Below are 71,833 nucleotides of genomic sequence, written 5' to 3'. Positions count from 1 at the left end.
CTAATGGAGCGTTTGTGCCATGTCATACTGTAAATTCAGGAAAGACTGTTACGCACACAAGTGGTACGTGTGCCACGTCAACCACTCATGTAAGAAGCTTTCCCACTTATAAACAGACCCCTTGGGTCATTCATTTGACACATTCAATCTTTGTAAACTTACTCTGTCAAAATTACATCTCAAACATCATAGTTTACTCAATTCCGATTGAATTCCGGTCATCGCTAGAGTTCATTCGTCTCGGATATTAAGTACTCAATCCTATTAATACTATTGAATAAATTAATACACCATCATGGATCCAAATCCCAATCAGTTTGCACCTTTATCGGAATTAAAATAATCGATAAATCCTATTTTCTCAAATTAAGCACTCGAACCTGTTACAAGTAGGTTTGATCACGAGGTATGAGACACGAGCCAATTGTGGCTTAATCCTCGACGAAAACCTGACCAATCAATGAAATCCTTCACCATAATACGAACCTGCAACCGAACTGAATCACATCTACCTATGTGTATATCATCATTGGCCTTCAGTTCCACGCCTAAACTATATAGTCGACTTTGTCGGAGCCTTAAATTTGCTTTGAAGTTACGTCTTTCTTACTGAAACGAAATTAATTGGCTTTCGTCACTACTGAAATATCAATTAACATCCACCTGCCGCCATCCTTGCCCTACCGACATCTCGTACGTATTAGTTGGGTATTATATATCTTTATAAATGGTTCTTCGAGTTTTATACTGTTTTACTTATTCTATGAAACTAGCTATTGTCTTTTGTAAAGCATAAATGGAACAAACTTAGAGGAATGAAGAGTTTGGGATAATACCGAAAAATTACTTTCGGTAGCCAACACCAAGGGCAAGCACACAAACCACCCCAACACCATCAACACACAACAAAGTCGCACACAACACCACCTCGACATAAGTGACAGCTGATATGATATCACCACGGCTACTACATCTTAATCCACGATGATAATGAATCATGGACAATGACTTCCCAACAACATTTGACAAAGGCCTTAGTATCATCATTTGCGAATTCTCAATATCAAATAACGACGATTCAATCAGATCTATTATAAGTTACATTTATATAATAATAATTGCTACTGGTAGATTGCTAGATTCACTACAACCCTTAATCATATCCAATTAATATCCAACAAGCACAACATCAAATTGAAATATCTAATAATAATAATAATCACAATCTTCTTCTCTAGATCGCTTGAGTGCAGTTAGGATTGGTGAGGTTTCCTTTTGGGATAGCATCCTCCAGGCTAAAACCGAGTTCACCTTTATACCATGGTGACAAGACAAAAGTTGCAAATGCAAAAATGGCACCTATTCCAAGCACAATAAGTAATGTTAAGAAACATTTAGTGGGAGCTCATGAGCTGGCTTTAAAGATGAAATAGAAAAACCCTATGATAGCCACGACAGCTAGATAGAAGGATAAGAGCTGTTTGATTTTAGCAATTTCATTGTTCCTCACAAATTTTTAGAACGTACACAGAAATGTCACGCACCCAAAAAACATGGCCATAGCTCTTTCCATAGCAATGAAATACAGTATAAATAATAAATTCAAGTAAATATTATTAATTATATTATATTATATTATATTATATTATATTATATTATATTATATTATATTATATTATATTATATATATTAAAAAAGTAAAAGTAAAAAAAGTTATACTCATCTATCTATATTAAAAAGGTAAAAAAAGTTTTTACTTTATTTATCTACTACAGTAATAGACAAGTATAACAATTTTTACTTTTACCTTTTTAAATATATATAATATAATTAATAATATTTACTGTAATATATTATTTATACTGTATTTCAGTGCTATGGAAAGAGCTATGACCATGTTTTTTGGGTGCGTGACATTTCTGTGTACGTTCCAAAAATTTGTGAGGAACAATGAAATTGCTAAAATCAAACAGCTCTTATCCTTCTATCTAGCTGTCGTGGCTATCATAGGGTTTTTCTATTTCATCTTTAAAGCCAGCTCACGAGCTCTCACTAAATGTTTCTTAACATTTCTTATTGTGCTTAGAATGGGTGCAATTTTGAATTTGCAACTGTTGTCTTGTCACCATGGTATAAAGATGATCTCGGTTTTAGCCTGGAGGATGTTATCCCAAAAGGAAACCTCACCAATCCTAACTGCACTCCAGCAATCTAGAGAAGAAGATTGTGATTATTAATAATATAACATTATTACTATTATTATTATTAGATATTTCGATTTGATGTTGTGCTTGTTGGATATTAATTGGATATGATTAAGGGTTGTAGTTAATCTGGTAGATGGATATGATTAAGGGTTGTAGTTAATCTAGCAATCTACCGGTAGCAATTATTATTATATAAATGTAACTATTAAGAGATCTGATTGAATCGTCGTTATCTATCTTTTTATATTTAAATATATATATTCCACTCTTTTTATAATGTTATTACTGTTTTGCTTTTTTTTTTTTACTTAATATACTTTAACAATGAGTACCTTTTAATATTTTCTTGCCTTTCCTATTTAACCCTTCCCATAGTTTAACTTGTTCCATTCTTTCAATTACTACTCTTATTATCTCTAAAAATACCATACTCATGAGCTAATAAGATTGGTTAATGTGGCGGTAGATAACATACACATTAGATTATATATATATATATATATATATATATATATATATATATATATATATATATATATATATATATATATATATATATATATATATAGGGGCAAGATCAATGGGGAAGTAACCAATCGGGGGGAAGCAAAATTTTTTTTTTTCGTTTTTTTTAAAATTTTTTTTCCCGACATCAAGATCACACGAAAATATGAACATTTAGAAGAGACACTTGGTGATGAATGTTATTATTTAGGCGTGAAAACGATCGACAAAAATAACATTCAAGATAATATTGTTCGTGAAGAATATGAACTTTTTTTTTCCATGTTTTGTGAAGTAAAATTTAGCCCGATTTAGAGTTTAGGGTTTAGGGTTTGGTGTTTTGGGTTTATGGACCGTTCGTGTTAAAAACTCAATCTAAATCCTAAATCTAAACCCTAAATCTAAACTCTAAACCCTAAATTTCTAAACCCTAATATCTAAACCCTATAAACCCTAATATCTAAACCCTAATATCTAAACCCCAATAGCTAAAACCTCAAAATACGCTCGAAAAACACGATAATTGTTATATATTACTTCTTCGAGCGTTTTCCCGCCAAAATAAAAACATTTATCACAAAGTGTCTCTACTAAATGTTCATATTTTCATCTCATCTATAATGTTCGTGAACAAAGTTTTTTCAAAAAACGAAAAAAAATAAAAATTTTTGCTTCCCCCCGCTTCCCCCCGAATGGTTACTTCCCTCTTGATCCTACCACTATATATATATATATATATATATATATATATATATATATATATATATATATATATATATATATATATATATATAATAAAATATTACACGAGTATTGTATGTGGGAATGCTTCATAACCGTTATCATGCCTTTTTGCTTGAAAAGAAAAATAAAAGACCAAAATTTCTTAAATCAAAACTTCATAACCATTATCATGCCTTTTTACTTGAAAAGTTACAGCAAGATCTCCGATAACACAAGTAGCTTGTGGAATGCTTCCTTTCCAAGTTGGAAAATAAAAGTATCTATTTAATTGAATTACCAAACTTTTAAATTCATGAATTGTAGAAAAATCATTAAGATTGAAAGTCACATGATAATATACCAGCCTTTGCAAAAGCATTATTTTCGCGTAATACAACTTTCTTAAGGCTCATTATAATTCCACAACAATGATGCCAATCTAATAATTGAACCAAGCACAAGATTGAAAAAAAGAAAAGAAAACAAAACAAAACTCATTGGCGTGCAAAATGATAAGCACTTGTCACATAATTTGATTGTTAAATAAAACTTTTGTTAAATAGGTGAAGAACTAAATTCTAAAACTTGATTATTGGATCATTTTTATATCAAAATGAAGCTAACAGTGCTTTTTTGCAGAAGTGACGATTCAAATTTTGAAAAAGATGACAATAATGGAGGAAATAAGAATGGAAGAGATGACACAAAGGTTACGGACACCACTACCAAGTGAGTAGATATAACTAACTTTCTTATACTCAATAATTTTCCTATCTTACTATATTTAACTGCATAGCGATGTACTAATTAGCACTTGCATATTGTTCTAAATATATGAACCTTTACTTTTTCTTTGATACTTTCTGGTAGATCTTCTAATAAACACTTAAGAATATGGAAATTTTACTTTTCTTTGGTACTTAAAACTTTGTAATAGTTTTTATTTTGAAAATATGAGATATAAATAGAAAACTCACCAATTAAGTGGATTTGATTAACTGACATTTAAAATTTAAATAAATTTAATTGGGGATAAAAGATCACCTAAATTATTATATTAGCCGTAGAAGTAGATTTATCTGTTGATATGCACATCTTTTTATTTGTAGAATTAGTTTTTAAAATATATCCTTGATCACTGCTATTCTACATAAAGATTAGCCCCGTACATCCTATTAACCATGACCACATATCTAATTTGACCAATCTGTTTTGCAATCTCTAAAAGGTAAATTATATTTTTTAAGATGTAAAGAAACACCTTAAGATTTGAAGATAAAAATAGGTTTAACAATCATTGTAATTACTCTGAAATCTACTTTAGTAAATGTTGCACCTTTCTTATTCACAGGAACAACGCTGCTACGCTTATGTTGTTGTTGACATTTATGGCAATATTATTAGCGTGTGCGTCAGTCACACTGCAGGTCGTAACTAGTTCCTCGGACAAGGTCCTTATTCATAGATACTTGGTATTCACCGTGTACTTTATAGTCACATCATCTTATGATGTCTATTTACAATGGGGCACCTTGCTTAAAATCAAGGTCAACAAACATGGGTTGCTTGGAGCATAGAGGTTGTTGCCTTCCTTGCTAGCGTATCTGTTATCATAATCGTGTTCCTCCCTTACAAGTCCACTTACATTCTTTACCATCTTTTAGGATTCTTTGGTTATTAGCTTTTACTTTTAAAAAATTGAACTCTTGTACAACGGAAGTTGCGTTTCGTTGTGATGGCTTTTAGCTTTCTAATTTGTTTGAATGGTTGAAAGAACATTTAGAGAATGATGAATCTTTATTAACTCAAATTTACTTCAAATACTTTGACCACTCTACAATCTAATATGTTAAGTACACTTTCTTGTAATTCTATCTAATTGTATATATATTGACGCTAACCGTCACAATAAAGACAAAAATAGTATTAAGTTGTACTAATTTTTAAGGCTAGATGACAAACACACAATGACAATTTATGTGAAAGTGCACCTAAGAGATCTATGATATTATTTCTACATCTATATAAAATGCACGTTGCAGATGATTTATTATGGACAACACTCTACTAGAAGAAAAAAGACATAACGGACAAAAAATGCAGGTAAAGAATGATAGGAAGTAATAACTTACCTTAAACAAACTACTATTGCAAGTACTTTGCTCAACCGCTTCATATCTATATTTGCTTTTCGATAAGTCATAACCTCACATTAAAGGACAAAGATTACAGCCCACTACTACTCCTTTACTTGAGATGTAACCTGTTACACAAAAACATTTATGATAAAAGCAAATATACATAAATCAGACCTTATTACAAAGAAAAAATGAACATGTTTCAATATTGAAGTAACTCTCTAAAACAAATATTGTCCACTTCAAAAATATAGAAAAATTTGTGGTAACCAAATCTAAAACTATTGTCCCCAAGGAAACCACTTGTGTTCCTAGGAGCAACTGGAATTGCAGTGTTTGTTAGCAAAATCTGAGTTCATCTTTTCGGAAGAAAAAAAATGTGTTTCGATTTAGAGTATTTTCTTTTCTTTAGGGGAACAACCGTGCAACAACGAACCAAATCATCAGCAAAGACGGGCCACCGAGAGATCAAGTCTATATTCGCCAAATTTTCTGTATTTTCTAAAACAACAAAAGTCCCGACGCCAATCAGACCCAAACAATCGTCAACGGTCATTAGCCACAACAGCAGCCTCTAGCCGCTACCGGCCGCCACCAACAACAACCATGGCCTGTTAGTAGCTGCCAGCAACAGCCGTATGGCCACACAAATAGCCAACAACCATGAACAAACTGTCTAACCTAACCACAACTTCCAACAGCTGCCATCAGCCACAATTGGCCGCAGCCGCCGCTAGCAACCGCCAGCAGCCACCAGCAACCACCAGTAGCCGTCAGCAGCCATCAAAAAGCTTAGGCATCAGCACATATGTATACACACCTCAGACCCAAAAATCGTCAACCTCCAAAAATGAAAGACAATCCGGCACCCATCAACGGTGGTCATAGATTTCCGACAGGAAATCGCCGCCTATAACCACCTAGGAAAGGTACTAGTATGAGAATCAACAGAACATTTAACCCAGGTCATAACCTTCCCTAAACGGAACACCCAACGAAAAATCACCCTGTAAACCTACCCGAATCACAGATCCAATGAATATTCATCGGATCGCCGCCTGCTTTCCGGCAAATAGGACGAAGGAGATGATGAAGGAACGTACACAGTCGGGAAGCGAAGAAGAGGCAGTACACTTATTCACGAAGCAAAGGAACACACAAAGGACGGACCACCGGCGAGATGCCGATGGCCGGAAAAGGGAACGATACTGAGGTCTACAAACCAGGTGAACAGGGAAGACAATAGAAGAAAGATGAAAAATAGAAGATGTAGGCGGCTGAAAAGATAGGGAAAAACCCTAGATCTTGAAGATGGAAGGTGAACGTATTTGAGAGAGAAAAAAAAACTTCTTGTTGACTACTATACTATGTGTATCTATATCTATCTATATGATTATTATTACTGACTACTACTATTATTTATTATTATTTATTTATTTATAATAAAATTATAATATATATAGATATAGATATAAATATAAATATTAAATATTAAATTTAAATATAAGTACATAAAAGAAAGATAGAGTTACCCACTTACCCTACTACCCTAGGATTACGACCATATTAATCCCCACCTGATATTTCGGTCATGAACCTATAAAAATACATCATCGTCACCCCCTATTCGGTTTAACTTAATTCGATAACAAAAAGGTTTGTTACTGCAAGTTCTGTTCAGATTACAAAGATTTATTACGCTTTTTAATTTCTTCTTTATTTTGTTTTGTATGAAGATGTCCAAGAGAGTAGAAGGAACTGCAATTGGTATCGATCTCAGAACAACATATTCGTGTGTAGCCGCATGGTTTAATAAGCACAATCGTGTTGAGATAATTCCTAATGAACAAGGTAATAAAATTACACCATCGTGCGTTGCATGGGATGGCACAGACCTCTTGGTAGGAGAGGCTGCAAAAAATCAAATCACCAGAAATCCTAAAAACACAATTTTCGGTATGTTTGTTTTCGTTTAAACCGCTACTTCAGTGTTTAATATGTGTACATGACATAGAATCCTAGTGTTAACCTTGATTTGTTATGCTTTAGGTTGATGTGTACTTTCCTAATTTTTGTTCCCTATAACTCTTAGATGTTAAACGTTTAATGGGCACCAGATTCAATGATCATTAAGTCGTTGCCTTTTAAAGTAATTGAAAGGTGTGGGGAGAAGCCAATGATGGTATTTGAACACGAGTCGATAGGTAACTTAAAGATAACCTTATTATTATTAACTTAAAATTAAAATTAAAATTTAAATTCTATGTACTAAAAACTAGAGCATCGAGAAATGAGAAAGAAAAAGAGCGCGTCGAAAAACGTTGAAAAATAAACAGTCGAAAAATAAAAATAAGAAAATAAAGCGTCGAAACTTAGAATTCTAAAAACTTAAGTCTAAAAGTTGCGTCTAAAGGTATTAAAGCTTAAAAGGAATTCTATATCCAAAACGGTAATAACTTAAAAAGGTACTAAAATCTTGAAAAGGCGTCGCAAAATTCTAAAGCACCTAAATCTTAGTCTAAAGAAAAAGCACTTAAGGGATTTTACGGCAAAGCCTAAAAATATAGAAATATAAAATAACTACGGCAAAATACTAAGTTACGAACTAATTACGAACGAAAAATTATAAAATTACGCTTTAACGATTAAAAAATATACAAAATATAAAAATAGGCTTAAAGTTATAAAAATACAATTTATTTATAGAAATATTATTTTTATATTATTATTTTATTATAAAAGTATTAATTTATTATATTAATAAAACTAAATATAACTTAAAAATACAAAATAAATAAAACTAAAATTAATTAATATAATAATTAACCTTAATTAGGGTTTAATAATAATAATAATTAAAATTATTAACCCTAATCCGTACCAGCAGAGGGATCAGACCTGTCAGACAGGCTCATGCGATCGCATGAGTTCTACGTTTATGGGCCATGCGATCGCATGGATTCGGATACCAGGCCAAATTTGGGCTGCTACAGTACGGCCCGAATTCTATTATTTTTTTTTTCTGTTTTTATATTTATATAAAATATTTATATATTAAATAAAACTTATATTTAAAAACTAAAATAGAAATAAAATACTTTATAATTTTATGTATTTTGAACAACTCTTAAAAATATATATATTTTGTTTTTCTTTTTATATTTTTGATTATATTATATAAAACGTATTTTTATAAAAATGAATTAAAGCTTAAATTTTTTTTTAATAGCGTTTCGCTTCGGCGTTCCCCGGCAGCGGCGCCAAAAACTTGATGTGTGCAGCGGTGTATACGAAATAGTTATATTTTTACTACGAAATACGATACAATTTACACAAGTTTTATTTATTTATATAGATGTGATATACTTAAACCTTGTTACAACACTTATAGGCAGTGTACCTAATCGTAGAGTAGTGTAATTTTTAGTAAGTCTGGTTCGTTCCACAGGGAGCTAGCTGAGTTTAACGCTATATTTTTAACAACTATATTTATATAAAATATATATAATTATATATAGTAATATTATTATAAAGGGGATTTTTACCGTTTAATGACCGGTTTGTCGATTTTATATTTTAAGCGTAAAGATAAATGACGATAATATAAATGATAGAATTTAAATTGCGATAAAGTAAATTGCAGGAATTAAAATGACAGTAAATAAAGGTACGATGAAATATGAAATAAAAGTATTATGCTTATTTAAACTTCCGTAATCATGATGTTTGACGTTTTGATTTTAATTAATTGTTACCCGGGTTAATTATCCTTTGTCCTAGATTATTTGATACCTATTTGGATTTTGTCCATAATAGTCCATCGGTCATAATTATAAAATGCTCGTCAAATAACCTTATTTCCGAAGTCAAATATTCCAACTAATTAGGGATTCGAACTGTAATAAGGTTTTAATACTTTGTTAATAATTACACCAGGTTATCGACTGCGCGTAATTCAAGGTTTTAATACTTTGTTAACAATTACACCAATTATCCTTGTATGTAATCCACCCCTGTTTTAATGAGATATGAATATTAATTTACCCACTTGATCAGAATGAATAATCAATTACCCAACCCGAATAATTAATTAAATGATCGTAAAAGATGTCGTATAAACGTCACTAAAAATAGGACATACATAATCATTTTAATAATTATTAAATTAACTAATTTGAAGATAGGTTCGACAGGTTCCAATGAGTTGTCGCTCAATTAGACAATACCCCCTATCTATTAATAGTCATAGTCCAATGTCCACAAGTGTCGGTCTTTTGTCCAAACCTTAATTATGGTACAAAATCTAATAACCCCGTCTTAATATTTAGTCTAACATCACGATTACTTTGGCTCAAATAAGCATAATAATAACTTAGTTACGAGACATTAATTTAAAAAGCAAGAACATAGCTTACAGTGGTGATTAATCGCGTAGCGTTACACGGACAAGTTACTTTTAATTAATAACTTTAAAATGGCGATTGCTATAAATTGGTCGCGAGTTAAGATTAAGTGTTTACACTGAAATTACTTTACCCAAGGGTGAGGCGAGAATTTTGTTATCGTTATTTTATCCTTATTAATTTAAAGTATACCAAAAATAAATTTAATTCTTTTGTGCGGTTTTATTTTCTATGTATCGACTTGAAATGATAATTATAACAATTTGTCGCGGGTAAGAATAGGTGAGAAAACCGAAATTACCCTACCCAAGGACGGGGCGCAAATTTTATTATTATTGCAAGTTATTAATTTTAAAGTATAAAAAAAAATCATAATAAAAAAATGTGTGTCTTTGTGTGCATGTTTGGTTGTTTTGTTTGTTGTGTGAAAATAGGTAAAACAAGGCATGTTCATAGACTGACAGTAAGTTCAGCAAAAGTAACTAATTTTTGACGAAACAAGTGAACAAGAGAAGATATTGGTAATAAAGAACAATTCAACTCCAAAAAGCGCAAGTTAGGGCTTTCTAGCTCTAAGAGGTTTTAACACCCTTTCTATACTATTTGCCCTCGTGAATTCTAATTTTTGTCTGATTTTATTGCAAATGAGGGCATTGCATGATCTCAAGTGTGGGGAGGGGTTATAATTCTCTCGGTTTATACACTTGGTTTATTCTTTAAATTTTGTGAAAAATTTAAAAATTTCTAGCTAAATAAATTCAAATCATGTTTATATATATTTATGAACGGTAAAATTAAGTAAAATTTACTGAAACTATCGTCACCTAAAATGGACATAAATTGAGAAACAACACAAATGTTGAATTTATTTAATAGAATAAAGGAGAATAAAAAGGCAAAGAAAAAGCTAAGTGTGGGGAGATTAACCAATCTATTTGTTTAAAACTGCATATCACATGTTTGTGCGAAGTTTTGCAGGTACTTTTGTTGTAATCCATAAAGAACAGTGATTGAAACCAAGACATGGGCCAATTGGAGAACTAAAAGGGCGATCTACACTATAAGGGATAGTGTTGCACCCAACTGACCCTTCGTACAAAATGTTTTTAAAAGATCAAAATGTGTTCATAAAATCTTATTTTCCTTAAGAAAAACATTAATCTTTTAATACACGAGGTCTTCAGGATGAATCAATTCCATCCTTAGAGGAAGTAAAGTCTTCCGAAAAAGAAACGCGCTTCTTGATTTAGGTCAAGAAGTTGTCGTCCAGACCGGCTGTAGAGTCTACAAAAAACCTTGTAAAGTTTTCTCAAAAATCAGCTGGAAATCTACGGACCTCAGCATCAAACATGGTCGCCAAGTGGTCAGACTTATCCTATCCATGAGAGGATCTGTCTCGTAAAATGGGGAGGACGCCTTGCAAATCAGCTGAATAAGACTGATGAACCAGATCCCCAGAAAGGATAATCTCCTTAAAGATTAAAAATCAGCATTTAAGCCTGATATTACTCAATCCTTGAGATTGACTTTAAAGATTGAGAATTACAAACTCATGGAATTCGATGATATCTATACGCGAACTTGATCGAGAAAATGTTTTGAAAAAAAATATAAAACCGATTTGTTTACAAAGAACTTATTTTCAGTACGTTCATTACTGTTGAACGTAAAATTCTAGGAATTTACCGAAATTCATTAGGTCACCTGAACCAAATCGGGTGTCAACCGTGAGAACGGTGGTTGCATAGCATGGTCGGAGACAGGACCTTGTGCCAGACCAAAAACTTCTAGGGTGATCTTTACTATTTCTCCTACCAAGGATAGTAATTGCATCCGACACGATGTTGACCATGATTTTATGCATGTTCATGTAACATAGCCTTAACAGTTTCTTGTTCATCGCTCTCCTTTGCAACCGGACGGTAGTTTGCCAAAAGGTAATATACGGAACAAGTAAACTGGATGTGTGCTTTCCAAACACAGGGATTGCAAGTGGGTACACAAAACCGAAAGTTTTTAGCTTAAAATCAAAAGAAAATATGAAACCCACAACCCACAAAAATGTTTATGAAAACTTACACCGGTGATGGGTTAATCCGGATAATAGCGCTACCATCTTACCAATGGCCAATGACGTTCGCATTGATTATTCTAAATATGATTGCGTTTCATGAATGCTCATGACCACCAATTACCACTTTACTTTTATGACCAAGCAACTCTATTTCGTCTTCAAATTGATCAATTACAGCAGGTATACAAATACCACATCGTCTATCACGTGAACCATGAGAACATACAAACTGTGGATAGTAAAAAGAAGTAAGGTTTTAAAAAAATACATCATTATAAATACTTTCTACAAACAGATACACTATCACAAAACCACAATCGGAGACCACGAAAAACAGAACAAATTCATGAAAAATATTAGTCTTTTAAAAGAATTTATCCATATAAAGGATCAAACTTTGCAAGTGAGTCACTTTTTAAAGCAAAATATATTAGTTAAACAATTTGTAGAAGCTAGAATAGGACACACCATACAACACATTTATTTCATCTGCATCTTTCTAACCTATAGCCCGTAGTTGACCTTAAACGTAAGTTGGTTAATTATATCCATTGCTTCTAATGATAACCTTGTTTCTCCAGGAAACTTCAAATGAATTTTTCAGTCTACTGTATGCAAGTGTTCTAGTGTTAGCACCCATAAAAGGAATGGTGATCAAACATTGAATTTTCAGAAAATTAAAATGACTACCTTTAGAATGTACCTTGAATATGATAACTAACTTGAATAAGGATGTTTACAAAAATGGAAAAGAAAATTTGACCAAAATACCACAAGAGTGTAAGTAAAACACTACAGATTTAAGCTCAAAACTATCAATTAGCAGGAACAATATCTATAAATTCCTCATAATCCTTTATCGGAAATTAGCAGGAACGTCATTGCGTCAAACGGAAAACGGAATTCCATACAAAATGGTCGTCGGAACCCTAACTGCTTGCAATGCTATTAGCAGCTTCAATTTAAAGTTCCTACAAAATGAAAAGCACGGGACACATGGACGATACGAAGCTAGTCTCATCATGAATCCAGAATCATTTGAAGTCGGTAGGCTAATCAGAAGCTATGGTTTCATGAGCGTCACTAGGTAAACCTTAATTAGTGTGCTTACTGTATTGAATAAACAAACTTGTTTGTGTAGTTATTCAGGTCTTCAATCACAATTAGAAGACGTTGGGAGATTGAGATTTCAAGATGTTAGAGAATAATGGTTATCAGATGTATGAACTGAGATATGAATTGAAAACAGACACACGATTTGAGAACTTTTCTCACTATTATTTGCTTTCAAATAGAACTAGTTACAGTGAAAACTCTCTTGAAATAAAAATACGAAAAGCTAAACATTTTAAACTTGCAAATAAATGAAAATAACTACTACGCGATATTATAGGACCACTCCTATGAAGCTGCACGTCTTCTTTCACATGAGATACACTCATCCCACATTCCTTTTTACTTATTCAACACTTGACCAAAGCCAAAATTGTTCCAACGGAGAAGACAATGTGCAAATCAGGTCTGTTTTATTCTTAATGGAAATGAGACTTTAGCTGATGATATTAGATTTTTCATCTGCCTATTGATATCTCATGTGACAGTTATTTTGCAGGCTTTACGAGGGACATACAGTGTTATTATTAGGGCACTCCAATCCTTAAGGTTATCTTCATCATCTAAACTTCAAATAATACAGACTTAATTTACATGATAAAGGATTGGAGATTTCTGGTGCTCCCATTATGTGGACTAAATTATCCAGTATACTTGTACTCATTATGTGACTAAATTATTTAAATGGACGAATTTGCCCTCACATGCATGGCACATGCATGTGAGGGGTTAACATTAAAAATATAACGGAAGTTAGGTTGGTGTACCAACCACGAAAGTTAGGCAAAGCTTAGGTACCAACTGTTCAAAAAATTAAGCTTAGTTGTTGTCAAGAAAGTGTAAACAAACCACAGGTGTGTAATTTTTTCTTAATATTATGTGCATAAAAAAAGAGTTGCCCTAGGATTACGACCATATTAACCCCACGGACCCCACCGGCCAGATCTTTCGGTCATGAACCTATAAAAATATACGGAGTATCATCGTCACCCCCTTATTTAGTTTAATTGAATTGGATGATTAAATCGTTCGTTCTGCAATTTCTGGTCAGGTTACCAAGATTTATTAGGTTTTTTTTTTTTTTTTTTTTTTTTTTTTTTACGTATATGAAGATGTCCAAAAGAGTTGAAGGAACTGCAATTGGTATTGATCTTGGAACAACATATTCGTGCGTAGCTGCGTGGTTTAATAAGCACAATCGTGTCGAGATAATTCCTAATGAACAAGGTAACAAGATTACACCATCGTGCGTTGCATGGGATGGCACAGACCTCTTAGTAGGCGAGGCTGCTAAAAATCAAATCGCCAAAAATCCTAAAAACACAATGTTTGGTAAGTTAATTTGTTTTCCTTTGATCCGCTGCTTTCATGTTTACTATAAATATAATTATTATTATTACTTGTAAGATAAGATACAGAACGGAACCCTAGTATAGTCGTATTACCCTTAATTTAGCACCCCATCTTTTGATTTTCAGATGCTAAACGTTTGATAGGAAGCAGATTCCGTGATAGTAGAGTGCATGCATACATTAAGTCGCTGCCTTTTAAGGTAATTGAAGGTTTTGGGGATAAGCCAATGATGGTATTTGAACACGAGTGGATAGATTATATATTTTCACCTGAAGAAATATCTTCAAAGATTATAGAAAATCTGAAAGAAGCTGCTGAAGCGTATATAGGAACCAAAGTTACAGATGTTGGAAGCTTTGACGAGCCCAACACACCCACTATAGAGAATCTAGACTATACTAGACTCACTACACCAACACTTTGATGTTGATTAGCCTTTAATTTTATAAATCCTTAGTGCACAATAATACTTAGGCGACAGTGTCGACCATATATCGTTCAGGCGGTATAACCGACCATATATCACTTAGGCGGCAGAGCCGACCATATAATAAAAATAACATAAGTGCACTAAGAACTTAAACACAAACTAAGGCTTAATCGGGAAACTTAACAAAGAACACTTTTATTAATACAAAATGTAATTACAATATTACTCACTCACCACACTTTCTTTCTACTCGCTACTTGTAAGCGTTCTTTCTCTAACTCACTCTTTTCTCACTTCTTCACAACTCTCACAACTTACTTCACAACACAAATGAAATCTCCTCCCATATTTATACTACTCCATGGAACATTCTAGAACCTAGATATTTCCATGGATATATAAATATCTAGATATTTCTACAACCTACAAATATCTAGATTTTTCTTTTACATTTCAAATTCTAGATTTTTCTCTCATATTCTAATATCTAGATATTTTCTTATACATATTAATATCTAGATATTTTACCCATATACATTTACTAATTCCATATTATTCTAAATTTGCATTGTATTTTAACACTCCCCCTCAATGCAAATTTTCTTCCAACGATGTCTTGCAGACCATTCCAAGTGCTTCTCTGAATTTTTCAAACTTTGATTTACTTAGGCTCTTGGTGAATATATCTGCAACCTGTTCATCTGTCTTTGTTGGCACCATCTTAATTTTTCCTTCAAGGACCTTCTCACGAACATAGTGATAGTGCACTTCTATATGTTTTGTTCTTGCATGAAAGACTGGATTTTCTGCTAGTCGTATAGCTGATAGGTTATCGCAAAGAAGATTTACTTGATAATCTGTTGATTGATGAAGATCTTCCATTAGTTGTTTCAACCATGTAATTTCTTGTGTTGCTGATGATGCCGATCGATATTCTGCTTCAGTGCTTGATAAGGATACAGTTGGTTGTCTCTTGCTGCACCATGATATTACTCCCGATCCAAGACTAAACATGTATCCAGTTGTTGACCGTCGTGTATCATAGTCTCCAGCGTAATCGGCGTCACAATATCCAGTCACGTGACATTCTTTTGTTTTCTTGTATAAAATACCAAAGTTGATAGTGCCTTTAACATACCTTAAGATGCGTCGTACAACATCAATGTGAGGCTTCTTCGGATTGCTCATGTATCGACTAACCACTCCAACTGCATAAGATATGTCTGGCCGGCTTAGTGTGAGATAAATAAGACTTCCGACCATCTTTCGATACATGGTAACATCTTGAAGACTTTTTCCTTCATCTGCTCGTAGTTTTGTATTCGGATCCATCGGAGTGGAGATAGGTTTGCAATTAAGCATTCCGTACTTTTGTAAAAGATCTCGCGCATATTTCTGTTGTCCCAGAAATAATCCTTCTCTTTTCTGCTCTATTTCGAGTCCAAGAAAATGTTTGAGTTCTCTAAGCTCCTTCATATGAAATCTGATAGACAGATTCTCTCTTGTCCTTTGGATCTCCTCATAGTGATCTCCCGTGATGATTAAGTCATCCACATATACTAGCACTATGGCTAGTTTTCCTCGATCTTGTTTCACAAATAAACTAGAATCTGAAGGAGCAACTGTGAAACCACTTTGTACTAAGAACTCACCAATTTTTCCGTACCAAGCTCTTGGAGCCTGCTTCAAGCCGTATAGTGCTTTCTTTAATTTGCAGACATGGTCAGGATGGGACTTGTTCTCAAAGCCTCTTGGTTGATCCATATAAATTTCTTTGTCAAGTTCTCCATGTAAGAAAGCGTTCTTGACATCCATCTGCCACAACTTCCAAGATTTGCTAGCGGCTAAAGCTAGTAGAGCTCGAATTGTTGTGATCTTCGCCACTGGACTAAATGTTTCTTCATAATCCAGCCCATATTGTTGAGAAAAACCTCTAGCAACAAGTCGAGCTTTATACCTTTCAATGGAGCCATCTGATCGAGTCTTCACCTTGTAAACCCATTTATAAGATATTGGTTTTACATCTTTTGGCTTTGGAACTAAACTCCATGTCTGGTTTTCTTTTAGTGCATTAATTTCTTCTTCCATCACTTTCTGCCATTCTTGACTTTGTGCTGCTTCTTCATAAGTGGAAGGCTCAATAGGTATTGATTCATCCACATGAGCAGCATTGGCATACCTCGGATTAGGTTGCCTAGGCCTTGTTGATCTCCGTAATTCTTGCACATGCTCCTCGGCATCCATTTGGCTTGGACGAACCTTTTCGGATGTAGATTGATGTACCCCAGTTTTCCATGGACTCGTTTCCTTAGAGTACGATCCATCTCCTTCTTTAATTGGATCCGATATGTGCTCTTTATGTTCTTCTTTCTCTTCTGGACCTTCTTCTAATCCATGAGATTCTGGAAGCTCTATCTTTTGAGGTGACCACCATGAAGAAGCTTCATCAAATACCACATTTCTTGTAGTATGGCACTTTCCAGTATTTGGATCACAACATCTCCATCCTTTTCTTGATTCATCATAACCGACAAAAATGCATCGAATTGCCTTCTTATCAAATTTGCTTCGTAGATGATCTGGTCCGAAGACGTAACATACACATCCAAAAACCTTGAGATGGTTGACGGTTGGCTTGATCTTCCATAATTTTTCATAAGGTGAAATATACCCCAACTTTGTTTGTGGGAGTCTGTTAATCACGTATGACGCCGTCCTCATACATTCGGCCCAAAATCTACCTGGTACATTCTTACCATGAAGCATACTTCGACAAGTTTCGGCAAGGTGGCGATTCTTGCGTTCCGCCACTCCATTCTGCTGTGGAGTATTGGGGCAAGTTAATTGCCTTCTGATCTTGTGCTTCTCAAGATAGATGTTGAACTCGGTTGATAAATATTCTCCTCAATTATCTGTACGTAAGCATCGAATCTTAGTATTGAGCTCACTTTCTACCTTGTTCTTGAACTCTTTAAACTTCTGAAAAGTCTCTGACTTTTCCTTCATGAAGTAAACCCATACATACCTTGAGAAGTCATCAATGAATGTCACCATATACTTCATACCTCCAAGTGATGTTTGTTTCACTGGGCCGAAGACATCTGAGTGTATGAGCTCTAGTGGTGTCTTGGACTGATGCGCTGACTCCTTGAATGGCAATTGGTGAGCTTTGCCAAATTGACATCCAGCACATATTGTATCTGTTCGGATATCAATTTGAGGAAGCCCATTTACTATGCGTTTCACCATCATGTCCTTTAACTTATTGTATCCCACATGCCCAAGACGTTCATGCCACAGATCAGCAGTCTCATTCTTTCGAGTCTTATCCACATATGCTGTTTCAGCAGATAGTACATAAACTGACTCTATTCTTCTTCCTTGCATAATTGGATTGCCAACCACCTTCACTCTCTTGAATACGGACACATCTTCTGGTCCAAAGAGCACATAATTCCTTTCTACTGTCAATTGTGGTACTGACAGTAAATTCTTCTTTAGGCCAGGGACAAGATACACCTTCTCGAGTTGGAGCTTATGAGAGTCGCCTTCATTTGGAATTATTGTCTTTCCAATGTGAGAAATAGACAACCTTGAATTGTCGGCTGTCAACACAACTCTCTTTCCTTTGTAATCCTCCATTTCTTGCAGCTTCGTCTCATCATTGGTCATATGATTTGAGCACCCAGAATCAATGATCCAATTATCTTTGTAGTTTATTTTTGACTTTAAGGTTGCTGCAAGAGCTTGATCATCCATGTCAGCATCAACGGAGAGTCCTACTTCTGCATCCCATATTTCCTCATTAATGGTTGCTTCGAATGTGACCTCTTTCTTCTCATCTCTTGCGGCGGCCACATTTCCTTCGAAAGTTCGCCTTCTGGAGAATCTACATTCTCGAGCAAAATGACCCTTCTTGCCACAATTGAAGCATTCACCATTCTTTCTCTTATCATTTTCCCCGTATTGTTGGCGATGATCTCTTCTTCCTTGTTGAGCTCCCCCTGAAGCGTTGCCTTTTGATTTTGGGTGACCCTTCCACCCATATGTCTTACTTTCTTTCATCGCCTATTGTCTTCGAGATGTTGCTTTCTTTTTATTGGTGAAGAGTGCATCTTCTCCGTCTTTTACGGTTACTTCATTCATCTGCTTGGCTAATGCCTCTTGATTTGCCAATAGATTCTCCAGCTCTATTAATGATGGTTGAGTAGGCCATCCTCTCACAGCGGCTATAAATCCATTATACTCGGATCTTAAGCCGTGGATGATAATTCTCTTCATCCTTGCATCACTCACTTTCTCTTCAGGAGCAAGTTGAGATATCTCACGGCAAATTGATTTCACCTTGGTGAAATACTGAGAAATAGACAGACTTCCTTGTGAGATACCCGCGAGCTCATTTTCCAAGAGCTGGAGGCGTGCTTCATTCTTCTTTGAAAATAATTTTTCAAAAGTTTCCCAAGCTGCCTTTGGTGTTTTCTCGTCACGGATGTGCTCCAATAGATCCTCCTCGATTGTAGTCTTCAATATAAATAAAGCCTTCCCGGCCTTGATGTTCCATTTTCTCAAGGCTTCAGCATTTTCTTTCGGTGGAGGCGTTGTGTCACTGCCAGCAACTATTTCCCATAAATCCTGTCCTTGTAGGTAGGATTCTATGCAAGTCCGCCAATAACCATAGTTGTGGTTATTGAGACTCTTGATTCCACTGCTCGTACTTGCAAGATCTGCCATCATGACGTCCAACGTCCAATAAGCTTGGTCCCTGACCGATGAGCTTTCACAGTTCCTAACTGTGCTCCGACAGAATCTTCCTTAGAGCCTTGGTGAAAACAAGCCGATGTAAACGTCCAACGTTTACCGATTTCCTCCACTAGAAATGGTCCCGAACGACCCGCTCTGATACCAATTGTTGGAAGCTTTGACGAGCCCAACACACCCACTATAGAGGATCTAGACTATACTAGACTCACTACACCAATACTTTGATGTTGATTAGCCTTTAATTTTATAAATCCTTAGTGCACAATAATACTTAGGCGACAGTGTCGACCATATATCGTTCAGGCGGTATAACCGACCATATATCACTTAGGCGGCAGAGCCGACCATATAATAAAAATAACACAAGTGCACTAAGAACTTAAACACAAACTAAGGCTTAATCGGGAAACTTAACAAAGAACACTTTTATTAATACAAAATGTAATTACAATATTACTCACTCACCACACTTTCTTTCTACTCGCTACTTGTAAGCGTTCTTTCTCTAACTCACTCTTTTCTCACTTCTTCACAACTCTCACAACTTACTTCACAACACAAATGAAATCTCCTCCCATATTTATACTACTCCATGGAACATTCTAGAACCTAGATATTTCCATAGATATATAAATATCTAGATATTTCTACAACCTACAAATATCTAGATTTTTCTTTTACATTTCAATTTCTAGATTTTTCTCTCATATTCTAATATCTAGATATTTTCTTATACATATTAATATCTAGATATTTTACCCATATACATTTACTAATTCCATATTATTCTAAATTTGCATTGTATTTTAACAACAGACGCAGTGATAACGGTTCCTGCATATTTTAGTGACAAGCAACGACAAGCAACAAAGGATGCCGAAGCATTGGCAGGCCTTAATGTCACGTGCTTGATTAATGAACCTACATCAGCAGCTATTGCGTATGGTTTAGATAACAGTGGTGATATACATCGTCCCGATGTGAAAAATGTATTCATCTTTGATTTGGGTGGAGGAACATTTGACGTATCTCTTCTCAATATCAGCAAGGCTGGCATGATTACTGTCAAAGCGGTGGGTAGTGACACTCGTTTAGGTGGTGAAGATTTTGACGAGGTGATGGTCAATCACTGTGTTCAAGAATTTAAGAAGAAAGAAAGCAAGGACATTAGTAAGAACGCAAAAGCAAGAATGAGGTTGAAAATCGCTTGTGAGAAAGCAAAAAGGGATCTATCATCAACAACTCGAACATCAATTGAAATTGATTCCTTTTTTGAAGGAATTGATTTTTCGATGAAAATAACGCGGGCAAAATTTGAAGAGCTAAATGCCCATTTCTTCTTGAAGTGCATTGAGCATGTAGAAAAGTGTTTGAGAGATGGGGATGTGTGGTAATTGTTGGGGGGTCAACCCGAATCCCAAAGATACAACAAATGCTAACCGAATTCTTTGACGGAAAGCCTCTTTGCAAGAGCATAAATGCAGATGAAGCTGTCGCATATGGTGCAGCAGTGTTGGCTGCAAACTTAAGCGGTACTGGGAACGAAAAAGTGCAGGAGTTGATAATGTTAGATCATGTGACCCCTCTATGTCTTGGCATCAAGACTTGTCATGTTATGGATAAGAGTGGCATACAATATGTAAATGATAAGCTTGTTATGATCCCTAAAAGCACACCTATACCGCCTGCTAAGGAGTTGATAGTGTTAGATGTGACCCCTCTATCTATTGGCGTGAGGAGTTGTGTGAAGGATAAGAGTGGTGCACGTGTAATTAATGATATGGTTGTTATGATCCCTAAAAATACACCTATACCGACTCTTAAGGAGCATATAGTTCTTACAGTATATGACAACCAAGAAACTGTGGAAATTGTTTTATTTGTGGGAGAGAGCACCGAAACTAAAGAAAACCTCTATCTTGGTTCATTACATATAGGTGGAATTCCAGCAGCCCCTGCGCGTGAAGTAGAAGTCGCGGTTTGCTTTAACATAGATGCGAGTGGTATTCTAAATGTCTTAGGTGAGGTGAAACCTACTGGTTATAAAAAAAGTATGAGTGTTTCTATATTTGCTCAAGATTAAGTCTAAAGACTTGGTTAATCCTTGTATGGTAATAAATCATCGGTGATATTTCTAGTTGTAATGTATTTTCAATGTTTCTTGTTTGACTTTTTAAATTGAAACTTGGATTAATCCGAGTACTGAAAAGAACTGTACTTAATAAAGTTCCATGAGTAATAATAGCATTTAGGAATTTATGTAATTCAACTAAAGTTCCCATTTTGTTCAAAAAATGGTTCTGATCTTTCGATATTTGCAGGACTTAGCTGCATATGTGACTGATACTACTTTATTAATTGCATGAAACGTTTTCTAATACATAATCTATATGTGAAAGCGGCTAAAGTAGTCATCGATGACAATTCAGCATGCTCCAAATGTTATGGTTTTGTTAGGTATGGCGATGAGAGTGAGAGGACTCGGTCTGAAATAATGAATGGAACTTAATTATTCGGCCTATGCGTGCTGGTGCTGCTACTCCACGAAAACCATTTGGTTACCAACAACAATGTGGTTCAAAAGGAATTGAACACGTTTATTTAACTTTAATTAGTTTTATTATTATTGAATCACTCTAGTTAAAGAGTCATAAATACTATGGAGTACTTGAGTATATTTTAAGAACCCTTGATCGTCAAATGACTATGTAAAGAGTAAAGACATAATTCGCGGACAGTTAATTGTGGTGTGCTCAACTTACGTACTCAGCAAAAGCAAATCCAAAATTCTTAAATATCGGTGTCACAAAATAACATGTCTACATAATGATTCATATATACTAATCGATACCTGATTTATGGTCGTTTTAAGTTTAACTCATGGTGTCGTTTACACAGTTTTATCCATACTATATGTAATAGATTTTGTAATAAAAAAATTAAGTGGCTTCTTGGTCCATTTGGTGATGTCTTCATTAATACAATGAAGGGCATAAACAACATAGCAGACACAGAGTACATTGCACAAGAATAATGAAATCTATATATTTTTATTTTTAAATAATCAACCTTCGTGTAAATTGAACTAACTTATTACGCTCTTGATATTACATGAAATCTTATAACAAAAAATATAATGAAGGGCATAAACAATGAATATTAAAACACTTTTTTAAATATTCAATGGATATTCATTACACTGTTCAATCTTTCAATCTACCGGATATAAATAGATTAACTGAAATCAAATAGATATAGATATGGATAAACAAAAAGTAAATGAATACAGATACGTTATCACCGATCCATATCCGATACATTGTATTCCTATTTCTCCCCGAGATCTCATTTTTGAAAGACAGCCGAGACGAGATTTGCATCTCCCGAGATTTCACGGTCAACGGGGTCAAACTTGGTCAGTCACAATTTCTCGAATTTTCTCGCTAAATCTCGTAAAAATGTATATTAATATACATATATTAATTTATATATCTTATTTTTATATTATAAAAAAATTAAAGTTAACGTCCGAGATTTAACTTTCCAAGATGACGAGATCTCCCCAAAAATGTCAAAACGAGATATCTCAAGATCCGAGTTCTCCAACCTACGGAGTAACTTATTTTTTTGCAACAAACTACAAAAGTTTTATAACTGCTCAGAAAAACTTTATTAAAAAATGAAACTCCAAAATATAATCGAGAAAGCCATAAAAACGTTGGAACTCAACTAATAAACAAACTAGTACTCCGTAACTAAATACAATAGGGTCATTCTTCAGCATTTTGGAATACAATTGGGCCAACCTGGACCGACAAAAGAAAATATTACGTCCTCAATTTGTCGGGGTCTTCAGGGAACCACCTGAAAACGTTTGCAACAACTTTTATAATGTAAATGACGAAATAGCCCACTGTTATGTTTCAAAATGACGGAATAGCCCACTGTTATGATTCAAAATGACGAAATAGCCTTTATAAAAGCAAAGCATTACCGCATTCAAAAGGTTAAATATGGTATTAAAAATTCCGTACGATTGCATTTCCATTGCATGCATAACAAATCTGATAAAAATACATACACAGATAGATATATATAACTCGCAGCAAATAGTCTCTTTCCAAATTTTTAGGGATGAATTCCTTCCATTTTTTCGTCACCGAGAAAGAAACCCTTAAATAAACCCTCATTGCTCAAAAACCACTTCCAAGTAAAATCAACTAATCACCATTCTAAATTTTAAACATAAACTCCAAAAATCAGAGAGATCAGAGTCAAAAACACGATTACAAGTTTACAGCAATTTAACCAAATACTAAATCAATTTCGGTATGCATTTGTACATATTCAATTATCCATTACTTGATACGCATTTAATTTCAGCTATTTAACTAACATGATTAATTGTGCTTGTAGTTTCCTACTTTAGGCATCCAATCCAACAGAATCGATTTCAAAAATGGAGAATTCCAAAGGTGAAGTTGAAAGATATAAGGCAAGGTTGGTGGCGAAGGGATATAGTCAACGAGCCGGCATAGACTATGACGAGGTATTTGCTCCCGTCGCTCGTCTAGAAACTATAAGATTGATAATCTCACTTGCGGCTCAACATAATTGGAAGATTTATCAAATGGATGTCAAATCCACGTTCCTTAATGGCCACTTACAAGAAGAAGTCTATATAGAACAGCCTTTGGGATACATCGTGAAAGGCCAAGAGAATAAGGTGCTAAAATTGAAAAAGGCCTTATACGGGTTGAAGCAAGCGTCTCGGGCATGGAATAGCAGGATAGACAAGTATTTCCAGCAGAATGACTTTACGAAATGCCCCCATGAGCATGCCCTCTATACCAAAGTTAGCAATGATGGAGATGTTATGATTGTGTGCCTATACGTGGATTGCAATCTCAAATTGTCAAAAGATGATGAAGGATACTTGGTGGACCCAACAAAATACAAGAGTTTGGTTGGAAGTCTGAGGTACCTAACCTGCACGAGGCCAGATATTCTCTACGGAGTTGGACTAGTAAGTCGATACATGGAAGCACCTACAATAAATCACTTGAAGGCGGCCAAGAGGATACTTCGCTACATCAAAGGTACGATTGACTATGGCCTGTTTTACTCGCCTTCTGAGCACTTCAAGCTAGTTGGATACAGTGATAGTGATTGGGCTGGAGACATAGATGATCGTAAGAGTACGAGTGGTTTCGTGTTCTATATGGGAGATACGGCGTTCACATGGAGCTCGAAGAAGCAACCCATTGTGACTCTGTCAACGTGTGAAGCCGAGTTTGTAGCAGCAACATCGTGCACCTGTCATGCAATATGGCTCAGGAAGTTACTAAATGAGCTTAAGTTTTTTCAAAAGGAAGCTACGGAGATATATGTGGATAACAAGTCTGCGATTGCTCTAGCAAAGAATCCAGTCTTCCATGATCGAAGCAAGCACATCGATACGAAATACCATTTCATCAGGGAGTGTGTTACAAATAAAGAGGTGCAGATAAAGTACACGAAGTCATTCGACCAAGTTGCTGATATTTTCACAAAGCCTCTAAAACACGAGACTTTTCAGAGATTACGGAATATGCTCGGAGTGACGAAATCAAGTTTAAAGGGGGCTGTTGGAAACTAAACTTGATTGTGGGCTATTTGTTTTGGATTTGGGCTTGCAAGTATACAAATATTTTGGATCAATATTATAGCCCATTATGTAGAAACTTCTTGTAATATGTAGTAGTGAAAGTGTGTAGAATGTGTGCAGAATAATCTTGTAAAATATCTAAGTCTAGAATTATCATGAGAATACTTAGGAAATATCTAGATATTAGATGATGAAGTATTCTAGACTAGTCCATGGTGTAGTATAAATAGATAGATTCACCTCTCATTTGTAATCAAGCAACAAAGCAATTCAATAAGCAAATCAAGTAATAAACAAAGCCTTCAAGATCGATCAAACTTCTAAATCATCAATCCTCTCTTCCACAAATAATATACACATAACCTCCTATTTCTAACATAAACAAACTAGTACTCCGTAACTAAATACAATAGGGTCATTCTTCAGCATTTTGGAATACAATTGGGCCAACCTGGACCGACAAAAGAAAATATTACGTCCTCAATCTGTCGGGGTCTTCAGGGAACCACCTGAAAACGTTTGCAACAACTTTTATAATGTAAATGACGAAATAGCCCACTGTTATGTTTCAAAATGACGGAATAGCCCACTGTTATGATTCAAAATGTCGAAATAGCCTTTATAAAAGCAAATCATTACAGCATTCAAAAGGTTAAATATGGTATTAAAAATTCCGTACGATTGCATTTCCATTGCATGCATAACAAATCTGATAAAAATACATACACAGATAGATATATATAACTCGCAGCAAATAGTCTCTTTCCAAATTTTTAGGGATGAATTCCTTCCATTTTTTCGTCACCGAGAAAGAAACCCTTAAATAAACCCTCATTGCTCAAAAACCACTTCCAAGTAAAATCAACTAATCACCATTCTAAATTTTAAACATAAACTCCAAAAATCAGAGAGATCAGAGTCAAAAACACGATTACAAGTTTACAGCAATTTAACCAAATACTAAATCAATTTCGGTATGCATTTGTACATATTCAATTATCCATTACTTGATACGCATTTAATTTCAGCTATTTAACTAACATGATTAATTGTGCTTGTAGTTTCCTACTTTAGGCATCCAATCCAACAGAATCGATTTCAAAAATGGAGATCGAAACCGATCGGTAAGCACTTTGACAAAATATATCTGTATGTAAATGAACATGTTAGAGGTTTAATTGATTTCATACTGATATTGATTTCATACTGATAACAAGTTTTATTGTTTAATATTCAATGATAGAAGATAGATACATGTACAATTGAATATTTAGGCGAAGTTTGAGTGACAAGTTATGAAATAGTTTTGAGTTTGAGATCATAATGCTCAAAGGTTTATCTCTGCCTTTAAAAGAGCTAATCTAATACTACCTGCTTGTTTGTTGGGGTGTAAATAGCACCATTAGTTCATGTATCCAACCCAACACCATCGATTTCGAAAATAGAGATCGAATCCCGCTCGGTAAGCACTTCGACAAAATATAATAATACCTGCTCGTTTGTTGGCGTCTAAATAGCACCATTGGTTCACGTATCCAACCCGAAACCATCGATTTCGAAAATAGAGATCGAATCCGATCAGTAAATAGCACCATTAGTTCATGTAAATGTACATGTTAGGTTGATTTCATAAAGATAACAAGTGTTATGTAAATGTACATGTTAGGTTGATTTCATAAAGATAACAAGTGTTATTGTTTTAAAATCACTGTTAGAAGTACATTGTACATGTAAAAAATATCGAAGTCTAGTAAGCAATTACTCAATGAAGAATGGAAGTATTCGATTACTCTCAGATTAATTGCGAGGTAATGATAAGCCTTGGGATCCGTATCAAACAATCCTTATATTCATATAAAGATTATCCATTTCATAAAAGTCCGAGACCGTCAAGGTTACGAACGGTGCCGACAACGGTCAAGGTCAAATGCATGTAGAAGCAAAGGATGACATGAAAAAATAAACTGGCACCGTGATCAAGTACAGGATAGAAGAATTCCAGATAAAACGTAAATAAGTTGCGCCGGACAGGAAGTATCCGGATAGGAGTTACCGTGAAGAAACACTTGAGGAATAAACCAGATAGGAGTTACCGTGAAGAAACACTTGAGGAATAACCTAGGCTGTGTTTTACACGTAAGCCTTTTAACTTGGACAAACAAGTGTGCTATCTGGTAGCACGTGCACCAACATATCTAGACAGTGGCACGCTAATGGAGCGTTTGTGCCATGTCATACTGTAAATTCAGGAAAGACTGTTACGCACGCAAGTGGTACGTGTGCCACGTCAACCACTTATGTAAGAAGCTTTCCCACTTATAAACAAACCCCTTGGGTCATTCATTTGACACATTCAATCTTTGTAAACTTACTCTGTCAAAATTACATCTCAAACATCATAGTTTACTCAATTCCGATTGAATTCCGGTCATCGCTATAGTTCATTCGTCTCGGATATTAAGTACTCAATCCTATTAATCCTATTGAATAAATTAATACACCATCATGGATCCAAATCCCAATCAGTTTGCACCTTTATCGGAATTAAAATAATCGATAAATCCTATTTTCTCAAATTAAGCACTCGAACCTGTTACAAGTAGGTTTGATCACGAGGTATGAGACAAGAGCCAATTGTGGCTTAATCCTCGACGAAAACCTGACCAATCAATGAAATCCTTCACCATAATACGAACCTGCAACCGAACTGAATCACATCTACCTATGTGTATATCATCATTGGCCTTCAGTTCCACGCCTAAACTATATAGTCGACTTTGTCGGAGCCTTAAATTTGCTTTGAAGTTACGTCTTTCTTACTGAAACGAAATTAATTGGCTTTCGTCACTACTGAAATATCAATTAACATCCACCTGCCGCCATCCTTGCCCTACCGACATCTCGTACGTATTAGTTGGGTATTATATATCTTTATAAATGGTTCTTCGAGTTTTATACTGTTTTTCTTATTCTATGAAACTAGCTATTGTCTTTTGTAAAGCATAAATGGAACAAACTTAGAGGAATGAAGAGTTTGGGATAATACCAAAAAATTACTTTCGGTAGCCAACACCAAGCACACAAACCACCCCAACACCATCAACACACAACAAAGTCGCACACAACACCCCCTCGACATAAGTGACAGCTGATATGATATCACCACGGCTACTACATCTTAATCCACGATGATAATGAATCATGGACAATGACTTCCCAACAACATTTGACAAAGGCCTTAGTATCATCATTTGCGAATTCTCAATATCAAATAACGACGATTCAATCAGATCTCTTATAAGTTACATTTATATAATAATAATTGCTACTGGTAGATTGCTAGATTCACTACAACCCTTAATCATATCCAATTAATATCCAACAAGCACAACATCAAATCGAAATATCTAATAATAATAATAATCACAATCTTCTTCTCTAGATCGCTTGAGTGCAGTTAGGATTGGTGAGGTTTCCTTTTGGGATAGCATCCTCCAGGCTAAAACCGAGTTCACCTTTATACCATGGTGACAAGACAAAAGTTGCAAATGCAAAAATGGCACCTATTCCAAGCACAATAAGTAATGTTAAGAAACATTTAGTGGGAGCTCGTGAGCTGGCTTTAAAGATGAAATAGAAAAACCCTATGATAGCCACGACAGCTAGATAGAAGGATAAGAGCTGTTTGATTTTAGCAATTTCATTGTTCCTCACAAATTTTTAGAACGTACACAGAAATGTCACGCACCCAAAAAACATGGCCATAGCTCTTTCCATAGCAATGAAATACAGTATAAATAATAAATTCAAGTAAATATTATTAATTATATTATATTATATTATATTATATATATTAAAAAAGTAAAAGTAAAAAAAGTTATACTCATCTATCTATATTAAAAAGGTAAAAAAAGTTTTTACTTTATTTATCTACTACAGTAATAGACGAGTATAACAATTTTTACTTTTACCTTTTTAAATATATATAATATAATATAATATAATTAATAATATTTACTGTAATATATTATTTATACTGTATTTCAGTGCTATGGAAAGAGCTATGATCATGTTTTTTGGGTGCGTGACATTTCTGTGTACGTTCCAAAAATTTGTGAGGAACAATGAAATTGCTAAAATCAAACAGCTCTTATCCTTCTATCTAGCTGTCGTGGCTATCATAGGGTTTTTCTATTTCATCTTTAAAGCCAGCTCACGAGCTCTCACTAAATGTTTCTTAACATTTCTTATTGTACTTAGAATGGGTGCAATTTTGAATTTGCAACTGTTGTCTTGTCACCATGGTATAAAGATGATCTCGGTTTTAGCCTGGAGGATGTTATCCCAAAAGGAAACCTCACCAATCCTAACTGCACTCCAGCAATCTAGAGAAGAAGATTGTGATTATTAATAATATAACATTATTACTATTATTATTATTAGATATTTCGATTTGATGTTGTGCTTGTTGGATATTAATTGGATATGATTAAGGGTTGTAGTTAATCTGGTAGATGGATATGATTAAGGGTTGTAGTTAATCTAGCAATCTACCGGTAGCAATTATTATTATATAAATGTAACTATTAAGAGATCTGATTGAATCGTCGTTATCTATCTTTTTATATTTAAATATATATATTCCACTCTTTTTATAATGTTATTACTGTTTTGCTTTTTTTTTTTTACTTAATATACTTTAACAATGAGTACCTTTTAATATTTTCTTGCCTTTCCTATTTAACCCTTCCCATAGTTTAACTTGTTCCATTCTTTCAATTACTACTCTTATTATCTCTAAAAATACCATACTCATGAGCTAATAAGATTGGTTAATGTGGCGGTAGATAACATACACATTAGATTATATATATATATATATATATATATATATATATATATATATATATATATATATATATATATATATATATATATATATATATATATATATATATATAGGCAGGATCAATGGGGAAGTAACCAATCGGGGGGAAGCGGAGGGAAGCAAAATTGTTTTTTTTCATTTTTTTTTAAAAAAAATTTTTCCGACATCAAGATCACACGAAAATATGAACATTTAGAAGAGACACTTCGTGATGAATGTTATTATTTAGGCGTGAAAACGATCGACAAAAATAACATTCAAGATAATATTGTTCGTGAAGAATATGAACGTTTTTTTTTTCATGTTTTGTGAAGTAAAATTTAGCCCGATTTAGAGTTTAGGGTTTAGGGTTTGGTGTTTTGGGTTTATTCCATAAACCCAAAACACCAAACCCTAAACCCTAAACCCTAAACTCTAAACCGTTCGTGTTAAAAACTCAATCTAAATCCTAAATCTAAACCCTAAATCTAAACTCTAAACCCTAAATTTCTAAACCCTAATATCTAAACCCTATAAACCCTAATATCTAAACCCCAATAGCTAAAACCTCAAAATACGCTCGAAAAACACGATAATTGTTATATATTACTTCTTCGAGCGTTTTCCCGCCGAAATAAAAACATTTATCACAAAGTGTCTCTACTAAATGTTCATATTTTCATCTCATCTATAATGTTCGTGAACAAAGTTTTTTCAAAAAACGAAAAAAAAAAAATTTTGCTTCCCCCCGCTTCCCCCCGAATGGTTACTTCCCTCTTGATCCTACCACTATATATATATATATATATATATATATATATATATATATATATATATATATATATATATATATATATATATATATATATATATATATATATATATATATATATATATATATATATATATATATATATATATATATATATATATATATATAATAAAATATTACACGAGTATTGTATGTGGGAATGCTTCATAACCGTTATCATGCCTTTTTGCTTGAAAAGTTACAGCAAGATCTCCGATAACACAAGTAGCTTGTGGAATGCTTCCTTTCCAAGTTGGAAAATAAAAGTATCTATTTAATTGAATTACCAAACTTTTAAATTCATGAATTGTAGAAAAATCATTAAGATTGAAAGTCACATGATAATATACCAGCCTTTGCAAAAGCATTATTTTCGCGTAATACAACTTTCTTAAGGCTCATTATAATTCCACAACAATGATGCCAATCTAATAATTGAACCAAGCACAAGATTGAAAAAAAGAAAAGAAAACAAAACAAAACTCATAGGCGTGCAAAATGATAAGCACTTGTCACATAATTTGATTGTTAAATAAAACTTTTGTTAAATAGGTGAAGAACTAAATTCTAAAACTTGATTATTGGATCATTTTTATATCAAAATGAAGCTAACAGTGCTTTTTTGCAGAAGTGACGATTCAAATTTTGAAAAAGATGACAATAATGGAGGAAATAAGAATGGAAGAGATGACACAAAGGTTACGGACACCACTACCAAGTGAGTAGATATAACTAACTTTCTTATACTCAATAATTTTCCTATCTTACTATATTTAACTGCATAGTGATGTACTAATTAGCACTTGCATATTGTTCTAAATATATGAACCTTTACTTTTTCTTTGATACTTTCTGGTAGATCTTCTAATAACACTTAAGAATATGGAAATTTTACTTTTCTTTGGTACTTAAAACTTTGTAATAGTTTTTATTTTGAAAATATGAGATATAAATAGAAAACTCACCAATTAAGTGGATTTGATTAACTGACATTTAAAATTTAAATAAATTTAATTGGGGATAAAAGATCACCTAAATTATTATATTATGTTGAAATATTAATGTATTTCTTGAATATTCTAGTAACTAATTGAAATTAGTAGATATTTAATTAGAAGAAGCTAGAATTAGTTTGTAATATTAGATATTTAGGAATAGAAGCATACTTGGTAAATATCAGAAGATGCTAGAAATATCTTTGTGAGCCTATAAATAGGCAATGAGTCTTGCAATATGATGTACACACAAAAACACAATCAAATTTGAGCTAATAAAAACATTACTTTTAAAACAAGTGTTCCTCTAATTTCACATCTTCATAAATACCTCTTCCATTATAAAATTAAATTGATCAATTTTCAAAACTAATTAATCTAAACAATTCTAACAAGTGGTATCAAGAGCCATATTGGGCGTTGTTCGAATACACCATGACTACCGTTGGTGCATATAATATTCCCGTCCCCATATTTGATGGCGACAACTATGATTTTTGGAGTATCCGAATGAAGACATATTTCCAAGCACAAAGCTTGTGGGATATTGTCGAAGTCGGGTTTACAACTCCAAAAGACGTCGAAACTCTGTCCGCAGAAGAACAAGAAAAATACAACAAAAATGTTGTAAGAAATGCTGCTGCTCTAGGCTACATTCAACAAGCCTTGACACCGTCTATCTTTCCACGAATCATGGGAGCTACGACAGCCAAAGAGGCGTGGAAGATCCTTCAGGAAGAATTTCAAGGAAATGTCAAGGTGAGATCCGTCAAACTTCTAACTCTCAGAAGAGATTTTGAAAATTTAAATATGAAAGAGACCGAGACAGTAAAAGATTACTATTCTAGAATTAAAGAAATAATAAATCAAATGAGAGCCTACGGAGATAATATAACTGATAAAAGGATCGTAGAAAAAATACTCATCAGTATGACAGAAAAATACGATCATGTCATTACTGCTATCGAAGAGTCGAAAGACATCGAGACTCTGTCGGTACCAGAATTAATTGGCTCTCTTGAAGCATATGAGGCTAGACTGAGTCGGCGTAGTGAAAACTCACTCGAAAGTGCCTTTCAGTCTAAACTCAAATTACGGTCTCAAAAATCAAACAATGGGGGGAAAAGAAATCCTGAAGAAAATTCGAGAGGAGGAGAAAAACCTAGAACCGGGTTCGATCCGAAAAGAAAAAGCTACCCTCCATGTGGTATTTGCAGAAGGACAAACCACTTGGAGAAAGATTGTTTTCACAAAGGGAAACCAAAATGCAATAACTGCAAAAGATTTGGGCATCTAGAAAAAGATTGCCGTTTAAAACAAAATCATCGAGCTAACTTCACGGAAGAAAATGAAGATATATCGGAGAACAAAAACCAGCTATTCTATGCCTGCCATGTTGCGAATGAACAAAGGGATGACACTTGGTTTATCGACAGTGGGTGCAGCAATCACATGACAGGAGATGAGAAGCTATTTCATAGTATCAACACCTCCGTCAAGTCCCGCGTCAAACTTGGGAATGGAGCTCTTGTTGACACTAAAGGCAAAGGTACGATAACTGTTCAAACTAATAACGTCACTCGATCTGTTAATGACGTTCTTTTAGTACCAAGCCTTGCAAGTAACTTGCTAAGTGTTGGACAAATGATGGAGCACGGATACTCTTTACTCTTCGAAGACAAATCATGCGTTATTCGTGACAAGAAAAATAACTATAAATTAATAGCCGAAGTGCCAATGGAGAACCGCAACTTTCCACTTCGTTGGCAGTATATCCAAGACACAGCCATGAAAGTTCAAGTTGAAGAATCATGGCTATGGCATCGAAGATTTGGCCACTTTAACTTTCACGCACTAAAAATCCTCCAACAGAAGAATATGATGAGAGACTTGCCTAACATAGAAGAGATCACTGACACGTGTGAAAGCTGTATGATGGGCAAGCAACATCGAAAACCTTTCTCTCGTGATAAAGCTTGGAGAGCGAAAGGTATACTGGAGCTGGTGCACACAGATGTTTGTGGACCAATGAGAACCCCGTCACTTAACCAAAACAGGTACTTTATTCTCTTCATCGATGATTATTCTAGAATGACGTGGGTTTATTTCATGCGTGAAAAATCAGAAGTATTTACAATATTCAAGAAGTTCAAGAACTTCGTCGAAAAGAGTAGTGGCCATTATATAAAAACGCTAAGGAGTGATAGAGGAAAAGAATACACCTCTACACAGTTTAACAAATTCTGTGAAGACGAAGGAGTTAAACGCCAACTTACTGTTGGTTATGCCCCTGAACAAAATGGCGTCTCTGAACGCAAAAACAGAACTGTAATGGAAATGGCCAAAACAATGATACATGAAAAAGGCCTTCCAAACAGTTTCTGGGCTGAAGCTGTATACACGGCTGTATATATATTAAATCGATGTCCAACGAAAGCCATACAAAACAAGACTCCAATTGAGGCATGGAGTGGAAGGAAACCATCAGCAAAACATCTGCGAGTATTTGGGTGTATTTGCTACATCCACATTCCAAAGGAGAAACGTCACAAGCTCCAAGAAAAATCAGAGAAGGGAATATTCTTGGGCTACAGCACACAGTCTAAAGGATATCGAGTCTATAACCTGAAGACTAATAACATCGTGATCAGCCGAGACGTGGAGTTTGATGAAGACGCTTCTTGGAACTGGGAAAAGGACAAAGTTGAAAAACAAACATATCTGCCACGGATATCTATAGACACTCCAGCTCAACAACCACTACAAATGGAGCAGTCTGAACAAGATGAAAGTACCGGAGAAACGAGCCCTGCTACTCCAACTTCTCCGACGGCAACATTACCATTAACACAAGACGAATCAAGTCCAGAGTCAACACCTGGAAGAGTCAAAAAGTTAACAGAGGTATACGAGACTTGCAACTTCACAACTATAGAACCTGAAAGCTATGAAGTTGCAGCCAAAGATGAAAAATGGGTGACTGCTATGAACGAAGAAATAAGAATGATCGAGAAAAACAACACATGGGAGTTAGTTGATCCTCCAGAAAATAAAGAAATCATTGGAATAAAGTGGGTTTACAAAACAAAGCTCAATCCTGATGGTTCTATACAAAAACATAAAGCAAGGCTAGTAGCTAAAGGCTATTCACAACAGCCTGGAGTAGACTACAACGAAACTTTCGCACCCGTAGCACGACTGGATACTATAAGAGCACTTGTGGCGTTAGCAGCTCAACGAAGGTGGAAGATTCATCAACTAGATGTGAAATCAGCCTTTCTAAATGGGTTTCTAGAAGAAGAAATATACGTCGAGCAACCACAAGGGTTCATTCAAAAAGGAAAAGAAGAAAAAGTCCTAAAGCTCAAGAAAGCCTTATATGGACTTAAACAAGCTCCACGTGCTTGGTATAGCCGCATTGATAGCTACTTCACAAGTTCGGGATTCAGGAGGAGTCAAAGTGAGCCTACACTCTACATCAAAACCCAAGGTAACTCTGACACTCTCATTATTTCCTTGTATGTCGATGATCTAATATATACTGGAAACAATGAGAGAATGATACAAGAGTTTAAAGAAGACATGATGAAAACGTTCGAGATGAGCGACCTTGGATTGATGCGCTATTTTCTTGGCATCGAAATCAGTCAAGAAAATGAAGGCATCTTCATATGCCAAAAGAAATATACGGAAAATCTCCTGAAAAAGTTTAAACTATACGGTTGCAAAACCGTAGCCACGCCACTAGTTGCCAATGAGAAGATGAGACAAGAAGATGGATCGGAGAAAGCAGACGCTTCAAGATTCAGAAGTCTCATCGGAAGTCTACTTTATCTGACAGCAACAAGGCCAGATATTATGTACGCAACGAGTCTATTATCCAGGTACATGAAAAACCCTACTCAAATACATTACGGAGCTTCTAAAAGAATTTTAAGATACTTGCAAGGTACCATGGACTATGGAATATGGTACAAGCCCACTATAGACTCGAAGCTTCAGGGATACATAGATAGTGATTGGGCCGGATCGGTGGATGACATGAGAAGTACTTCCGGATACGCATTCACACTTGGATCTGGTGTATTCTCATGGACATCAAAGAAACAAGAAACGGTGGCACAATCGTCAGCTGAAGCCGAGTACGTCGCAGCCGCAAACTCAGCTAATCAAGCTATATGGCTAAGAAGAATACTAGAAGATATGGGCGAGAAACAAGACGAAGCTACAAAGATATATTGCGACAACAAGTCTGCAATCGCGATGGCAAAGAATCCTGTGTTCCATGGAAGAACAAAACATATTGATATCAAATATCACTTTTTGCGAGAAGTCTACGCCAAAAAAGATATTGAATTAAAATACTGCAAGACCGAAGAGCAGATTGCAGACATATTCACCAAAGCACTACCAAGACCAAAGTTTGAGTTCCTACGCAACATGCTCGGAGTAACACCGAAATACATTAAGGAGGAGTGTTGAAATATTAATGTATTTCTTGAATATTCTAGTAACTAATTGAAATTAGTAGATATTTAATTAGAAGAAGCTAGAATTAGTTTGTAATATTAGATATTTAGGAATAGAAGCATACTTGGTAAATATCAGAAGATGCTAGAAATATCTTTGTGAGCCTATAAATAGGCAATGAGTCTTGCAATATGATGTACACACAAAAACACAATCAAATTTGAGCTAATAAAAACATTACTTTTAAAACAAGTGTTCCTCTAATTTCACATCTTCATAAATACCTCTTCCATTATAAAATTAAATTGATCAATTTTCAAAACTAATTAATCTAAACAATTCTAACATATTAGCCGTAGAAGTAGATTTAACTGTTGATATGCACATCTTTTTATTTGTAGAATTAGTTTTTAAAATATATCCTTGATCATTGCTATTCTACACAAAGATTAGCCCCGTACATCCTATTAACCATGACCACATATCTAATTTGACCAATCTGTTTTGCAATCTCTAAAAGGTAAATTATATTTTTTAAGATGTAAAGAAACACCTTAAGATTTGAAGATAAAAATAGGTTTAACAATCATTGTAATTACTCTGAAATCTACTTTAGTAAATGTTGCACCTTTCTTATTCACAGGAACAACGCTGCTACGCTTATGTTGTTGTTGACATTTATGGCAATATTATTAGCGTGTGCGTCAGTCACACTGCAGGTCGTAACTAGTTCCTCGGACAAGGTCCTTATTCATAGATACTTGGTATTCACCGTGTACTTTATAGTCACATCATCTTATGATGTCTATTTACAATGGGGCACCTTGCTTAAAATCAAGGTCAACAAACATGGGTTGCTTGGAGCATAGAGGTTGTTGCCTTCCTTGCTAGCGTATCTGTTATCATAATCGTGTTCCTCCCTTACAAGTCCACTTACATTCTTTACCATCTTTTAGGATTCTTTGGTTATTAGCTTTTACTTTTAAAAAATTGAACTCTTGTACAACGGAAGTTGCGTTTCGTTGTGATGGCTTTTAGCTTTCTAAGTTGTTTGAATGGTTGAAAGAACATTTAGAGAATGATGAATCTTTATTAACTCAAATTTACTTCAAATACTTTGACCACTCTACAATCTAATATGTTAAGTACACTTTCTTGTAATTCTATCTAATTGTATATATATTGACGCTAACCGTCACAATAAAGACAAAAATAGTATTAAGTTGTACTAATTTTTAAGGCTAGATGACAAACACACAATGACAATTTATGTGAAAGTGCACCTAAGAGATCTATGATATTATTTCTACATCTATATAAAATGCACGTTGCAGATGATTTATTATGGACAACACTCTACTAGAAGAAAAAAGACATAACGGACAAAAAATGCAGGTAAAGAATGATAGGAAGTAATAACTTACCTTAAACAAACTACTATTGCAAGTACTTTGCTCAACCGCTTCATATCTATATTTGCTTTTCGATAAGTCATAACCTCACATTAAAGGACAAAGATTACAGCCCACTACTACTCCTTTACTTGAGATGTAACCTGTTACACAAAAACATTTATGATAAAAGCAAATATACATAAATCAGACCTTATTACAAAGAAAAAATGAACATGTTTCAATATTGAAGTAACTCTCTAAAACAAATATTGTCCACTTCAAAAATATAGAAAAATTTGTGGTAACCAAATCTAAAACTATTGTCCCCAAGGAAACCACTTGTGTTCCTAGGAGCAACTGGAATTGCAGTGTTTGTTAGCAAAATCTGAGTTCATCTTTTCGGAAGAAAAAAAATGTGTTTCGATTTAGAGTATTTTCTTTTCTTTAGGGGAACAACCGTGCAACAACGAACCAAATCATCATCAAAGACGGGCCACCGAGAGATCAAGTCTATATTCACCAAATTTTCTGTATTTTCTAAAACAACAAAAGTCCCGACGCCAATCAGACCCAAACAATCGTCAACGGTCATTAGCCACAACAGCAGCCTCTAGCCGCTACCGGCCGCCACCAACAACAACCATGGCCTGTTAGTAGCTGCCAGCAACAGCCGTATGGCCACACAAATAGCCAACAACCATGAACAAACTGTCTAACCTAACCACAACTTCCAACAGCCGCCATCAGCCACAATTGGCCGCAGCCGCCGCTAGCAACCGCCAGCAGCCACCAGCAACCACCAGTAGCCGTCAGCAGCCATCAAAAAGCTTAGGCATCAGCACATATGTATACACACCTCAGACCCAAAAATCGTCAACCTCCAAAAATGAAAGACAATCCGGCACCCATCAACGGTGGTCATAGATTTCCGACAGGAAATCGCCGCCTATAACCACCTAGGAAAGGTACTAGTATGAGAATCAACAGAACATTTAACCCAGGTCATAACCTTCCCTAAACGGAACACCCAACGAAAAATCACCCTGTAAACCTACCCGAATCACAGATCCAATGAATATTCATCGGATCGCCGCCTGCTTTCCGGCAAATAGGACGAAGGAGATGATGAAGGAACGTACACAGTCGGGAAGCGAAGAAGAGGCAGTACACTTATTCACGAAGCAAAGGAACACACAAAGGACGGACCACCGGCGAGATGCCGATGGCCGGAAAAGGGAACGATACTGAGGTCTACAAACCAGGTGAACAGGGAAGACAATAGAAGAAAGATGAAAAATAGAAGATGTAGCCGGCTGAAAAGATAGGGAAAAACCCTAGATCTTGAAGATGGAAGGTGAACGTATTTGAGAGAGAAAAAAAAACTTCTTGTTGACTACTATACTATGTGTATCTATATCTATCTATATGATTATTATTACTGACTACTACTATTATTTATTATTATTTATTTATGTATAATAAAATTATAATATATATAGATATAGATATAAATATTAAATATTAAATATTAAATTTAAATATAAGTACATAAAAGAAAGATAGAGTTACCCACTTACCCTACTACCCTAGGATTACGACCATATTAATCCCCACCTGATATTTCGGTCATGAACCTATAAAAATACATCATCGTCACCCCCTATTTGGTTTAACTTAATTCAATAACAAAAAGGTTTGTTACTGCAAGTTCTGTTCAGATTACAAAGATTTATTACGCTTTTTAATTTCTTCTTTATTTTGTTTTGTATGAAGATGTCCAAGAGAGTAGAAGGAACTGCAATTGGTATCGATCTCGGAACAACATATTCGTGTGTAGCCGCATGGTTTAATAAGCACAATCGTGTTGAGATAATTCCTAATGAACAAGGTAATAAAATTACACCATCGTGCGTTGCATGGGATGGCACAGACCTCTTGGTAGGAGAGGCTGCAAAAAATCAAATCACCAGAAATCCTAAAAACACAATTTTCGGTATGTTTGTTTTCGTTTAAACCGCTACTTCAGTGTTTAATATGTGTACATGACATAGAATCCTAGTGTTAACCTTGATTTGTTATGCTTTAGGTTGATGTGTACTTTCCTAATTTTTGTTCCCTATAACTCTTAGATGTTAAACGTTTAATGGGCACCAGATTCAATGATCATTAAGTCGTTGCCTTTTAAAGTAATTGAAGGGTGTGGGGAGAAGCCAATGATGGTATTTGAACACGAGTCGATAGGTAATAAATAAACACCAGAAGAAATATCGTCCAAGATTATAAAAAATCTGAAAGAAGCTGCTGAAGCGTATCTTATATATATATATATATATATATATATATATATATATATATATATATATAGATATATATATATATATCGCGGTGATAACGGTTCCTGCATATTTTAGTGACCAACAACGGCAAGCAACAATGGATGCTGGTTTTTTAGCTGGCCTTAATGTCATGCGCTTGATTAATGAACCTACATCAGCAGCTATTGCGTATGGTTTAGATAATAGTGGTGATATAGATGGTCCCGATGTGAAAAATGTACTCGTCTTTGCTTTGGGTGGAGGAACATTTGACGTATCTCTTCTCAATTTTAACAAGGCTGGTATCATTACTGTCAAAGCGGTGGGCGGTGACACGCGTTTGGGTGGTGAAGATTTTGATGAGGTCATGGTAAATCATTGTGTTATAGAATTTAAGAAGAAAGAAAACAAGGACATGAGTAAGAACGCAAAAGCAAGAATGAGGTTGAAAATTGCTTGTGAAAGAGCAAAAAGGGATCTATCGTCAACAACTCGAACATCAATTGAAATTGATTCCTTTTACGAGGGAGTAGATTTTTCGATGAAAATTACTCGGGCGAAATTCAAAGAGCTAAATGCACATTTGTTTGTGAAGTGCCTAGAGCATGTAAAAAAGTGTTTGAGAGATGGGGATGTGCACAAGAATGATGTTGATGACGTTGTAATTGTTGGGGGCTCAACCCGAATCCCAAAGATACAACAAATGCTAACCGAATTCTTTGACGGAAAGCCTCTTTGCAAGAGCATTAATGCGGATGAAGCTGTCGCTTATGGTGCAGCAGTGTTGGCTGAAAAATTAAGCGATACTGGGAACAATAAAATGAAGGAGTTGATAATGTTGGATGTGACCCCTCTATCTCTTGGGGTGAGGACGTGTGTGAAAGATAAGTGTGTCTCACCTGTAAATGATATGCTTGTTGTAATCCCCAAAAACACACCTATACCGACTGTTAAACAGAAAAAACTTGGTACAGCATATGACAACCAAGATAATGTACAAATTGATGTATATCAGGGAGAGAGTAGTGAAACTAAAGAAAACATCTTCCTCGGTTCATTTAATATAGATGGACTTCCGGCAGCCCCTGCACGTGAAATAGTTGTCACGGTTTGCTTTAGCATAGATGCCAACGGTATTTTAAATGTATTAGCTGAGGTGAAACCTACTGGTTATAAAAAAAAAAGTATGTGTTGCTATATGCTCAACATTAATCAAGTCTATAAACTCAGTCTGATCTTTATTGTTGAATCAAATTATTAGAGATGTTTTTACTTGTAATGTATTTTCATTGTTTCTTATCGATGATCTTTATAGCTGAATCAAATTATTAGAAATGCTTTTACTTGTAATGTATTTTCAATGTTTCTTATCGATGATCTTTATTGTTTGAATCAAATTACTAGAAATGTTTTTACTTGCAATGTATTTTCAATGTTTCGTATCGTGGTATTATTTCACTCAGTTCTTCTGTAATTCATTTCTCTAAATAGCATTAGAAAGACTACATAGGCATTCCAGGCCAACTACAATACAAGTCATGAGCAATAGCGAAGCGAAGCTGGATAGACTTTTTTATGTCGAAAGCCCCAAAACTAGCTATCTGATTAGACTCCGATTCCAAACTCTCTAGATTCCGCATCAAGATCATCTTTTCTTAGGGCGATTTTCTCGCATATTGAAAAGAAAGCTCTAAAGGTCTTACCGTTTTGATCGAGAACCTCTAAAAAGCTATAGTTGAGAGTTAGCATCGAAGAATGAAAAAAGACCCCAAAATTATATAAGTGAATTACATTTTTGTCGTTAAGATGAGGGTACAAGTCATTAATTAATGACAATTTTACCAAATGCATAGTCTACTCGATTTTAGCCCGTTTAATTTCAAGAAGCTTTTTTGTAGCATCAACACTCATATTTTAATCATCAATCACTTTCTCACTTTCAACATCTAAATTACACACAAAGCACAAACACTTCAAATACTCAAAAAAGAGAAGTCCACAACTTCTTACAAGAATCAAGTGACTAATACAACAAACAAAACTATAAGTAAAACAAAATACTACTAAATCCCAGTAAAATACCCTTATTGTAACTCCTTTATATATTCAATTTCTTCTTTTGAAGGCGGATAAGCTGCAAATCTGCAATAGGCACAGATTTTGAAGACCCTTTTAGAACCAATGACATTGCTTGATACCACTTCTTCATTTTGACATAGTCGTTTTATTAAGACGAAAGTTCAAAAAATCATAGAAATATAAAACTTAAGATCGCAGGCATATAATGAGTATATTATACTAATAGTTTGCTTTTACACAATCATAGGACCCCAAATGCCTACCTCAATTATTATCATTTATCATCTAACAAATATAATAGCTAATCAATTACGTATTAACAGTTAGATGCTAATCATGCCATATTCAAGGGGTCGATAGACTAACCAACCACCTTTCAGCCATAAATATTCCTAAATTGAATTCGTGCTGCATAATTATACACACTTATTATCTAAATCATAGTTAATAACCTAGATGTCTCATAAAAACTCAACTTTCTTTCTGGACCTGCAGGCGTCAAATTATCAAGAACTATACTTGGCAAACAGGTTGGGTTGGGTCGAGACCCAAATGGGTTTGGGTCAAAACGGGTCATGGGTCGAAACGGGTCAGAATTTAAATGGGTCAAACGGGTTGGGTCGGGACCCGGGTCGGGTTGGGTATGAGTGGGTTAAGACCCAACGGGTTGGGTCGGGTCGAGAACCATTTTATTCAATAATTTTAGTTTTAAATATATTTTTTTATCATTTTTATTATTTATTATTTTTATTATTTTATTACTTTTTATTATATTTTGAAAAATTACATCGTGCAACTAAAATTCAAAATTTTACAGCTCGACCCGTTGGACCCATATACAAGACCCGTTGGACCCGTCTCTATTTGTTGGACTTGGTGGAATTGAACCCGATCGACCCATTTCTTATTTTTTTTGTCTAAGACCCAATATTTTTTTAAAAACACCCATTGGACCAATTTTTAGGGATGCGAATCTCAAAAACGGAAAACTTTACAACTCGACCCGTTTGACCCATATGCAAGACCCATTAGACCCAAATTGAGCACTTTGGGTTTGGTTTGCCAGGTATATCAAGAACACTTAAGAATGCAGTTTTGTAGCTTACTTGAAATGCTAAGATGAGTGAGTTGAATAGTTTCACCCTTGCATTAATTAGCATCCAAACCATCAATCAACTTTTTGGTCAACAAAAGAGCTTTTAATTTCGTTGGTAGTAACATTTGTGATCGTCTCTACTATATTGAAAATCCAAGCAATTCCATTTGGAAGAATCTAACACACACAATAAATCATGTAAATCTAAGGTTAACGTAATTTCTGAGCAAAACAGGACAAAAAAAAAGACTGACCTTTTATTCACTGTCAGTTTTATTACCACATGCTGCTGTTATGAACCAAGACAACAGGAACATGGTTATTAGTTCACACGCCACAACCACCATCCACTATTATCATTGTCGGATACTATTGAGAAATAAATAGGAAGAAGTGTTAACTATTTTTTTAACAGCAATAAAATCAGTAATTTATCAAGAACACTTTAACATGAATATAGAAGGATGACTTGCTGACTAATTTAGAAAGCATGCCCCTAAACCAATTTATAAGGACATCTCCTAATAAAATAATGGATAAGGTCACTCGGGGACATTCTAGCTACGGCCTACGGCATCTGCAAAACTACATAATATCACACAAACAGTTAGTAGACACTAACTCATGACTACAAATAACTAATCAACTAAATACTGTACATAAACTATTATTTATTCGTGTATATGGCTGTAGGACAAGGCATACCTTTCCATAAGCAAGAATTTTTGAACCCGTTATCATGTATTTTATGCACTTAGAAATAAGATAGCCCAAAATGAATCGTAACTTTCATAAGTTTGTGTTTTGTTTTGAAGTTGATCTTTCGCCTATTACGATTAATTGAAATTCCAAGAATTGTACATATATCTAGCAATACGATTATATAAAATATATGTAACTACAATTTATATCAAAGGTATGGTCTTCTAAAAGGTATGAATTAGAATGTTGTATGCATTAGATATATACTTTGAGATACCTACAACCAGTTCAATTTTTAGCTATTTTCAGTTAGGTGTTTGACCCGTTGGAGCCAAAACATAGACCAGATCGATTAATAGTCCAGCATATAAGCAAAACAAATGGGTCAATGTTGCCACCACTACTAAACAATTAAACAATAAGAGTAATAAGATCTTACCTTGCCCTCTTTCCACTTGATGGGTGTAGCTGTAACTTTTGCAGTGTCCTCGTCGATAAATGTAAATGTCTTGGTCAGTTTTGAGTCTTGAAAATACGGGTTGGGACTGGAGTTCTGCAAAAAATACAACATTATATAAAATTCATTCATGTAAAAAAATATTCAAAACGCTGTAAAGCATGATTATATAAGGGTAATGATACTTTAAATAACATATAAGTAAAATATTCACAACCCATTAAATAACATATACTTTAAATCATGATAATGAAAATGAGAATTTTCTAACAAAAGAAAAAAATAACCCTTATGATACTATAATTTGACATAATGAAAGCATATATCCATGTCTAAATTAGGGTTTACTGGATTTCAATTATTGAGAGTTACAGTAAGCAAGTTATCTAAAATGTGTGTCAACACATTCTATACTTATTCATTAGCTCATCTATAAGCAAATATGCACTACCCTATAATAATGATGATACATCAGAGTGAGACACATTGTGCACAAATTTTCCATCAACAGGCACCGCTGTTTTTACAACATGTGGAAACCTGCCACATCTACAATCATATTACACCAAATATAAGTTCGGTCATTTAAAAGTTTTTTTGTTGTTGTTGATAATACCTGAAAGGTTTTCGCTCACCACTGTGGTAGAGGCGACCAGGTGCATATAGCTTTCTTGGATCTTTGAGTTTTTTGTCCTCCGATGTGCATGTGTCTGTTACACATCTTAAGCACAACAAACATGGGAAACTGTTCAAAAAGAGAATCATGATCGTTATTATATTACAAATGACTAATTGTTATAAGTTAAACGCTATGTTATGTGGATGTTGGTGTAGCACACGTGTTTTACATTTGTATTGTAATAAGGTTATTGATTTAAGAATAAACCTTGAAAGAACCGTCATATATTAGTTTGGAGCCACCATTGAAGGCAAAAATTTGAAGTATTATGAAAAACTCAGTTTTGCTAAATAATAACTCAAGAAATCTAACTGCAATTTGGGGCTCTGCAAAACTAATTAAACACATAAATCAATAATTCAAAAACAAATCATTACTCTAACAAATATGAAGGGTAGAGGTTACACCAGATATTTTACATTTTTAATCAAGCGTTTTTTAGAGTGGTAATGTGTAAATTAGGCAACAAATAATATGAATCCATTTAGTGGAATAAGATATCACAAGTCCTAATTTAGACCCAATAGAAATGGCCATATTTAAGACCCAATAAAATGACTCCATTTAGTGTAATAAGATATCACAAGTCCTAATTCTAATCGACACTGAATGTCTGCTTCAATCTAGATGATGATCATTGTATAGCCATTTTTATAACAACAGGAATGGAATAACAAAATGATCAAAAGACCATTAAAAATGACTCTTAGTTTGTGAAATAAGAGATCTTTCATTATCATCATTCATTCGTTACTAAACAAATTCATACAATATTTTACCTTTCAGCCAATCTTTCAGTATCATCATTCATTTGTCATCATAAGATGAATCAGCCTCACAATTATAATAAAAACTCAAACATACATAAAATCCTTACTTTAAATTTATTACTATCATACAGTTGATCAAATGTATAAGTCATACGAGAACAAAATATACACAGTTAATTCCAGTAGACTATAGCAATAATAATCATATTTCATGATTCGGTTTGAAAACAATAATTAGAAGTAATTAAATAAATTGTGATTGCCTGAGCTATTAAACTTTAGGTTGAAGACCAAAACGATTTCATTCACGTTGCAATCGACTGCAGGTGATTGATTAGAGAAATTAAATAAATCGTCATGTAGTTATACAATTGGAATCAAAAAATTATATTGGTACCCGATTAACATTTGTGTCTAATTGAGATCATAATTAGAACATACCTTTTTCTTCTGCTATTATGGTTGGCAAATCATGAAGGAAAAATGCACTATCGATATTGATTGTAGTCGTCTATTTTTTTTTTTACAGGAAATTAGGGTTTATTTTGGTTGTATGATAGTGAATGATTTGAAATTGTGTAGACACCCTATTTTTCAATCGTCGCTGGAACATCATCAAAAGAAATTAAGATCGATAGGGTATTCATCTGATAGAACACTGACGACCGAAATAAATCGATTTTTCAATTTTTGTGAATGTAATACGGATCGATGGATGAGAGATTTTTGTGATGATGAAGAATTGAGCGTGAAAATGTAAATGGAGTGTGTTGTGTTAGAAACCCTAATTTGGTTAATCACTCCCGTGTTAATTTTGCTAAGGTAATCACTAATCAGGGGTAGTAAGGATAATCTACCTCGTTAATTCATACATATCACAATACAAAAATAAATGGATGGCTAAGATGTAGACTTATCACTAATTTGTATAGTTATTTTGATTCTTGCAGATATGTTATCAATTTTAACTTTGACCGATTTTGATTATCAAATTGATTTTGACCCATCAATCGAGTTCGTCCGATTTATTAAGTAGGTTTTTAAAAAATCGAAACGAATTGCTTTTAAAAATAAGTAATCGGAGATTAATCAGGTACAAAAGTGCTTACACACATGTAGAATATAACTTGGAATAGAAAAAATAGCTACAAACAGTTCTTTAGATATTTAGCATGCGATTTCCTTCATATTCAATCAAAGACAAAATATCATTATTGAAGACGAATTTCAATCATAGCACTTATCCGTTTCCGAATAAGAAAATTGTAACATCCCGCCTTTTTCCATTTACTTTTCCGTTATACTAATATAAAGTCCGTTATATGTTTATAACATCTCCCGTTGATACGCGTTTTAAATTATCTCGTTTAGGTAATTCACGCACCCGAACGAAAGTTGAGGGACTAAACTTGACAAGGGATCAAACCCTTGACTAGGTCAAAGGGTCAAACCCCTTTCACCCATTCATTATCATCTCCATCCCTCTCTCTTTCTCTCTAGCAAGAACACACACACCATTACCAAATTCATTCAATCATCATCTAAATCCGATCTAGGAGGCTTACAACAAAATAAATTACATATTCGTGATCCTCTCTTCATCCTCTTCATTTTGGTACCAACTTCATCTCGTTTGGGTAACATTTCTAAAACTCTAGATTTCTCTAAATTCGTGTTTTTGACTTGAAATGGTGTTAGTTAGTGTCTATGGCTCATTGTGATGTCGTGTATGTAATTTGTATGCTCGATCTCGTTGTTTTAGTATAACTAGCATGAACTTGAATTTTGGTGTGTTGTTCTTGAATTTTGGATGATCATATGTTGTTAGATGTTAAAAGTTCATGTTCTAATTGTGTTCCTAGTATCACTAGCTTCAATTTGATGTGTAGGTTGCTTTAGAAAAGTCCTTGAACTTGATTTATGATTTTGGTGAATTTGGGTTAGGGTTTGATGAACTTGAAATGGACTCTTGATGCATTGAATGCCATGGATTATGATTGGTAAGTGTTTAGTTGGATTGTATGCTTGATTACCTTTGAAACGGCATATCACTCATGTAAATTGGTTGCCTGAATCATTGAATTGCATTTATGAACTTGTATGCGATTAATGTTGAGCATTAGATGCGGTTTTGGTTGTTATAATAGGTAGATTGATTGATGAAATGTGTTTAGTTGTGTTCTTTGTCAAATTACCTTTCTAACGATATAAGATACGAGTTCTAAGTATTAGCGGTTTGCGAGTTATGCTTGAAAGTGTTTGGAATTGAGACTTGGACATTTGAGACTGACCAGGTACCAGTTCCCGTCTATTGTCGCGGCGCGACAATTTGGGGCCGCGGCGCGGCCTAAGCCGTGTCCAGTTTCTGACCTCTTTGGTCAAAATACGAAAAATGTTTGGCACACTATGGACCTCCGATTCACATGAGACTTGTTCTAACATGCTTATATATGAATAAAAACCTCAGAAAAATAGTTCGGGACCCGACCCGAACGTGTTGACTTTCGTTGACTTTGACCGACCAAAGTTTGACTTTTTGTCAAACTTAACCAAATGATTATGCAACCTTCCTAACTTGTTTCTGTACTTGTATCTTGCATGAAACTTGACAATTTGATTCACATGCTACATAATCGAGTCGTAACGAGCCATAGGACTAATTGAACATCTTTGACCTATCGTGTTTACCGTTATTGATACAACCTATTGTTTAGGTCAAGACTAGCATTGTTCTTTGCACACGTTTACTTGTTGAAGTACTTTACTACTCGTACACTCAAGGTGAGATCATAGTCCCACTTTTACTCTTTTGAAACTTACATTTGGGATGAGAAAACATAAACGTTCCTTTTTAACTAAGTGAACACAAGTACAGGAAAACAAACATTCTACATACGAGTTTGAACAAAAAAAAAAAATCCTCAATTCGATTATCATTAGTTACACTTGCCGGGTGTAAGCGAGAACTTATGTTATATGGCCATATGGGTTTGACAAACCCTCATTCAAACGGTTCGCTACCGTTTACGAATGAAATATATCTTCGAGAAACAGTGTATGTTCAAACACTATTGTGATGGGGTTCTATGGAAGGAATGTTAAGCATTGATAATTGGGTGCTCGTGAAACAAACTTTTGGAATGTATTACTATTATACCAATGTTACAAATCTTGTGGTTCACTTGTACTTACTTACTTAAACCTATGATTTCACCAACGTTTTCGTTGACAGATTTCTATATTTTTCTCAGGTCCTTGAACGATACATGATACATGCTTCCGCTCATTATTTTGATACTTGCATTGGATGTCGAGTATATATGCATACATGAAGCGTCTTTTGGCTACTTTTAAATTGTGTCGCATAAGTTTCATTTGTACTTATAACTTTGTAACGTAACTTGTGGTGGAACTATTCTCGTAAACTTTGAACAATCTTTACATTTGAAATGAATGCGACATATCTTTTGGTCAAACGTTGTTTTAAAGACTTATGACCACGTAACGGGACCTAAGTAGACGGCGCCGTCAATGACGATTTTGTCGGGTCGCTACAGATGGTATCAGAGCGTTGGTTGTAGGGATTTAGAGTTCATTGGTGTCAACCTCGAGTCATAGGGTACATTGGTGAGTCTAGACTACAACCGGCATATAGACTTGAAGTAGGAATTACTTGACTACTTGTGCATTTATACTCGAACGCTTCTACTCATATCTACTCTTAGTTCATCTTAATCTCACGTTGTTTAATTTGATTGACACGCCACCTTGACTTTATAGAATAATGTCTAATGCACATATGAATCAGGGTAATATAATTGCCGGGATTATATTACGGTGACTCATATGAACGTTCCGACATTATGACATAAAGAATTTAAGGCGAGTCGAGGAAAAATTTCTCTTTATCTTTATTCTATATCACGGTTAGTATTATTGAGAATACTAATCAATGATATTCTTGTGTCTTGAAGGAACAATGGCTCCTCGTCGTGTACGCCGCAATGAAACTCCCGAACAAGCTCTCGAACGGATGATAGCTACCGCCGTAGATGCGGCCATGGCCGGTCACTCATCCAACAACAACAACAATAATAACAACAACCACAACAACAACAACAATGGAGCCGGTAACTCAAACGAGGGATGCTCCTATAAAGCTTTCATGGGGTGCAAACCTCACACTTTCGATGGAACCGGGGGACCGGTCGTGCTCACCCGATGGTTTGAGCAAACGGAAGCCGTCTTTAGCATAAGCGGTTGTCGGGACCAAGACAAGGTCAAATACTCCACTCACACCTTCGCCGGTGTCGCTCTTACATGGTGGAATACTTATGTACAATCGGTGGGTACCGATGAAGCTCACACCCTCTCTTGGGCCGACTTGAGGGAAAAGATGATTGTCGAATATTTCCCTCGTGAAGAAACCCGAAGGCTCGAACAAGAGCTAAGAACTTTAAAGGCGATCGGAAATGATCTCAAGGCTTATAATCAACGATTTTCCGAACTAGCCTTGATGTGCCCAAATCTTGTGAACCCCGAAGCTTTAAGGGTTGAACTTTACATGGATGGTCTTCCAAAGAGTATCAAACACGGAGTAATGTCATCCAAACCCACTAATCATCAAGAAGCTTTGAACATGGCCCGCAAATTGATAGAAACGGTTGACGAAATCGTAGTTCCGGCACCTAAGGCCGAGGATAAATCGGGCGGCAACAAAAGAAAGTGGGAACCCTCCCAATCAAGCAACAACAACTTTGCTAAGAAGCCTTACACCTCCGACGGCAAGAAGGGTTATGCCGGGAACCTACCTCTTTGCAACAAATGCAACAAACATCACTTTGGTGAATGTGGTAAGTTAATTTGCCACCGGTGCCAAGGAGTTGGTCATAAGGCCAACGATTGTAAAAGTGCCACTCCCGTCGCTCGAAAGTGGCCCAATGCACCAAAGACGGACACTTGTTACGAATGTGGTCAAACGGGTCATTATAGAAATGCATGCCCAAAGAAGAAAGATAACCCCAATACGCGCGGCCGAGCTTTCAACATCAACACCGAGGAAGCCCGGGATGACACTGAACTAGTCACGGGTACGTTTCTTCTCAACAATTCTTATGTCTCTTGCTTATTCGATTCGGGTGCCGATAAATGCTTTGTATCCAAGACTTTGACTCATTCTTTTAGCACTCCACCTCTTCCATTAGATACCACTTATACCATTGAAGTGGCTAACGGGAAACTATTAAGTGCCGACACATATTACCGGGGGTGTACGATAAACATTTTGGGTAAAGAATTTGAAATTGACTTGATACCCATGGAACTAGGAAGCTTTGATGTAATAATCGGTATGAATTGGTTAGTCAAAACGAAATCTCACATCCTTTGTGATCTTAACGCAATCCGAATTCCTATCGAGAATGGTGAACCTTTGATTGTTTATGGCGATAAGAGTTGCACCAGACTCAACCTCGTTTCGTGCCTTAAAGTTAGAAAACTACTCCGTAAGGGTTGTTTTGCGATCCTTGCCCACGTTAAGAAAGTCGAGTCCGATGATAAGCATATCGATGATGTGCCAATTGTTAGTGACTTTTCCGATGTATTTCCCGACGAATTGCCGGGTCTTCCACCTCATCGACCGGTAGAATTCCAAATCGATCTTATTCCGGGAGCCGCACCCGTAGCACGTGCACCATATAGACTCGCTCCATCCGAAATGCAAGAATTGCAAAGTCAAATCCAAGAACTACTTGATCGTGGTTTTATCCAACCTAGCCATTCACCTTGGGGCGCTCCGATTTTGTTTGTTAAAAAGAAAGACGGATCCCTACGAATGTGCATTGATTATCGAGAACTAAATAAATTGACGGTTAAGAACCGATATCCTCTTCCTCGCATCGATGACCTCTTTGATCAACTACAAGGGTCTTGTGTATATTCGAAAATCGATCTCCGCTCGGGTTATCATCAATTAAGGGTTAAGGGGGAAGATGTCTCCAAAACCGCTTTCCGGACTCGTTATGGTAGTTATGAATTCCTTGTCATGCCATTTGGTCTCACTAACGCACCGGCGGTGTTCATGGATCTTATGAACCGCGTGTGCAAACCGTATCTCGATAAATTCGTTATTGTGTTCATCGATGACATATTGATCTATTCTAAAAATGAAGAAGAGCACGAACAACATCTTCGACTTGTGCTTGAACTCTTGAGACAAGAACGACTTTATGCCAAATTCTCCAAGTGTGAATTTTGGTTGAAGGAAGTTCAATTTCTTGGTCATGTTGTAAGTGATCAAGGTATTAAAGTCGATCCCACGAAGATCGAAGCCATTAGTAAATGGGAGACTCCTACTACTCCTACTCACATTCGTCAATTCTTGGGTCTCGCCGGGTACTATCATAGATTCATCGCAAACTTCTCTTTGGTTACACGTCCTCTAACCGCATTAACTCACAAGGGAAAGAAATTCATTTGGGCGACCGAGCAAGAATCCGCGTTTCAAATCTTGAAAACGAAGCTAACCACCGCTCCTATCTTGTCACTTCCCGAAGGCAATGATGACTTTGTTGTATATTGCGATGCCTCGAAACATGGTTTTGGGTGTGTATTGATGCAACGAACGAAAGTCATTGCTTATGCTTCTCGACAACTCAAAATTCATGAACGAAACTACACGACACATGATCTCGAACTCGGAGCCGTTGTCTTTGCACTTAAAATGTGGAGACACTATCTTTATAGAACCAAGAGTACTATCTTCACCGATCACAAAAGCCTTCAACACATCTTCGATCAAAAGCAACTAAACATGAGACAACGACGGTGGATTGAAACTTTGAACGATTATGATTACGAGCTTCGTTACCATCTCGGGAAGGCAAACGTAGTAGCCGATGCCTTAAGTCAAAAAGAAAGAGCAGTGCCTCTTCGTGTCCGAGCTTTAAACATCACCATTCACACCAACCTCAATAGTCAAATTCGTGTAGCCCAAGATGAGGCCCTCAAGTATGAAAACCTTTCACACGAGCTCTTGAACATTCTCGTCTCTCGATTCGAAATTAGGGAGACCGGACTCCGATATTACGCTGGAAGGATTTGGGTGCCTAGTTATGGGGACCTACGAAGCCTTATTTTAGATGAAGCCCATAAGTCACGATACTCGATTCACCCCGGTGCCAATAAGATGTACCACGACCTTAAACAACTATATTGGTGGCCGAACATCAAAAGGGACGTAGCTACTTATGTTTCCAAGTGTTTGACATGTACCAAAGTCAAAGCCGAACACCAAAGACCGTCCGGACTACTTCAACAACCCGAGATCCCGCAATGGAAGTGGGAAAGGATAACGATGGATTTTATCACCAAGCTACCAAAAACGACGGGCGGTTATGATACCATTTGGGTTATTGTTGACCGTCTCACCAAATCCGCACACTTCCTTGCCATGAAAGAAACGGACAAAATGGAGAAACTTGCACAACTTTACATTAAGGAGATCGTAGCCCGACACGGTGTACCTTTATCGATTATCTCCGACCGAGATGGCTGTTTCGTTTCTAGATTTTGGCGTACATTGCAAGAAGCGTTGGGAACGCGTTTAGACATGAGCACCGCATATCATTCTCAAACCGATGGACAAAGCGAACGTACAATTCAAACCTTAGAGGACATGTTACGAGCTTGCGTGGTTGATTTCGGAAAAGCTTGGGACAAGCACTTACCTCTCGCCGAGTTCTCTTACAACAATAGTTATCACGCGAGTATTAAAGCCGCACCTTTTGAAGCGCTATATGGCCGAAAATGTCGTTCACCTCTTTGTTGGGCCGAGGTAGGCGACGTGCAAATCACCGGACCCGAACTCATTCAAGAAACCACCGAGAAAATCGTTCAAATCCGAGATAGGCTTAGGACGGCCCGAAGTCGTCAAAAGTGCTATACCGACAAAAGACGCAACGACCTTGAATTTCAAGTCGGTGACCGCGTCATGTTAAAAGTCGCACCTTGGAAGGGTGTAATCCGTTTTGGTAAACGCGGGAAGCTAAATCCGCGGTATATTGGTCCTTTCGAAATCTTGGAACGTATTGGAACCGTTGCTTATCGTTTAGATCTTCCGCCCCAATTGAGCTCCGTTCATCCTACCTTCCATGTATCTAACTTGAAAAAGTGTCTTGCCGAGCCCGATATCGTCATCCCTCTCGAGGAACTTACTATTGATGACAAACTTCATTTTGTGGAGGAACCGGTTGAAATTGTGGACACCTCCGTCAAGACATTGAAACAAAGCCGAATCCCGATTGTCAAGGTTCGTTGGAATGCCAAAAGAGGACCCGAGTTTACTTGGGAAAGGCAAGATCAAATGCAAAAGAAATACCCTCACTTATTCCCGATTCCGGAAACGCAAAATTCCGAGGAAGAAACAACGACTACTACGCCTACTTAAATTTCGGGACGAAATTTCTTTTAAGGAGTAGGTAATGTAGAATCCCGCCTTTTTCCATTTACTTTTCCGTTATACTAATATAAAGTCCGTTATATGTTTATAACATCTCCCGTTGATACGCGTTTTAAATTATCTCGTTTAGGTAATTCACGCACCCGAACGAAAGTTGAGGGACTAAACTTGACAAGGGATCAAACCCTTGACTAGGTCAAAGGGTCAAACCCCTTTCACCCATTCATTATCATCTCCATCCCTCTCTCTTTCTCTCTAGCAAGAACACACACACCATTACCAAATTCATTCAATCATCATCTAAATCCGATCTAGGAGGCTTACAACAAAATAAATTACATATTCGTGATCCTCTCTTCATCCTCTTCATTTTGGTACCAATTTCATCTCGTTTGGGTAACATTTCTAAAACTCTAGATTTCTCTAAATTCGTGTTTTTGACTTGAAATGGTGTTAGTTAGTGTCTATGGCTCATTGTGATGTCGTGTATGTAATTTGTATGCTCGATCTCGTTGTTTTAGTATAACTAGCATGAACTTGAATTTTGGTGTGTTGTTCTTGAATTTTGGATGATCATATGTTGTTAGATGTTAAAAGTTCATGTTCTAATTGTGTTCCTAGTATCACTAGCTTCAATTTGATGTGTAGGTTGCTTTAGAAAAGTCCTTGAACTTGATTTATGATTTTGGTGAATTTGGGTTAGGGTTTGATGAACTTGAAATGGACTCTTGATGCATTGAATGCCATGGATTATGATTGGTAAGTGTTTAGTTGGATTGTATGCTTGATTACCTTTGAAACGGCATATCACTCATGTAAATTGGTTGCCCGAATCATTGAATTGCATTTATGAACTTGTATGCGATTAATGTTGAGCATTAGATGCGGTTTTGATTGTTATAATAGGTAGATTGATTGATGAAATGTGTTTAGTTGTGTTCTTTGTCAAATTACCTTTCTAACGATATAAGATACGAGTTCTAAGTATTAGCGGTTTGCGAGTTATGCTTGAAAGTGTTTGGAATTGAGACTTGGACATTTGAGACTGACCAGGTACCAGTTCCCGTGTATTGTCGCGGCGCGACAATTTGGGGCCGCGGCGCGGCCTAAGCCGTGTCCAGTTTCTGACCTCTTTGGTCAAAATACGAAAAATGTTTGGCACACTATGGACCTCCGATTCACATGAGACTTGTTCTAACATGCTTATATATGAATAAAAACCTCAGAAAAATAGTTCGGGACCCGACCCGAACGTGTTGACTTTCGTTGACTTTGACCGACCAAAGTTTGACTTTTTGTCAAACTTAACCAAATGATTATGCAACCTTCCTAACTTGTTTCTGTACTTGTATCTTGCATGAAACTTGACAGTTTGATTCACATGCTACATAATCGAGTCGTAACGAGCCATAGGACTAATTGAACATCTTTGACCTATCGTGTTTACCGTTATTGATACAACCTATTGTTTAGGTCAAGACTAGCATTGTTCTTTGCACACGTTTACTTGTTGAAGTACTTTACTACTCGTACACTCAAGGTGAGATCATAGTCCCACTTTTACTCTTTTGAAACTTACATTTGGGATGAGAAAACATAAACGTTCCTTTTTAACTAAGTGAACACAAGTACAGGAAAACAAACATTCTACATACGAGTTTGAACAAAAAAAATCCTCAATTCGTTTATCATTAGTTACACTTGCCGGGTGTAAGCGAGAACTTATGTTATATGGCCATATGGGTTTGACAAACCCTCATTCAAACGGTTCGCTACCGTTTACGAATGAAATATATTTTCGAGAAACAGTGTATGTTCAAACACTATTGTGATGGGGTTCTATGGAAGGAATGTTAAGCATTGATAATTGGGTGCTCGTGAAACAAACTTTTGGAATGTATTACTATTATACCAATGTTACAAATCTTGTGGTTCACTTGTACTTACTTACTTAAACCTATGATTTCACCAACGTTTTCGTTGACAGATTTCTATGTTTTTCTCAGGTCCTTGAACGATACATGATACATGCTTCCGCTCATTATTTTGATACTTGCATTGGATGTCGAGTATATATGCATACATGGAGCGTCTTTTGGCTACTTTTAAATTGTGTCGCATAAGTTTCATTTGTACTTATAACTTTGTAACGTAACTTGTGGTGGAACTATTCTCGTAAACTTTGAACAATCTTTACATTTGAAATGAATGCGACATATCTTTTGGTCAAACGTTGTTTTAAAGACTTATGACCACGTAACGGGACCTAAGTAGACGGCGCCGTCAATGACGATTTTGTCGGGTCGCTACAAAAATAAGTCATAACACTTCTCAAAATAAATCTTACTTATACTTTTTTTTGAAAGGAAATATTATTAAACCGCAAAGGAATTACAAAGTTGAGGGCATACAACAAAGAGAGCAGTAGCTCCTCAGAATCACGAAATGACTATAATCACAATACATGAAAATATACTAATCAATAGGATTCTAAGGTAGTAACCTATCTAGATTAGTACATTATGCAATAACAAAATCATGTGGAGAATGAAGCCATCGATACCAATCCAAGGTCTTTGACTTGCACCTTTTCGCGATCCAATCATAGCTTGTAACTTGTATCTCGTTTAGGGCGACCGGAGTATTCCAACATTTGTTCTTGAAAATCTTTTGATTACGGTTTTTCCAAATGAGATATCCGCACACCCATTTAACCGCTTGCCAAATATTCGCACCCAATTCCGTCATAGTACCCGAAGAGCCCTCCCCAAATATCTCAGCAACACTAAAACTTGTTAAAGCATTTAAACCCCACCATTCGAAAACCTTGAACCAAATGTCAAACGCTTGCTTACAAAAGAGAAGTGTATGATCCACCGACTCGATGTCATCGTCACAAATAGGGCATCTAATGGAGTTGAGGTCGATACCTCGTTTATCAAGCTCGGACAAAACGGCTAACCTTTTCCTTTTAGCTCTCCATATGAAAACTTCAACCTTCTTCGGAACTAAATTATTCTTCAGAGTTTCAATACGGTTGGAACCCGCAACGAGGATCTTTAAGTTTATAGCTTCGGACATGACGTAGGTTTCATACACGCCTCTACTACTTAAAGACCATCGGTACGAATCACAACATTCGGGAGAGAGTTTTATTACCTCGCACAGCTCCACCAGTTCATCAAAGGACCTACCAGTTGGGGACTATAACAACCCTCACTTTTCCCTTCTGAATTTACCAAATTGCCCTTAGGGTTTCAATGTCATACTCTGTGTATTAGCGTTAGGGTTGCTATCCATTACGACCAATGAACTAAAAATTTATGCTTTTATTAAATGATCGTAATTATCATTAAAACCCTAATATAATTTAAAACCATAGACCTAACCCTACCTATTAACTACTAAACCCTAATCCCATTTAATATTGAATATTAAACCCTAACCCTAATACTAAAAATAAAAATAAAATATAAATAATATGTCATAAATTAAAATGTGACAATATTTATAAGATTCAAACAAATAAGAATATATATAAGCTAATTGGAACTAAATAAAATTTATAAAAGTTAGGGGTTAATAATTAAATAACATGTAACCCTAATATTAATAGTAATAATAAATAAATATATGAAATACAAAAATAAATAAGTAATGCCGTTTAAATATATATATATATATATATATATATATACACACACACACACACACACACATAATAAACAAGAAAGGCCGTATAAAAAAATAAAAAATACATGGGTCACAAACAAATCGGCTGTAGGGAAATAAAATAGAAAATTACAAACTTAATCTCTAAGCTTCTCAAATCCTAGTTTAATCCTAATTACCATCCTTGTTCTTCAAGTATTTGTGTAGGATTAGGAAACCCAACATCCTTATAAAAACCCTCAAGTCTTTCCTAAATCTTCACCACAATTAAACCTCTTAATCTGCATACCATTCGACTTTTATCCAACTTATTCCCTCAAATTCAGTCGACTAAAACCCCCATCAAAAAGCCTGCTTTTTAGTCGACCATAAACCCCACCAAAACAAACCTGCAAACCGCAATCAACCTGCTGTTTTTCTGCTGTGTTCTGTCGTGACCAGGAGACCCAAAACAACCCATATATCGACTGTGATTGCAGCTTGTTTCCTGCTCCTGTTTTTCTGCTGTAAAGTCGCTATCAAACCTGCCTGTTTCTGCGTTTTCTTTTCTGGGTTTTCTCGCTGCAAGTACGTGGTCAAAACAGTCCCACAATCAACCTTGTTGCTGCGTTTTCTTCTGAATTGTTGCTGCTGTACTTGCTGCTTTCTGTTGAATCCAAAACAGACCCAATTGGGTCGTAAATTGTGCTGTTGTTTTCTGTTTTTTCTGTAGTCCACAATCATCATTCTTCTTGATCTTTACCTTTTTAAGGTATACTAAAACCCTAGCTTCATGTTATTTATTAATTTATTTACTTTAAGTTATTGTTATAAGTATTATGATAAAAGATGCATGATTATGATTAGATTAATAAGATACTAGGTTATGAATATTATTAGTTAATGATGAGTAAAAGTTATGGATTAATAAAAAAAATTAAAATTATGATTACGATTATGATATAAGCTAGATAATTAAATGGTTAAGAGTATGAATATAGTTATGATCATTATAATGGATAATATGATGAACATGGTTATTAAAAAAAAAAGTTTATGATTAAGGCTAAAAGATGGTGGTTAAATAAGAACAAGTATTATGTAATGGTAGAAGTTAAGGGTAATAAGATTAAGAATTTTGATGAAACTAGTTTATGATTATGATAAGTTATGATTTTATGGTTTAGTAAGTTATAATGAATTAAAAGTATTATGTTAAGATGAACTTGTAATGAGGTTAAAAGATTATAGATAATGCTTGTGATCAATAAGTTTAGGTAAGATGAACAAAGGTTAAAGATTATGGTTAGGATTGATAAGAAACTAGATTAAAAATAGATGAAGTTAAAAGTATTATGGATATTAATGAGTTAGTGATTGATTAATAAGATAATGTTAATGGTTTATGATTTTATGTACATGGGTATTGATTAGTAATGTTAGTAAAGAATAATGATAATAATAATACATGTGCATGCATGCATGCATGCATACGTACGTATGTGCATGTATACATTGTAGGTATATGTGTGTGTGTATATGTGAATATATACATACGTGTATATGTATGTGTATATATGTATATATATGTACGTGTGAATGTATGTATGAATGTGTATTATATAAGTTATATAAGATTAGTAAAAATAATAAGAAAAGTAATAAGTATATATATATGTATCATCTTACACTTATGTATATGTAACACCTACACCAAATATATATATATATATATATATATATATATATATATATATATATATATATATATATATATATATATATATATATATATATATAGCTATGAACACATACATGTATAATAGTTATAAAGAGTGTATATATATTTATGTATCACATAGGTATAATTATATATGTAGCATATAATGATAAGTTTACATAATATTGGATAATTAAAGACTAGTAATACTATTATTAGTATAATTTATACACTTATCTATATAGTAACACTTAAGTACACTAAGGATATTATCACTTATATAAATATAACTTTTCTCGAATACTGTCACTGTTAATATAGTTTGCTATATTAATAAACAAACTTATGTCTATTAGACATTAACTAATTAAACATTATATCTCTAGGGTGAGATCTCTGATTACATTCTCCGTTCTTACTACTTGCGTGGAATTACTTACTTGCTACTAAGGTGAACTTCATAGCCCCACTTTTTAACTTGCTTTATATACTTATTTTGAACTTTGGGGTGAGACACATGCTTGCTTTCAAACTGTTTTACGCTTAGACACAAGTACATGAAAATTTTATTTTGATTAGTTCAAACTGTGCTAACATGCTTTGATTCATGCTAAATCCCTACCATGATATCGTTAGTTGCTGGAATTTGGCAAGCTTAGTTATTGTGAGTAGCGCTATTGAGAGTGACGTCTCTATCCGGATGACCGTTGGTCAATGGATACATAATAATGATTCAACGACACGAACGTGATGTGTTTAGGGTAACTTATGGTTAGTTTCGATATCATATACACCAGACTACTACCGAACTGATTAAACTTTATAATTAAATCTTGTGGTCTAAAAACTTGTTATGATTATTAAACCTATGTTGTTCACTCAACCATTTTGGTTGACACTTTAAGCATGTTTTGTCTCAGGTGAAGATTGCTAAAGATTATTTGCTATTTGGACTTTGCTGCTTTTTGGAGTCCGCATTTATATATTCATATTATTGCATACTAACATTTAAGTTACAATTGTAATGACTTAATACTTTCCGCTGCTTTAATACATTGGTCTTTAATTAAAACGTCTCATATAGAATCGTTCTCGTTTATACATATTTGTGTTGTGATATTGTGAAGTCATATTTCTCCGGCCCTATTTGGGGGTATGACAGGGACCTAGACCATCACCACTAACCTGCACACATTGACCTGTTTCAGCCCAATATATCACTGACCCGGACCAGTGGGATGGACTCTAAGTGAAATAACCTGCAGAATATGTTTTTTAATGGCCCCCCAGGCAGCCAATTATCGAACCAAAATAATGTTCCATCACCCGATCCAAGTGAACGGCAGAAAGAATCTCTGAACGGAATATCGAGCTCTTCAATAGTGTTCCCTGCTTTAATTACATTGTACCAACATGTATTGTTAGAAGACAATTGATTAACCCCACCCGAATTAAGACCACCCGAAGACCCGTAAATACTTTGAATGACTCTCACCTACAAGGAAGTGGTTTCGGATTTAAACCTCCACCACCACTTGCCGATAAGAGCCAAAATTTTACTTTTAAGTGAACCAAGATTTAGACCGCCCTCCTCGAAAGGAAGAAGGACGTCATCCCATTTAACCCATGGTATTTTCGAATCAGTTCCCGACCCGCCCCAAAAAAACGAACGCCTCACACTCTAGAGTTTTCTTAACACACATTGCGGGGCACGAAAGAGCGAGAAAAAGTACAGTGGTAAACTATCAAGCACCAATTTCACTAGAGTTAAACGACCGTCAAATGACATCGAACGAGCCCTCCAATCTGCGAGTCTTACTTATACTAATTATTCAATTAAATCAGTCAATAGACAATGTGATTTGGCAATTAGCATTAATTGATTTTATTATTAAAACCGTTGAAGTGGTAATATCATGAAATAAGATTAAACTGAATACGATCTATTATAAGTTTTTAGGAATAAATACATTTATTACTGATCAGTTGGTATATAGGTCTAGTCATATAAGATGGTTTTAACATATTGAATGATTAGTATCTACAATTCCATGGTTCAACTATCTACAATTCCATGGTTCAACCCGCAAATTAACAATTTGTAATACAATTCAGACTTATTATCAAAGGTTTTAAATGCGTAATTTCACGAAATCACAAGTTATAAACAATTAAATTCTTATATGAAAGTTCATATTTTATATTAGATTGAAAGAAAGAAAAAAAACTGTTGGAAAAATAATGTCGCACCCTTATATTATATTATACTCCATAATAAATTAGATAGGTAAAGGTAATACTACTAGCAATTAGTTCAAGGGGAATGATTCTCACACACACTTTTTTGATCCTCACACACCTATTTTAACTTTTTACTCTTCTAATAATACTCAATTGGTGTGTGAGGATCAAAAAAGTGTGTGTGAGAATCATCCCCTTAGTTCAAGGGTGAATAAAAAAAATATATAATATAACTTGTAGGGGCGGATTCTGTACATATATGATTTTTAAATACATAAACAAAGTGTAAACCTACCAGGATTATATTACGACAAAGCATATTAATCCCCGCCAAAGAGTAACCCTATATATACATCATCGTCACGCCTATTCGATTGCGATTGCATTTTTTTAGTGTAACAAAGAAGGTTAGTTTTTGCTAGTTCTGTTAAGGTCACACAGTTTTTTTTTTTTTTTTTTTCATTAATTCCTAGAAGATGTCTAAAAGAGTTGGAGGAACTTCAATCGGTATTGATCTTGGAACAACATATTCATGCGTAGCCGCGTGGTTTAGTAAGCACAATCGTGTTGAGATAATTCCTAATGAACAAGGTAACAAGATTACACCTTCGTGTGTTGCTTGGGATGGTACAGACTTCTTGGTGGGCGAGGCTGCAAAAAATCAAATCACCAGAAATCCTAAAAACACAATTTATGGTAAGTTTATTTTGGTTTGATCAACAACTATTTTCCTCTTTACTTTACTACTAGTAAGATATAGAACCCTAGGTATCACACTAAATTTAATATGCATCCGATATTTTGATTGATGTAGTTTGTTTTTTTTTTTTTTTTTAAATTGTCAGATGTTAAACGTTTAATGGGAAGCAGATTCAAGGATAGTAGAGTGCAGATGGACATTAAGTCGTTTCCTTTTAAGGTAATCGAAGGTTTAGGGGAGAAGCCAATGATGGTATTTGAACACGAGTCTATAGGTAATAAATGTTCACCAGAAGAAATATCGTCCAAGATAATAAAAAATCTGAAAGAAGCTGCAGAAGCGTATCTTGGAACAGAAGTTATAAACGCGGTGATAACGGTTCCTGCATATTTTAGTGACCAACAACGGCAAGCAACAATGGATGCTGGTTTTTTAGCTGGCCTTAATGTCATGCGCTTAATTAATGAACCTACATCAGCCGCTATTGCGTATGGTTTAGATAATAGTGGTGATATAGATGGTCCCGATGTGAAAAATGTACTCGTCTTTGATTTGGGTGGAGGAACATTTGACGTATCTCTTCTCAATTTTAACAAGGCTGGTATCATTACTGTCAAAGCGGTGGGCGGTGACACGCGTTTGGGTGGTGAAGATTTTGATGAGGTCATGGTAAATCATTGTGTTCAAGAATTTAAGAAGAAAGAAAACAAGGACATGAGTAAGAATGCAAAAGCAAGAATGAGGTTGAAAATTGCTTGTGAAAGAGCAAAAAGGGATCTATCGTCAACAACTCGAACATCAATTGAAATTGATTCCTTTTACGAGGGAGTTGATTTTTCGATGAAAATTACTCGGGCAAAATTCGAAGAGCTAAATGCACATTTGTTTGTGAAGTGCCTAGAGCATGTAGAAAAGTGTTTGAGAGATGGGGATGTGCACAAGAATGACGTTGATGACGTGGTAATTGTTGGGGGCTCAACCCGAATCCCAAAGATTCAACAAATGCTAATCGAATTCTTTGACGGAAAGCCTCTTTGCAAGAGCATTAATGCGGATGAAGCTGTTGCTTATGGTGCAGCAGTGTTGGCTGCAAAATTAAGCGATACTGGGAACAATAAAATGAAGGAGTTGATAATGTTGGATGTGACCCCTCTATCTCTTGGGGTGAGGACTTGTGTGAAAGATAAGAGTGTCTCACCTGTAAATGATATGCTTGTTGTAATCCCCAAAAACACACCTATACCGACTGTTAAACAGAAAAAACTTGGTACAGCATATGACAACCAAGATAATGTACAAATTGATGTATATCAGGGAGAGAGTAGTGAAACTAAAGAAAACATCTTCCTCGGTTCATTTAATATAGATGGACTTCCGGCAGCCCCTGCACGTGAAATAGTTGTCACGGTTTGCTTTAGCATAGATGCCAACGGTATTTTAAATGTATTAGGTGAGGTGAAACCTACTGGTTATAAAAAAAGTATGAGTGTTGCTATATTTGCTCAACGTTAATCAAGTCTAAAAACTCGTCTGATCTTATTTGTTGATTCAAATTATTAGATATGTTTTTACTTGTAATGTATTTTCAATGTTTCTTATCGATGATCTTTATTGTTGAATCCAAATTATTAGAGATGTTTTTACTTGTAATGTATTTTCAATGTTTCTTATCGATGATTCTTTTTTTTTTTTTTTTTTTTTTCAAAGGTAAGAATATATTAACAAACCACAATTTACAAACAAGGGCAGAGTATGATCTAACCCCAACAAAAAAAAAATCAAACAACCAATACTACCAAATTGCAGACCTATACCAAACCCTATACATCAACAACACAGCCTTTAAATCAGATACAATTTATCTCCCACCCTCTTCAAATTGCAGAGAGCAGCAACCCTTTGAACATTACTGGTATCTTTGACTTTTAGGCAGGTCAACTTAACCCGTATGAATTCAATCACTTCAATGCATACTTCATCCACTGTTCTAATTATTTTCTTGAAGTGCCTGCGATTTCTCTCAATCCAAACATAATACACCACTGCACCTATAGCCACTCTGTTGAGAATATTTCTGATATCTTTAACAGAAGGGTATTTGGCCATATCCAGAATAATACACTTTAAATCACTATGCAACCCTTTATATACAAGCATTTTCCTAACATTATCCCAGATTTGACTGGTAAATTCACATTTAAAGAAAAGGTGTTCATGTGAATCCTCCACTTTACCACAGAAACTGCAAACAAATATTTCATTAGGAAACCATTTCTGTAATCTATCTTGTGTAGACAATCTACCCTGCACTGCTAACCAAATTATAAATGCATGCTTGGGAGTAATCATGGGATGCCAAACAATATTACACCATTCAACTTTAGGCCCATTACACCTTAAATCCTTCCAAACCTGAGAAGTTGCATAAGGCTTAAGCTTATTATCATTTGTAACCCACCATAGCTCACCTCTAACATCAGCAGTAATATGAGGTTTCATGATGTCTCTAAGCCTTAACATTTGCCTCAAACCCCAACTATCATTTGACTCATACCCAATATCCCAATAACTTCTACCTTTTAACTTCACCACATTAATCCAATGCCACCAAATGGACTCTTTTTGACTCAAAATTCTCCAAACTTGTTTCATAAGCAAAACTTCATTCCATTCTTTAAGAGGCCTTAACCCCAACCCACCTTGAGTTTTAGGTCTGCAAATAAGTTTCCAGGCTACCTTAGCAACACCTTTGTTATCTTGACCTTTGGACCATAAGAAATCTTTCATCAATCTTTCAACATCTTTGATGATAGAGTGGGGAAGCATGTAAACCGATGCCCAGTACACTTGCATAGAGCTCAAAACAGAAGAAATCAGCTGTAATCTACCAACATAAGATAGATATTTATTCCTCCAACAGCATATCTTTTCTCTAACTTTATCCACCAAGTGTTTACAATCCTCAATCCCAAGTCTTTTAGCAAGTAAAGGGACACCTAAGTATCTCACAGGTAACTTTCCAATACTAAAAGGCAGCAGACTAAGTATTTCAGCCTTAACACTATGCTCAACACTACCAAAGAAAATAGTACTTTTCTGTAGGTTTGGAAACAGACCTGAAATAGCACTAAATTCTTCAATGCCCTTCTTAAGAACAGACACAGACTTAACATCTCCTTTACAAAACATCAAAAGATCATCAGCAAAGCAGATGTGAGATAGTTTGATCTGTTTACATTTATATTGGTAGCTGAAATCACTAGATCCTTCTATATGCTTTCTCATAATAAGATTAAGGACCTCCATAACCAAAGTGAATAAGTAAGGAGACAAAGGGTCACCTTGCCTTAAACCTCTCCCACCCTTAAAAAATCCATGTATTTCACCATTAACACATATTGAAAAAGAAGCAGTTGAAACAAACGTCATAATCCATGCCACCATTCTTTCATGAAACCCAAATTTAAGTAAAATACTCCTCAAGAAACTCCAACTGACTGTGTCATAAGCTTTTTGGATGTCTATTTTCATAGCACACCTCTTTGGCCCACTCTTTCTACCATAGCCCCTTAAAAGTTCTTGAGTAAGTAAGATGTTATCTTGAATGGACCTGCCCGGTATAAAGGCACTCTGATTTAGACTAACCAACTTACCTAACCCACTTTTAATCCTTTCAGTGATAATTTTGCTTATTCCTTTGTATAAAATGTTGCAACAGGCTATGGGACGAAAATCAGACACCTTGTTTGGTGTGTCAATCTTAGGAACAAGAGCCAACAAAGTAGCATTCACTTCACCTAATAACCTACCAGTCAAAAAGAAGTCTTTTATAGCTAAACAAACCTCATCACCTATTATAGGCCATGCCTTTTTAAAAAATCCAGCTGTAAAACCATCAGGCCCAGATGCCTTGTCACTATTAATGTCAAAAATTGCTTTTTTAATCTCAGCATTAGTAACCTCAGTAACCATAGCATTAGCATCTTCATTACTTAAGGTATTAGTAAAAATCTCACCAACTTTATCCATTGATTGAACCTTACTAGGGTTGCCTAAAAATTGTTTAAAATGATGGACAATTTGATCAGCAACATCCTCCCCATAAAATCTATGCCCTTGTTCATTACAAATGCTTTCAACTCTGCATTTACTCTTCCTAGCCTTCATAATACCATGAAAAAATTTGGTATTTTTATCCCCATCCATCAACCATTTCAATCTCACTTTCTATTTAAGGATTTTAGTCTCATCATTACAAGCTTCTTTGTAATCATTAAGACTTTTCACTGCATCTGCTCTAATTTCCTTATCATGAGGTTTGGCATCAACCTCAGCTTGAATCTTTTGTAACTTAACCTTTAGAGCAGCCACATTAGAAAACACATTGCCATTTGCCCAGTTCAACTTTTTTAAATCCTTCTTCATAGCCTTTAATTTCTTGACCACCCTAAACATAGGACAACCATTAACTTCCTTCTTTCGACCATTTTCAACCAAAGGTATAAATTCAGCTTTATCAGCTATGAAGTTCATGAATCTAAATGATTTAGGTTTATTAATCAAACCATCTGGAATAATCAACAAAGCTGGACTATGATCAGAAATCAGATAAGGTTGAAATAAAGCATGAGCTCTACTAAAGTTAGTAACAAATTCCTCATTAGCCATGATTCTATCCAGCTTCTTCAATGTCTCACAATTAGGGTTTTTCAGAGATTTAGTCCATGTGAAATGAAATCCAGAACTACAAATATCCTCCACTTCAATGTTGTTAACACATTCTTGAAATTCATTCATCTCCTCTGTCATACTAGATCCCCCAGCACTATGCTCATCAACCTTTAAAATGACATTGAAGTCTCCCATTAATACCCAAGGATAACTCTTAGCAAAAGCCTTATGCCCATCTAACTCAACCCATAACTTTCTTCTTTCAATACAAGTATTACTAGCATAAACAAAACTGCAGAAAAATTTAGACTTATCCACAACTGTCTCAACTAAACACAGAGTTACTTGTTTAGCCATATGAATAACCATGACCTTAACCTTAGTAGGGTCCCATCCCATCACCATTCTGCAGCAAGTAGGACTATATTTAACATTTGAGATCCAGTCCCACTTATCAAACATATAGTTGCCAATATCATGTACTGTTTTAGTTTTAAGATGGGTCTCCAGAACAGCACAAATACTCAAATGCTCATTATGAATTAAATTCCTAACCTCATTCTGTTTATCAATACTATTAGCCCCCCTAATATTCCAAGTTGCTGTCTTTAACTCCATTATAGCAACTGTTATATAGAAAGACAGATGTCAAACAAGAATAGAAGGGTCTCCACCCTTCAATTCATTTTCATTCAAACCTTGAAATGTATCCTCCATTTCCAAAATATCATCTTCATCTGAATTCACTCCTTTCCCTCTACACATGTCCTCCCATTGTAGTTGAAAGTACTTGACCATATCATATGACCAATTCTTAGTAATACTAGCTGATGGTTGAACCTTTTCCCTAATAAACCTATCCACAATTAGTCTAGGGTCAGATAAAGGGTTATTCAAAGGATTAAACTCCTCCTCATCAGCATCCAGTTCATGTAACACAGCATATTTATTCACACTTCTTTGAACATCAGTTTGTTTTTGCCCAGAAGACTGCTGCATATTTTGATTTATTCTTTCTTTAATACCTGCACTAGTACTAGTCTTGTTAACACTCACATGCTGAGAACCCACTTTAGGCACATATTTCTTTTTGTAATGTACAGTCACAAAACCCTCCCCATCCTTTGTAGCCTTTTCTTTTGTCAACTCTTGTTCAGTCCTAGGTCTGACTTTGCAGTCAGCATGGGAGTGACCAAACACTGCACAATGGGAATAGACACTAGGTTTCCATGCATACTCAACCTTAATTTTTTTTCACAAACTTCAAATTATTCATAGCATCATGGTAATGAATATCAATGTGATCACACAACTCCTTCTTAGCCTCCACCTCAACCATGATTCTAGCAAAACCAGCCTTTCCCAATCCTTTATGGCACATATTTGCAGTAACACTATCCATCAAGATTGGCTTACCTATTTTACTAGCTAATTTGCTAATCCCTTTTGAACTCCAAGCTTCCAAAGGAATTTCAGTTAGCTTTACCCAAATAGGCATCTTAGTGGGATCCTTTTTCTCAATTTCAATATCCGGGCACCATTTACAAACTAACAAAGGCTTGCCATTCACCATCCAAGGCCCTTGGTCAATCACTTGGTTCATTCCTTTTTCATTGTCAAACCTAAAGTAACAAATCTGTTTGTTATCCATAAACACCTCTTTTAACCCAAATTTACCCCACATTCTTCTTAAATTGTATTGCAATGCATTATAAGACAATGAACAACCAACCATATAACCACATGCAGTTAGTTGCCATCGTTTACTACCTTCATTCACTAATTCCTCCTCAAAAATCACAAATTCATTGCCATCATCATCAATAGTGGGAGGAATATAGCATAAATTCCTATCAACAGAATTCTTATCATTGTTCACTATGTTAGCATAGCTCATCTTAACAGCAGGAGTACCATCTTTATTATTATCATTTTCAGTTTTTTTTTGATTTTTCAATATTATCAGAAGTAAAATTCATACTAGTCATATTCACATCTATATTCGAAGTAACAGGAACATCAGTACTTACAGTAATCACAGATTCACTAACAACATCCTCTTTCCCCTTGTTCTTATCTCCATTTTCCAGGTTCTCCCCAATTAACCCTTCCACTTCAGAATCAACAGTACCAGATGAATCGTAATCACTTTTAGATGCATTCTCCCTATTCTTACTGGTTAGATTATGAATCGATCCCTCAAATTTGTTAGGAATCTTCGTATTACGTTTCAAAACCCTACGAGATGGAGACATCAATAAATCACCAATTACACGAAGTAATTGATTGATCGAGTGATGTAAACGTGATTAGAAACAGATTGATGGCATTGATTTTGAAAAATTTCAGCAAAAATGGAGATCTGAGCTCAATTAGGGCAAAATTGGCTTAACAGAAATTCCCGCCAAAATTTGTTAAATTGAGGTGTTTTTTTATCGATGATTCTTTATTTTTGAAAGAGGTTATCACTAAAATGCCCATTTTTTTTTGTCTTTTTTTGACTTAGAACCCATAAAAAACAAAAGTTGACAATTTGCCCGCGCAAGGCGCAAGGGCGCAAGGTGCTTGATTTGCGACCTTGCTTCCCAGTGGACGCAAGGACGCAAGGTGCCTCTTGCGACCTTGCTTCTCGGGGACGCAAGGACGCAAGGTGTTTCTTGCGCCTGCCTGATGTCATAATTAACGTTTTCTTTCAGACATTTCATCAAACACCTTACATGCATCTTACATGATCAATGTGCATTACTCGTTTCGGGTTACACGTTTATTTAACACTACACAAGTTAAAAAACTTGATTATATTGTTGAGCAAAACCTACGGAATCTGTATATAAGTTCTAATTGTGAATGAAATTAAAACGGGGTTATTATAGATGTTTATCTAGTCGTTAATAATCAAATTACAATTAGTAACTAAAATAATTATTTGAACCACGTGAAATAATACAAAATATACTTGATTATGTGTATGGCTAAGCTGTTTTCTCAATATATAATTAACAAATTGTCTAAAAAAAGGCATCACGGTACGATGTACGTAAGGTGTTTGATGAAATGTCTGAAAGAAAACATTGATCATGATAGCAGGCAGGAGCAAGAGACACCTTGCGTCCCCGGGAAGCAAGGTCGCAAGAGGCACTTTGTGTCTTTGCGTCCCCGAGAAGCAAAGTCGCAAGAGTCACCTTGCGTCCACGGGAAGCAAGGTCGCAAACAAACACCTTGCGCCCTTGCGCGGGCAAATTGTCAACTTTTATTTTTTATGGTTTCTGAGTCAAAAAAGGAAGAAAAAATGAGCATTTTAGTGATAATCCCTTTGTGAAATCAAATATTATCGGGAGTGATCCGGCCCAACAAGCAGAAACTCAGCGGCCCACTCGCACAAGAATGATTCCGGCCCGATATAGAGGCTAGTGATCTTCAACCCAATGCTAAAGAAGGAGTCCAGTAAGTTAGCATCTGCATAATAAAGACTAGCTTGGTCTATTTGCTCGTGGGATTGAAGAGGTCTTTGGATTTTTTATTTTTTTTTAGTAGTAATAATACATTTAAATGTTTCAAAAATAGAAATGTTGAATTTTGTTTTACAAAAATAGTAAAACCGGAGTTTGGAACTCCGGTTTGTCACTTTTTACCCGAAACCGGATTTTGGAACTCCGGTTTGCGTACCGATGGTTTGTTTTCAATGATGATAATTGCATAAATCTGAGGCGAGAGAATGCAAACCGGAGTTCCAAACTCCGGTTTCGGGTAAAAAGTGACAAACCGGAGTTCTAAACTTCGGTTTTACTATTTTTTAAAACATATTTCAACATTTCTATTTTTGTAACAGTTAATTGTATTATTGCTATTTCATAAAAAAAAAAATCGAGGTCTTTGTTGATCCACCTCTTTCGCATACAGCTCCACGTCTACCATGATTTCATGCATAATAGTAATGATTAATTGTTTAGTTATTTATTATTTTTTTATTTTTAATAGCAAATAGGATCATTCGAGGGGGACTAAATCACCCGTTACGATCATCTCCCATTTCGACTATGCCGATACACACGTTTAATTTCCGGTACCCATTGTTTCCTAGTATAAATGTAACCTGCATTTTTGTTAATGGAATAGAAGAAAATTGCCCCAAGTTTTCCTTTCCACAAATCTTTATTTCTTTATCTTTATTTCTTTGGAGTTTAACCGGTTCGAATAGGTTACTATCGTAAGAATAAATAAATATAAGTGAATTTCGTTTTTGTCGTTAACATGAGGGTACAAGTCATTAATTAATGAGAATCCTACCAAATGCATAGTCTACTCGATTTTAGCCCGTTCAATAATTAAGTGGCCTTTTTGTTGCATCAACACTCATATTTTAATCATCGATCACCTTTCTCACTTTGAACATCTAAACTGCAC

General features: G+C 35.2%; 3 protein-coding genes, 1 long non-coding RNA gene and 2 pseudogenes across 4 annotated transcripts; 3 read left to right on the top strand and 3 right to left on the bottom strand.

Moving 5' to 3' along the window:
- Positions 1-14,274: 14,274 nt before the first annotated feature.
- On the top strand, positions 14,275-22,072 carry LOC139850349 (heat shock cognate 70 kDa protein-like; annotated as a pseudogene).
- A 17,591-nt stretch (positions 22,073-39,663) lies between these two features.
- On the top strand, positions 39,664-43,407 carry LOC139886408 (heat shock cognate 70 kDa protein-like; annotated as a pseudogene).
- Positions 43,408-43,897: 490 nt separating this feature from the next.
- LOC139858038 (uncharacterized) lies at positions 43,898-45,230 on the bottom strand. The gene is made up of 3 exons (XR_011762792.1): positions 45,156-45,230; positions 44,522-44,635; positions 43,898-43,965 (listed from the first exon to the last, which is right to left on the bottom strand). It is a non-coding gene; the product is annotated as an uncharacterized lncRNA (long non-coding RNA).
- Positions 45,231-56,966: 11,736 nt separating this feature from the next.
- LOC139850187 (uncharacterized) lies at positions 56,967-57,527 on the bottom strand. The gene has a single exon (XM_071839797.1). The coding sequence runs from the start codon at positions 57,525-57,527 to the stop codon at positions 56,967-56,969; it is 561 nt and encodes a 186-aa protein (XP_071695898.1).
- Positions 57,528-62,534: 5,007 nt separating this feature from the next.
- LOC139850118 (heat shock cognate 70 kDa protein-like) lies at positions 62,535-64,270 on the top strand. Its single transcript, XM_071839733.1, has 2 exons — positions 62,535-62,754; positions 62,904-64,270. The coding sequence occupies exons 1-2, from the start codon at positions 62,535-62,537 to the stop codon at positions 64,268-64,270; spliced, it is 1,587 nt and encodes a 528-aa protein (XP_071695834.1).
- Positions 64,271-66,985: 2,715 nt separating this feature from the next.
- LOC139849998 (uncharacterized) lies at positions 66,986-68,047 on the bottom strand. The gene has a single exon (XM_071839619.1). The coding sequence runs from the start codon at positions 68,045-68,047 to the stop codon at positions 66,986-66,988; it is 1,062 nt and encodes a 353-aa protein (XP_071695720.1).
- Positions 68,048-71,833: the final 3,786 nt, after the last annotated feature.

The sequence above is a fragment of the Rutidosis leptorrhynchoides genome, chromosome 1 (genome assembly GCF_046630445.1).
Source record: "Rutidosis leptorrhynchoides isolate AG116_Rl617_1_P2 chromosome 1, CSIRO_AGI_Rlap_v1, whole genome shotgun sequence".
NCBI classification, from domain to species: domain Eukaryota; kingdom Viridiplantae; phylum Streptophyta; class Magnoliopsida; order Asterales; family Asteraceae; genus Rutidosis; species Rutidosis leptorrhynchoides.
This window is presented reverse-complemented; position numbering and strand designations above follow the sequence as displayed.

Coding starts and splice junctions, on each gene's coding strand:
- LOC139849998 (XM_071839619.1), bottom strand. CDS start 68,047: ATGGAGTTAAAGACAGCAACTTGGAATATTAGGGGGGCTAATAGTATT.
- LOC139850118 (XM_071839733.1), top strand. CDS start 62,535: ATGTCTAAAAGAGTTGGAGGAACTTCAATCGGTATTGATCTTGGAACA. Junction 62,755..62,903: donor TCCTAAAAACACAATTTATG/GTAAGTTTATTT, acceptor TTAAATTGTCAG/ATGTTAAACGTTTAATGGGA.
- LOC139850187 (XM_071839797.1), bottom strand. CDS start 57,527: ATGTCCGAAGCTATAAACTTAAAGATCCTCGTTGCGGGTTCCAACCGT.